The sequence below is a fragment of the Lissotriton vulgaris genome, chromosome 11 (assembly GCF_964263255.1).
Source record: "Lissotriton vulgaris chromosome 11, aLisVul1.2, whole genome shotgun sequence".
Lineage (NCBI taxonomy): Eukaryota > Metazoa > Chordata > Amphibia > Caudata > Salamandridae > Lissotriton > Lissotriton vulgaris.
The window spans coordinates 1,052,790,719-1,052,862,807 of record NC_141699.1 but is presented as its reverse complement, the minus strand read 5'-3'; the positions used below and the strand labels follow the sequence as shown (position 1 = coordinate 1,052,862,807).

At 43.8% G+C, this 72,089-nt stretch overlaps 1 protein-coding gene across 1 annotated transcript; it reads right to left on the bottom strand.

The window, feature by feature from the left end:
- Positions 1 to 30,325: 30,325 nt before the first annotated feature.
- Positions 30,326 to 49,161, bottom strand: EIF5A2 (eukaryotic translation initiation factor 5A2). The gene is made up of 5 exons (XM_086944417.1): positions 49,031 to 49,161; positions 47,653 to 47,838; positions 44,866 to 44,970; positions 33,317 to 33,448; positions 30,326 to 32,415 (listed from the first exon to the last, which is right to left on the bottom strand). Exons 2-5 carry the CDS (start codon positions 47,815 to 47,817, stop codon positions 32,353 to 32,355), a joined length of 465 nt encoding a protein of 154 aa, XP_086800543.1. The 5' UTR covers positions 47,818 to 47,838; positions 49,031 to 49,161; the 3' UTR covers positions 30,326 to 32,352.
- Positions 49,162 to 72,089: the final 22,928 nt, after the last annotated feature.

The window sequence follows — 72,089 nt, the reverse complement described above, 5'->3', positions numbered from 1 at the left end:
AGGGAGGACTTCATGGAGATTGTCAAGGAGGGGATGCTGGTCTCGAACCAGGCCATCAGTGCCGCGGCGGATATCTCCTAGTTAGCTGCACATGGCTACTGCCACGGTATCAACCAGCGCCGCCATGCATGGCTCAGGCTTACGTCCCTCAAGCCTGAGGCGCAACAGCGAGTGGCCAACCTGCCGTTTTCCGGGGACACGCTCTTCGGTAAACACGCAGATGACGAGATGGCCCGGATGAAGACCGAGGCAGAAACCCTGATGGCGGTGGGCTTGGAGAAGCCCAAGGACAGGAAACCCTACCGCCAGTTCCAGCGGCAGTTCGGCTCGCAAGGGAAAGGAAGAGGACAGTCTTCGGGACAACAGCAGCAGGGACAACAGCAGCAGCAACAACAGCAGCAGTTCCGAAGACCTTTCCAAAAACGTCAGAGGGGTAGAGGTGGACAGCAGCCCTCTACCGCGAACAAGGGCCCGTCCGGGTCTCGACCCTGAGCGGTTACTTCCCCGTCATCCGTTACCCACTCCGGTGGGGGGAAGCGTTCAATCTTTTCTGGCAGAGTGGAGAAAAATTACTCAGGACAAGTGGGTGCTGAATATTGTTTGCAATGGATACAGTCTTCGGTTCATCAGCCCTCCTCCAGCGATCCCTCCAGTCAGCTCGCAGTATCAACTACGCGAGCTCCAGGCGGAGGCCGATATTCTGTTAAGGAAAAGGGCGATAGAAGACGTACCTCTGTCTCAAAGAGGAAGAGGTCTGTACTCCCAGTTCTTTCTGGTTCGCAAAAAGGACAAGAACGAGTTCAGGCCCATTCTGGACTTGCGGCAGGCAAACAAGTGGATTCGCAGAGAAAAGTTTTGCATGCTGTCGTTGCATCAGATTTATCCTCAGTTGCAACAGGGGGACTGGCTTTGTGCCATAGACCTTCAGGATGCTTACTTCCACGTGCCCATCGCGCACAAGCACAGGAAGTTTCTTATTTATTTATTTATTTACGCAACTTTTATAGCGCGACAAATACCCGAAGGTGTCTCGGCGCTGTGGAGCAACTAAAGTTCATCATCCTACCGTCTTCTCACTGGTTAAACAACCATGTTTTCAAAAGCCTACGGAAACTAATCAGATTCGGAGCGGCTTTAATGGCAGTTGGCAAGAGGTTCCAAAGTTTTGGAGTGGCCACGAGAAAGCGCCTGTCGCCCCAGGTGACTGATCTTGTACGTGGACCGGCAGAAGACTGGTATTGGCCGATCTTAATTGCCTTCTGGGGGTATAGAGCTGAAAAGCTTCGATCAGGAATCTGGGTCCTGTGCCATGTATGGCCTTATAAGCAATACAGAGGGCCTTGAATTTTACGCGGCTCTCAACTCTCAGCCAATGAAGCTGACGAATACCAAGAGTGGTAGATTTGCGGCGAGGGATGTTGAGGAGAATCCTAGCAGCCGCGTTCTGAATGGATTGCAGCTTCGTTATGACACGCTTCTGAGTGTGGAGGAAGAGAGCGTTCCCGTAATCTATTTTTGAGAAGACTAAGGTAGAGACCAGAGTCTTCCCAGCAGACGGAGGGAGGTAAGGTAGCAGCTTCTTAATCTTTTTCAAGATGTAAAATGAAGATGACACAACCTTATTGATATGGAGGTCAAAAACCAACTTGTTGTCAAAAATCACTCCCAGATTTCTGGCTTTTTCCACTGGGACAGGTGGATGGCCGAGCTTTTCTGGCCACCAACCGAGGGACCATTCAGGGGAAAGTTTTCCAAAGGTCATGATCTCGGTCTTGTCCGAGTTAAGCCTGAGGCAATTCAAGGCCATCCAAGTACTGACCTCGAGCATAGCTTTCTGGAAGTTGGCTGCTACAGTAAGGCCATCCTTATGGATACCCAGCACCAGCTGGGTATCGTCTGCATACGATGTTAACTGTATCCCATAGGTCTTTATTGTCCTCGCTAAGTCCGCTACATAGATGTTGAAAAGCATGGGACTTAGCGAGGAGCCTTGTGGGACTCCACAAGGGAGTGCAGAGATGGGAGAATAAAAGTCTCCAAGCCTTACTGTCTGGGTACGGTTTGCCAGGAAGGATGAAATAAGATCCTTGGCCCGACCATTTATCCCCAGAGCTGTGACACGGTCGACAAGAGTGACATGGTCGACCGTGTCAAAGGCTGCTGACAGATCCAAAAGGATAAGAACAGCCGCCCCTCCCTGATCCATGATCGTCCTGATCTCGTCAGAGGCCTTTATCAAGGCAGTCTCTGTTCCATGCCCTTTCCTGAACCCAAACTGCGTTTCTTCGAGAAGTTGGTGAGTCTCGACGAACTCTGAGAGCTGCTGATTCATCAGATATTCGCATACTTTGGCAGGAAAGGGCAGGCACGCAATTGGTCTATAACTTGCGACAGCAGTAGGATCTAAGGACGGTTTTTTTAAGAGGGGTTTAATAACAGCCTTCTTCCATATACTAGGAAATTGGCCTGTTAGGAATATATTATTGCAGATTTCCATCAAAGGGAGGGAGATCACTTCTGTGAGTTTCTGCATCACGGACGGAGCACAGGGGTCCAAGGGAGAGCCTGATTTAATAGTGGAGATGATTTTAATCACATCCTGATGTGAAACAGGTGAGAAACAAGGGAAGGAGTCAGGATTAGGGTGCAACAGTACTTCTTTCCTGCTGTCACCTCTATGTTCAGTTCTGATGTCATTTTCAAATGAAGCGTAAATATCAGCAACCTTAGTGGTAAAAAAGATGGCCAGCTCATTGCAGAAAGTCTGTGAGGGCTCCACTCCAGGCCCAATGGAAGGGGTGGACAAGGTGGTGACGACGGAGAAAAGTTCTCTGGCAGAGTTAGCAGCAGTCTCGATTTGTGCTGAGTAAAAAACTGTTTTTCAGGCCAAGATCGCCTTTTTATAAATCATAAGAGCGTCTTTATAAGTTTGTCTAGCTGTGGGACAGTAAGCTTTCCTCCAACGCCTTTCTAAATTCCTACAATGTTGGCGATGTAGACGGAGATCTTCATTATACCAGGGGGCCGAAGGAGATACTCTATTGGGTTGCGTGGGTTTCTCTGGGGCCACTAGATCAGCGGCACTTCGGATCCAGTCCTAAAACTCTGAAGCTGACGGTGACAAGCTGTTTCCTCCCTGAGGACAGGAGGAGGCCAAGGAGTGCAACATCTGAGGGAGATCTGCAGTTTTCCAGGCCCGGGTACCTATCTTGGTGCGAGGTCTAGGGTGCGGAAAGGCAGAAAGTCGTGTATCTAGTTGAAAAATAATGGCCCTATGATCTGACCATGTCGGCACCAATCATTACCAATACACGGTGCTGCCTTTCGGACTGAAATCTGCACCCAGGACATTCTCGAAGTGCATGGCAGTGGTAGCGGAACACCTAAGGAAAGGCAAGGTGTTTTTCTACCCGTACCTGGACGATTGGTTGATCAAGGCCTCCTCCTTCTCAGAAGCCCAAGAGGACTTCCGGAAGACGTGCGTTCTCTTGAACAAGTTGGGGTTGCACATCAACATGTCCAAGTCTGTCCCGATCCCGGTCCAATGTATTCAATACTTGGGGGCCACCATCAATAGTCTGTCAGCAAGCGTGTCTCCTTCGGAGGAGTGACGGAGATCGATCCTTTGGAAGGCTCAGGCTCTTATGACCGCTCCATCTACAACAGTGAGGACGGTGTCTTCTCTACTGGGGTCGATGGCCTCTTGTATCTTCCTCACTCCTCATGCACAACTACACATGAGACCTCTGCAGGAGTGCCTGGAGGACCAATGGGACCAGAGGAGAGGATCTTGGGACGACAAGATACGACTGTCTCTGCATGCTCTTCAGTCTCTGACGTGGTGGTGTTCAGCGGAGAATCTCCTCAGAGGAGTTCCCTTCCACAAGGACATTCCTACACAGACGATCATGACGGATGCTTCTCTCCAGGGCTGGGGAGCGCATTCGGGGGACTTACAGATCCAAGGCACGTGGTCTCAGATGGAGTCCACGTATCACATAAATTTCCTGGAACTCAGAGCTGTTCACTTGGCGCTGAAGGCCTTTCTTCCGTCCTTCCGGACCAACTCTCTGCTTGTACAGACGGACAATACGACCACAATGTATTACCTCAACAAGCAGGGGGGGTTGAGATCGCACACCCTGTCTCGGGAGGCGCAGACGATCTGGCACTGGCTTCTGGCAAGAGGATTGACGATAACGGCTACCCATCTGCCAGGTGTGCAGAATGTTCAGGCGGATGCACTGAGCAGGCTGATTCAGGAGAACCACGAGTGGGTCATAAACGACGAAGTGCTAGGAGAAGTCTTCGCAAGGTGGGGGACTCCAGACGTAGATCTGTTCGCCACCGCCTAAAACAGCAAATGCCGAGACTTCGCCTCCAGGTACTACCAGCAAGGGATGCTGGGGAATGCACTCTGGATCAACTGGTCGAACAGCTTTGTTTATGCTTTTCCGCCCATCCCTCTGATTCCGGCGGTGCTCATCAAGCTGTCCCGGTCCAGGGCACGGATGATCCTGATTGCCCCGGAATGGCCCAGACAGTGGTGGTTCACGGACCTTCTACACCGGTCCCTCCTTCCACACATTCGGTTGCCGTGCAGGCCGGACCTTCTCACGAAGTTCGGGGGGCAGATGGTGCACCCCAACCTCTCATCCTTGAGTTTGGCAGCATGGCTCCTGAAGTAGTGCAATATGGCCATTTGAATCTACCAGACGATTGCATGGACATACTGAAGGAGTCTAAGAGGCCCTCCACTCGGACGTCATACGCTTACAAGTGGAAGAGGTTTTGTATCTGGTGTGTGTCCAGGAACTTCGATCCTACGACGTGCAAGGAATTTGTCATCCTTCCCTACCTTCTACATTTGGCGCGATCTGGCCTTAATGTTCACTCTATTAGGGTTCATCTCGCTGCATTGACTGCCTACAGGAAAAGCCCTTCACAGACTTCCTTCTTTCAGATCCCTGTGATCAAAGACTTTTTGGAAGGCTTGAAGAAAGTGTTCCCTCCTGTCAGGCTTCCTTCGCCTTCTTGGGAATTGAATGTGGTGCTGTCCTGTTTGATGAAGGAGCCTTTTGAACCCATTCATAAGGCTTCGTTGCAGCACCTGTCCTGGAAGGCGGCGTTCCTCGTGGCCATTACATCGGCCCGCAGGGTGAGTGAAATTCAGGCGTTGTGTTGCAATGAACCTTATACTGCATTTCATGCTGCTAAGGTTGTTATGCGTACTCACCCTAAATTTCTTCCCAAGGTTATTTCTGACTTTCATGTCAATCAAACTATAACTTTGCCTACGTTTTTTCAGAATCCTTCATCTCCAGCGGAAAGGTCCTTACATTCCCTGGATGTTCGGAGGGTGTTGAAATTTTATCTGGATAAGACTAAAGATATTCGTAGGTCAGACCAATTGTTTATCAATTACGGATCAGTCAGGACGGGTCTTGCGACCTCTAAGCAGTCCATTTCTCGGTGGATTGTGTCCTGCATACAACTATGTTACCAGAAAGCTAATAAGACCTTAGGGGGTAAGCCTAAGGCTCATTCCACCAGGGGCAAAGCTGCCACGACAGCCTTGCTCCGTAATGTGCCGATTGCAGAGATTTGCAAGGCCGCCACTTGGAAGTCGGTTCATACCTTTGCTAAGCATTACTGTCTGGACGCTGATGCCAGAGCAGATGCTCAGGTTGGACAGGCTTCGCTGCGGAATTTGTTCGCACAATAGTGGTGTTGGTTTCTTTTCTCCACCGCCGCTTTGGTGTGGGGATGGGCTTGCCATTCTATTCACTAGATTATGACTATACACAGAGATCCCCTACTACAGAAGGAGTAGTTTCTTTTCTGTAACTCCAGTTCTGTAGTAGGGGTATCTCTGTTATAGTCATAAGCGCCCACCCGCCTCCCCGGTGGAGAGATGTTCATGTAAAGAATGCTACAGGTCGGGCGTGTTACGCCTTCAAAAAGAGCTGAAAGTAAGGGAGACCTGCAAGGCATTCTGGGATACTGTGAAGTTCTGGAAAGTTCTCTTAAAGGCACAGTATCCTATTCTGAGCCACATAATGGCAGCCTATGGGGCTTGTCTGTCCATGCCTTCCTCTCTATCTTCCAGAGGGGTTTGTACTGAAGACAAAGGAAATCTGGACAGGCTTTGCTGTTTCTTGTGGATTTTTGGTGGAATTTCTAGCTGAAGTACTGGACAGTGTAGCCTTTTATAGGCTGCATTTTATGTCTTTAAATTCTCTCTTAAGTGTCTGTGCAGTTGCTGCATTTTTTCGACACTTTAGAGATTATTTTTGATTGCTCCGGGGTCCACGCACATGGGCGGGACTATTCACTAGATTATGACTATACACAGAGATCCCCTACTACAGAAGTAAAATTTACTATTCCTACTCCAGTGGATGCAACTGTAGGGAAAGTGTTGGATAGCGTAGAGGTAAAATTTACTATTCCCACTCCGGTGGGTGCAACAGTAGGGAAAGTGTTGGATAGCGTAGAGGTAAAATTTACTATTCCGACTCCAGTGGGTGCAACAGTAGGGAAAGCGTTGGATAGCGTAGAGGTATAAATTACTATTCCCACCCCACTCCAAAGAGTGCAACAGTAGGGAAAGTGTTGGATAGCGTAAGGGTCAACATTACTATTCCCACTCCAGAGAATGCAACATTAGGGAAAGTAAATACTTCATATATTATTTTAAAAATTATAAATTAATATCTATAAAAAAAATATTTAAAAGTAATTACCAAATTAATCTATTAAAATTACTAATTAACATTAATTATTACAATTAGTTACCTATTAATACAAATGAATTACAAATTAATTAATTGTTTAATAATTAAAAATTAATTAACAATTATTCGAATTAAATACATTTAATTAATTATAAATAAATTACTTCCCACCCTATTCCCCTATAAACCCACAACCCGCTACAGAAAATAAATTAGTAAAATTAACATAATTAGCAATTAATCAATTAAATTAATTGGCAATTAAAATTTTATTAATTACCCATAAAACTTAATTAACAAATATTTCTAAATAAATACCAATAAATAATTTTACATATTTAATTATAATTAAATTACTTCCCAGCCAATTCCCCTATAAACCCACAACCCGCTACTGAAAATAAATTAGTAAAAATAACATAATTAGCAATTAATAAATTAATTAAAATTAATTACCAATTAAAATGTAATTAATTAACAAATATAAATGAATTCATTAATTAAAAATTAATACCAAAATACATTTACATATTTAATTAAATTACTTCCCACCCTATTCCCCTATAAACCCACAAACCGCTACAGAATTAAAGTACGCGAAAATTATAAATACATAATTCATTAATTAAAATTAATTATAACATAAATACACGCTTATCACACATAATAACATAAAAAAACACTATAAAAAATTCAATATTATTAAAAAATCGATAATTTTAATAACCTATATTATATACTTCGATATTTTAACTTTCTACATTTTTAACATTCGATATTACATTACTTACCTTAAAAACGATATTTTTGATGTCTATATTCTGTCCATTCGATATTTTGTCCATTCAATATTTAAAACTCGATATTATGTCCATTCTATATTTTGGACTCGATATTTTGACTGTTCACCATTTTCATGCATCAATTGTCTATTAGCATGTTCCACTTTTCTACCGACCTTTAGTCAAATGCTAAATCTTTTCTTATATAGTTTATGTTCCATTCTTACCCTCCCTATAGAGAATAAGCACATCCGGATAAATCAAATAGCATAAGTTTTATTTCCTTTGAACCGTTAGTGAATTTCGAAAGTCTACGTTGATTAGCATGTTCCCTTTCTTTACCCGCCTTTAGTGAAGTTGGGAAAGACTGTTGATCTAAAATAGCGTGTTCCTTAATTTTCTCCTTCCCTTTAATTTTCGATTTCTAAATGATTCTCTGCCTTATTCATAGCTATACGATATTTCTAATTCTAAATATAGATAGTTTGGTCTGTGTATATCTTCTACTCATGGCATATGATGATGATGATGATGATTAGATAAAGGTTATCAAAACTTCCTGAGTCTGTGGTTATTATAAAAGAGTACAAACATTTCAATTTGTATATGGTATTGTGTTGTCTATTTATTTTACAGCTAGCTCCTTGATCCATTGTGATCTTAGGTACCTGTGACAAGGATTGGTAAGTCAGGTACATTGGAAATAAATAGAAAGGAACAGGGTTAATGGTAGTAGAGTGTAGGTTACCCGATTAAATAAAAGTGTAATGAAATATATTATGGGCCCAAGTGTGCATATTTGGTAATAAAGTTAGTCAGGTGACCTGCGCGCTCTATCAGTCACATGCCGAAGAGTAGTAGACAAAGTATGCATAAAGAGCTGATTACTTCTGGCTGTTCGCCTGGTTGATGAGGTAGCAAAGAGTGACTATGTTATCCAGTGTGGAGGAATTCAATCTGAATCCTGTATGACTGAATGGAATTATCGCATTAGTTGTTGCCCAGGACTCAAGATCCTTTAATAGGGCAGAGGCATATATCTTGGCCTCAATGTCCAACAGGGCAAGCAGGCGGTAATTGATGGGATTTTTCTATTGCCCTTTTTAAAAATTCAGTGCAGTATTGAACCTCTCCAACTGTCGGGAACTTGGCTGGACTTAAAGCATGTGCAGAACATTGTAGAAAGTATTGCACGCCACCGTACTAGGTCATCTTTGAACAATTGATACAATACCTTCCTGTATCCGGAAGGATATATAGGCGAGATATATATATAGAAAAGTGATAGAGAAGTAAGAGGTAGGTTCCTTAATAAACCTTGATGTATTCATAGCGCATTGATCCAAAGTGCAGCTCTAATTCTGAGAGGGTAGAGATTGAAGTTGCGAATTTTCTCTATCCCAAATAGGCAATAGTGCAAAGCCAAGTTGAGGTAAATATGTCCCATATTACTTGGTTAGCATGCATGTGTGGGCAATAGGCTAATCACGAGTGGTCTCAGTCAGAATTAACCATTTTCCGCACGTTTGATCGCATGAAATGATTTAGACACCATATAATCTGCGGCACAATTATTTGTTGAAAGAAAAAAGTATTTCCTTTTGTCTTATTTTGGAATTGTACCATGTAAGAGAAACACTGTGTAGGTGTTGAAATATGTACAATGAGTATGTTACATATTACTTTGTAGAGGTTTCTATCGAGCACATGGTTGTTTTGGGGGGTCTGATGAGGCTCTGTAAAAAGTTATCAAATCAATTGACATAAGGGGTTGTAAAAAAACGTTCTTTGTATTATTTCCAGCCCTGATGAAGCCGATGGGTTCTGTATAACCTCGGCGAAACGTGTTGGCATGGGATTGGAAAATAAAAGAAGAAATTGTGGAAGAGCCTTGGGACTGATCTGACATTATTGGATTATTTATTCTTTAATTAAGAGACTCTAACTATTGTGATATGTCGAGTGCTGCAGTATTGTATTGTTTGTAAGGTATACCTAATCGATAGATTGGGTGGTGAGAAGTAAGGTGCTACCTTCCCCATTTCTGCAGGCACCAGCACATGTGAAATTTGTGGTTGATGATACTCAGTGTATTCTCTCTAGAGCGCCAGGAAATTCCTCAGCACCTAAAAAAACGCATTTGATCTTTGAACAATTGAGCAGAAAGCCCACTTGGGGGTGGCGCAACTGATGCTCTCATTTTGTGTACAGTTTTTTTAATAAGGGTAATCGTATTATACTGAAAATTATTATTCACACTTAGCTTGGACACTGGTTTTATATTGGAGCAACAAAAAGACAATAGTTGTCAAATTCAAATGAATTATTAACAATAGACTTCTCAATTTTAACATTTCCAACATTTAGTTCAACTTCAAAGATTATTTTATTAATTTCAATTAAATAGAAGGCACAATATCAATTTCTGTGAAGTTCCTGGATACCTGTCCTTGCTATGATGATTGCAGCCAGTGTCACCTTTAATTGCATATGGCCCTGGGATCAGATTGCGGCCTAATGGCTAGAGCGATCGACCTCAAAGCTGGAGAGCCGGGTTCGAATCTAAGCAGGGACGAGCAACAAACCACACAAAGGGTTGAGGCAAAAATCCTGCACCTATTACCTATAGTGGCTTAATAGTATGGCGATGGTGCTAAAAAACCAGGAAGTGCACCTCCCTCCACTTCCTATTGGGTGAAACCCAAATACAGTCAATAACAAAAATTGGAATTCGCACCCATCAATTGGAAATCTCATTATAGTTCATTAAAGCATCAAATGTCCGTGATGAACAAAAAAAAGCAGGAACAGATTTTTCTTATAGTCGAAATAGTGGTTCTTTATTGATAAATATATTCAGATGTTTTAAAATCCAGTAAGCACAATCATTCTTTTAGCCAACGCGTTTCGTCTCTGGCGAGACATCTTCAGGACTCAAATTTTTATGTATGATGTGTAATCATGTTCCACTAGCAAAAAGGGCTAAAGGACACATAAATATGGTGCCACGATAATCATCTTGGTGCGATGAATGTTAAGACAAATAACAGGAATAGGCAGGGTAGCCAGCTACAATCAAAAACTTCCACGCTCAAGGCTAAGCAGGGACGCTCAACATCATGTGATTCGGACCAAATTACTTCATCTCCACCTGCCTAACAAAATGAATGTGTGTCTGTAACACAACTGGTGCTCATGTAAAGCGCTTTGATACCTTCAGGTTGAGTTTACTCAATATAATACTCCCACTCCCAAAGAAATAGGTTGTCTGGCTTAGCCCTTTAACACTTCATTCTGCTGTTCTGCAGCTGACTGTTCTGGAGTCCAGCATTTAAATCCATGTTGACCCAGGACCTGCAGTGAATAAGGTGTTCAGTTCCTACAGCGGATAAGACAATCTCCTGCAAACAGAAATATATCTGGTAAATTTTCTGTCGCTATGACATTGTGTAATAACAATAAACACTTCATAGTACATTTATCAAGTTCACTTTTCTGAGTGGCACATGTGCATACTTGCTTTGCCTGCACACACGTTTTGGGTAGCGCTGCATGATATAGTGACTCATAGTGGGAGAAAAAAAATGGCAGTGACTAAGCTTTTTAACGAGCAAGTTCTCATTTGAAACCCCTTTTCTTAGTGCCATGTGGGTTTACAGATGCAATCCAATGTGATGACACAGCCTCCAAGGATGGTGATCGCTCATCTTGACGAAATCAGTTGTCACCTTAACTTGGTCAGGCACCTCTACATAGATGCCCCAGGCTTATCCATCAGAGAACACCCCAGCATCAGCCCATTCAACCCTATGGGTCACTCTGTGTTCACCCATGTTTACACTCTCCAACATTGTACTGAAGAAGGACATACACCAAGGACAGGGTCATATACTCCAGAATCTTGTGCCAGTCTTGGGATGAACAAACTTCAGAACGAGAAAGGCACTATTGCCCTTAAAATATGCAGCCCACATTGTTTGAAGGCAAATAGGATGACAGGCAACAAAATATCTTAGTGCTGGAAACGAATTTGCTTGATACTGAGCGGTGAAACATTAAAAGCTTCAAAGCAGAAAAATTCAAGCCAAGATGGTTTAGTGATGAGCCAAGGGAGAAACCCCTGGCAATTACATGACAATAGTAGCCTTTCCTTAAGACACTGTGATTGTAAATAAAACAAACTCTGTGTATGCTCAAATAGCAAAAAAACGTAATACACCTATGAAGTTGTATTTAGAGGCAAGTAGTGCTATTAAAAAATAGTAACACACGAAAAGAGACATCATCCTGTTCTCGGATGGGGCTTCAGACTGGGGGATTTTGCTTGCAGGTTTATAAAAAAATCTGTTCTTCTGCCACCCTACTAAATTATTGGCTTTCTCTGACATACTCCTGCTAGAAAATTCAAATATGAGACTCGAAGGTTTTAATTCGTAGTACAATCGATAAAGGGTCTGATTCTGATGCGGTTAGGAAAGCATTCCCACCTAGGGGCTGATTCTGATGCAGTTAGGAAAGCCTCCTAACAGCATTTGCTCCTTCCAAATCGGATCGGGAACGTGTCTTCCCAACCGAAGGCCCACATATGATGCGGTTATGAACATATGCTCCCTTTAAAGTCAGGATGGTGGTGATGTCAGAAACTACTGGGTACTGTGGTACTACTATTTTGTTTATCTCCCGCAGGTCGATGATGAAGCTGTAGGCTTTTCCATCTTCCGGTCTCTTTATGATCGGTAAAATAGGACTATTACAAACATTGCTCACTACCTCTTCTACCACTCCTGTATGATCTCGGTCAAGGCTTACTCGTCCTCTGGCGATATCTTGTACTGGTGTATTTTCTGTATGGTTGCGTCTTGTCGTATTGTCACGTGTACTGGGTCAATCAACATTCGTCCTACGTCTGAATCAGCCCTAGCCCATAGATGCGAGGGTAAAGTGTCTAGTAGGGATGTGTCTGTCTCAGAAATGGGATACATGTGTTGGGATTGATTATCTCTCGGGTGTTAGTGATTGTCATAGAAGATGACTCGTACTCCGTCTGGCGAACATCTGATAGTCGCATGGAAATGCTTCAGTAGATCGAGACCCATAATGGCGTCTGGAGTGTTGGAGGAGAGAAGGAACGTCGTGTCGATAACATTGTTTTCAAGTTTGAAGGGGATCGGTCTGGACAAAGGGTTGGTGAAGGGCATACAGTCAAATCCTATTGAGGTTATATGTGAGCCAGACAAGGGTGCCCTTGGAATCAGTCCTTTGGATAGCGCACTACGTGTTGCTCCTGTGCCTACCAAAAATTGCAACTCTGTGTCCAGGACCTTTGCGGTAATACAAGGGCCTTGTTGGTCAACATAGAGCTCAACTGGATCTTTCCCTTGCCCCTGGCTGTCCTATGCAAAGTCATAAGTGTTGTCGTAATCTGTCTGTGGACACTGGTTCTGTCTAGGGCGGGACAAATGCGTTCACTCTTCCTGGCCTTCCTTCGCTAGCTTCACTTGCATACCCTCTCCCACTCTGTTCATTTGCTATTTCCCTTATCCCTCTGCCCCTACCAGCTCCTGACAAGGCTGGGCATTGGGATTTCCAGTGTCCGTATTCCTTGAAAAATGCGCATTGATCCTGTTTTAAGTCCTGGCGTCGTACATATTGTGTCAATGAGTCATTTCTAAGAGGCTGTACTCTAGGGCCATTCTGTTGGTATCCTCCTTTATATTGTTCCCGTCCTGTATTCACCCCTTGGAGTTGGGCTATCATTACTCTTTCCTTCAAGTCCTTCTTTTTCTTTTCTGTGGCTCTGTCATTCTCGTTTTTCTGATGTTCATAAGACTGGGCCATTTGGAGAATAGCCGCTGGCTTAGAGGCTGCCCAGCTACTTTCGCTAGTTTGTAATTTCTGTGATACCTCCGGCAAAAGTCCTTTGACGTAATTTTGCACGAATAAGTGGTGTCCGGTCACAGTGGACATGTCCTGTCCACTGTAATCGGAGAACACTGTTTCGAATCTCGAGAAATACTCAGAGACATCCTCTTGTGGTTTTTGGCGGCACACTGTTACTATGGACCAGTCTATCTTTTTCTCCGGTATCAGTGTTTTTACCTTCTGCACTATTTTATCAGGGAGGTCCAATATAGCTTTAACTGGTTTTTGGCCAGGATTCAGCGGTTTATCTAATGTGCTGAGTTGTTCCCAGGTATGACCAAGCAATTCGGTGTGGTCTATCCTCCTAATCGCTTCCACACATTGGCTGGCAAACATAACCCGAAGAACAAGTCAATGTCGGCAAGTGTCATTATTGTGGACCCCAGAGCAGTACCTAGTCTGTGTGAAAGGCAGTGGGATTCTTTCGCAAATCTGGAAGAGATTTACGGAACGTCAGGATGTCCTGTCTGACCCATGGCTGATACACCCAATTGTAGACCACCCTTCCTTTAGCGTCCTGATGGTTTATGTCATCATTAGTCCCTTGTCTTCTAGGGGGGACCAAATACGGAGCGGCTTCCTTTATCGGCATTATGTTGTCTAGCTTCTCTATTGGGGTGTTACTGACTTCGATGCTCTGTCTGTATCTATCCGCCTTTGTTCTATGATGTGGCGGAATACTTCTAACGTGGACAAAAAGAGTTCTGCTACATCGTTGTTGTTTTCATCTCCTATGTCGACTTTTCTATAAAGGGCCATTAGCCTCCCGGGTCCTACATCCTGATATTTCTCTTCATAGGCAGTAAGTGTGTAGTAGCAGAAGGGCACAATGAAGAATCTTTTGTGGCTCTTGACATAAGAATTGCATATGTCAGTCACATACTCTTCTCTGCACAAGGGTTTTGACTATGTTGTCAATGTTTGCCCGCTCGAGCGTACTTAATCGTGGAACCCTGGGCAACCCCTTTTCTATTGATCCTATTTCTACTAATGCGTTAGTTGATGAGGCACTTGGTGCAAGTGGCTCGACTGGAGCGGAAACGGTTGTGGCGTCTCCGTTGGTACCTTGCTGTTCTTAGTGCTGTACTACGGGATGAGTAGGGGCATAAGGAGGTGGCATGTAGATGATCAGGGACCCAACAAGAGGTCATCATTTATTCTCGGTTTAGCCGGTAACTCGGGGTAAAGAGTTGAAGGCGTTCTAACAGGGCACTGGCCTATTTTCGATTCTTGTTCATTTCGATCAGTCTCTCTTTTTATATCTTCCTCTAACTGTTTACAAGCTTGGTGAGCTGCTTTTCGCATCTCTTTATCTAGTCTAGCTTAGTTTCTTCTCTTTCGTTTGGTTGCTTCTTTCTGCCACAGACCTAAGTTGTCAAGCATGGCTGGCGTAGCTTTCTTTTTGTGGAGCGCTATTTCTAAGATTTCTATTTTAGCGAGATCAAAAGATCCAGTCAGTGGCCACTAATTCACCCGGTCCTTTCTAGTATATTTGTGCCATAGTTTGCTATAAGCACCGATGGCTACTCCATAATTTAACATACATGTCCTTGTTAGGGGTGCCTTCCGGCGGTGCTGAATGACTGACTGCTAACAAACGGTCCGGTCCAAAACAATCAAACAATTTTGAGAAGACAGGCATGACGTACAAGCGGTCAATATAAATATCTCAATAGGTCGTGGACAAAGGTCCGCACTACCTGTCCTTCGCTGCCTGCAAAGAGGGAATATTCCTATTCTACGTTGTTTGCAAGCAGGGAATATCTCAATTACTACCAATAACTTCAAAGAGCAGAATACTAGTATTCGAGCAAACAATTTCAATACAATCAGTTTTGTCGTATATCACGACCTTACCCGGACAGTTATGGACAGTTTCTTCGTCGTTACCCTTCCAGCGCCCGTTTGTCCTCTCACTCCAAAAAAATGTGGCGTTCCTGTAAGGTCCCAGTCAGGACCGCAGGTCACTCGAGAGAGGTCCGTTCGGAACCGGTGAAGTTGTTGATCAGCAGCCAGACGAGGGTCTCTTTAAGGCAGGTGTACTCCAATCGTTTAGATGTTCACTCTGTCGTTAGGACCTCTCTCACCAGACCCACGTGTCGCTGATGGGACCGACGTTGGTGCACCAATTGATGAAAAGCAGCGTGACTCCCAAGACTTTCGATGCCGCTTGGTGCAAACCACCTCTAATTCACCTTAAGATTAAGTGATCAAAATAACGAGACAGGCGCTGAACTGGAAGGCGAAGAACAGGTTTATTTCTCTAGAGGAGAGTACATCACATCAGACACCGGGGCTATCGTCAGGAGGTGCTCTAACTGCATCTCTGTGGCATGGCCTTTTATATGCTTTTTCTTCAGTTTATTGCATGGTCAAACATCCTTGGAATCCCCGCCTCAAGCTAGTTCCCACACAAACCCAGCAGCAATCGTCCCTCCACCCAGATTTAACAGATGATTGCCATCTTGCAGCTGGACATTCAGACAGGATCTAAAAGTATGTGGGATCGGTCAGATCTAAGGGTTCGTGTCTTTGATTAGATCAGGCCCCTTTGTTGGTGAAACAAGCCCTGCCGTGTGCGGGTAATAAACTATGTCCACAGGGGTTAGTTAGTGCCTGGGACCGGATTGAGTGGCCAGGTGCAGGGAAGTGACTCTGGGGCATTGGCATGCTGACAAGGTTTTACAACCCTGGTACATGTGTTCAGGCTTGGTCAGAGCACGGGGGGATGACAGCGAGGTCGGGGTGATTCACAGGTGACCAGCAAAGTATGAAATGGCCGCGAAGTCTAAAATGGTTGCTGCTTACGCGCACGTAAAGGCCCTCACTAAGCAAGATGGTGCCGGCAATGTTCATATTTGTTGTTTTATTTTCTACCGGCCCTCCTGGTCTCCCTATGTGAATCAGTTTGTGTACTTTTTCCTACATCTCTTGATAAACACATCTGTGGCACAATCCTTCAGCCATCAATCTGAATCAAAGGTTGAACCAGTCTGACCATTGCATGCCTCCCAAAATGCACAGGAGAATCAAAACGGCAAGCGTTTGGAGCCCGCAAGCCATCTGACACTACAAGTCTTCCATCTGCTGAACCCAAATGTCATAATATCTTAACGCAACCTGCTCAGACCCACCTCTGGTGTTCTGGCACTTTCCTGTGCATTCTCTTCACTTCTTCGCAAGGATCAACTGTTGTCAATAGAAGATTGTAATTGATCTCATCTTAAGACACATTTAAATATTCACAGTTGAATGTTCAGGGAACAATATCTCACTAACACAAACATTTTGCAACAACAATTTAAGTAGGCAGTTGCATCCCTCCAACAGTCTCGTAATGTTGTCCATTTAGTATAGGGGAATCCTGGTGACCTCATATCCCCTGTGACAGCTGATCATAAACACCACCAAAATAGTCACTTTCAGCCAAACAGAAACACAGCAAGCTCTAGTAAGAGCAATCAATTCAGCCACTTCTGCAGATGTTACTCCTTGTAGCCAGGAGGCTTAGACTACTCCGGAGACTGTACAGATGGCATAGGCAGCTCTTATCCTCCGTCCTCTCTCAGGCAGAATCCATCAACAAGCAGTATGATATACTCAATCAGTGGCTCATCTTGTAATCCTGGTTTTGGCTTCGTACACAGTACAGTCATGCTATACTTCTCCATCGTCGCCCTCAATGTCAGGATAGGGAAAAAGAGTAGTATGATTCAGTGTAGCACACCTCGAGGGGCATGTGCTCTGCTGCGAGAATAATCTGTTCATACTTAGTCAATCGACTATTGGTCAGGTGTTGACTGTGTCAGCAGTAGCTCAGCAAAATGGGTAACCAAGACAGAAATGGGATGTCCCATGACAATACTTTCACATCTCTCTATTCCTACACCTACAGCTGCCATAGCTTTAAGGCAACAAAGGCAGCCCTGCCACTACGGGGTTAAGTGTGGCAGAAAACTCGGTCACCAGTCTTCAGGCATTTGTGTAAGCACAGAGTGCAGCCCCCTCCCTCACTGGAGAAAAAGAGCAAAAACTGTTGCTGTAATCAGGCCTTCACAGTGCACCAGATTTTCTCTCAGCTCAAGGAAGGCAATCATTATCCCGGAGTACTGGAAATGAAACTCCCTTGTGTGTCTCTAGTTGACAGACATAGGTACCTTTGTCCAATAGGAACCCTTGCTTCTAGTCAGAATAAGGGGGATACACACTTTAGATAACCCCTGCTCATCCCCCTTGGTAGCTTGGCACGAGCAGACAGGCTTATCGCAAAGGCAATGTGTAAAGTATTTGTACTCAAAACAATCCGTATTTGTAAAGCGCAAACTACTCACCCTTATGGGTCACAAGGCAAGGGGGGCCATTGTGGAAATTAAATATGCTATTGCCCAGAGTCACATGGTGCTGAGCTGCCGCCGGAGCCGGGTATCGAACCATGAACCCTGTACTCTGAAGTCAGCTGCCCTGACTGCTGCACTGAAACTCTCCACAAAGTAATACAGTGATGGCACCACACCAGTTTAGAAAAATGAAGTATCTTTATCTAAGATAAAGATCCAACATATACAATTAAAAAATATGACTTTAGAAAGATTATTGCAAAAATAAAGCTTGAAGAAAACCAAATAGCACCATTTGGGGCTATTGCAATGTCGTGACACAATAAATCCAAAGCACAGCACCGACCTCAAAGAATGAGGCGTCGGGCACAGAGTCACACAGACCCCCCAAAAAACAGTGCCTCGGAAATTAAGTCTGTGACGATGCACAGCATCGTGGGAGTGAGGCGGCAGTGCCAATGCAGAGGCAACCTCCCTGACTGCCACAGGGGATGCAACATGTCGTGTCCAGGACAGAGGTAAGCAGTTGCGTCAGCAGGGAGGAGTCATTTTCGGCGATGATGCGAAGTCAGAAAGTTCATGGAGTCACTCTCTGCAGATATCGGCACTGCGATAATAGGATGCAGGCACTGGCGATGACAGTCAGTGTGAGCATCAGCCACGGCTGATAACTGCAGGGGTCGGCAGTGCATCATTCACTTCACGAGTTGTGCCCCAAGGCACTGCATCAGAAATCAGTTTTCTTAGGTTTCCTTCAGTAGGAACCACCTCCAGAGCCCCAACACAGTCACAGGCACCTTTTGGAAGGTCAGAGCTCCCAGCAAGGGAGTTCAGGGAAGCTGGGGTTGAAGTCTGTGTCCCTGAGACTTCAAAACAAGAGGCACGCAAACACTTGGGGGGGGGGGATCTTCTTCAAGCAGGAGACCTAGTACACAGCAAAGTCCTTCACCTTTCCTTGGCAGAAAAAGTTACTGCAGGCCAACCCCAGACACACAGCAAAGGGGCAGTACTTCTCCGTTTTGCCAGCTCTTCACCTTGGCAAATGTTTCTCTTGGTTCCAGAAGTAGTTTAAAAGTCTGGGCCCATCTTTCTACAGAAACATCCTTTAGTCACTGAAGGTAGAGTGTCTGTCCCCAGCCAAAACCAGTTCTGTCTTCACTGGTGCAGCTTCCTAACATGAGGTGGAGACACCATTGACGAAGGCAGAACAAGCCCATTCAGGTGAAAGGAAATCTCCTTCCCCTGCTCTAAATTAAATACATACCAGCATTTGTAAAGAGTACAGCCACCTCTGTAGAAGTGTTGCTGCACTGGGGGCCCTCAGGAAGATTAAGCAAGCTTTTGCCCAGTCACATGGTGCTCAGCTAACCAGCCATCAAACCATGAACCCCGTGGTCAGGCACCCTGGCAGCTGCTCCACACCTCTTCCACCAGCCCAGGTCTCACATGAATGTAAATGTTAAAATGTATTTTTTTTAAAAAAAGGGGGGTGAACTATAGGTGTTATGTACCTAGTTAGTAGTTCAGTAATGTAGTCTTATTCACCCAATTGGCATGTACTATAGACTTCATGATTTTGATCAAAATGCCTCATGAGCCTTATGCGTGGTGTTGGGGGTATCAGGTGTATAAGATCCTGAACTGATGCTCCACATAGGTTGCAATCCTTTGCGCCAGGGATCCTCATCAGGTTGATCTGCATTTGTCAGCAATTTCCCCATGCGCAGCTCCAAGTACTTCAATTTTAAATATTGAGAGGGGGGGGGGGGAGCAACGCCTAGGTAAACCGCTGGCTCAAACCTTGTATAAGATTGTAAAACCATCATGCGTGCACTTATCTTAAGGTGGTTTGGTCTTCAATTAGAGAGTTATCCGCTTTTTTTCACAATCCGCTGGAATGATAATGGTAGTTCCCTTTGCCAGACATCTTGGTGATTTTCAGAGTCATTTAGGTACTACGCATTTGATTTAGGATCGTTTTGCAAGGCTGCCCAGAGTGCAGAGTTAATTTCTAAGTCATAATTGAGCCATATTTTGTACCAGAATTTGATTGTCTCATACCTTTTGTGGAGTATTTGGTGCTGTAATCCAAACTCGAGATATATCTGAGCTAGTGAGGCATCACACGGTAATCAAAATACTAGTTTGTACACTCACGTTTGAATTTTATCTAGTTTTGGTGCACTGTTTCCATGATGGACCACACTTCCATAGGCTATCGTTGGAAGTAATTTGCTTTGATGACTGCCAGGAGTGGGGTAAACAGAGGGCCTTTTAACCGTTTTGATAGACTGCAGAATGCAAACAGTAAAGCGGTTCCCTTTTTTCCAATTGTTTTATAATGCGTGGCGAATGAAAACTTTCAATCCAGGTGTATACCCAAATATTTGTAGCTATCAACTTTGTCATCAATTGTGAATTTCAGCTGTTTGGAGTGACTGTTTTGATCAGGACCTTTGTGTTTTAATGTTTATTTCCATCAGGTTTGTTTTGGAGAAATCAGCTAGCTCATGGATCAAACATTGCAGTCCTATTCTTGCCTAAGAACCACATAATCTGCATAAGACAGGTGTGTTAGGAGGCAATGTACCCAGGGTATGCATTGACCCCGTCTAGCCTTGGTGGCAAATCAGCCATGATTAGATTAAACTGGTGCAGGGCCAGGACACAGCCTTGTTTTAACCCTTCATTAGTTGGAATCTTCCGTCCACAATCTTGTTTAAACATCTGCAACATTCTTCCATGAAAAAAATTAGTGACTCCTTAAGCTCCCATGTTCTGCCAATCTTAACCCGTTCAATGTCTTTCCCTGGTATCTTTCCTTGCAAAGGGGAAGAGATCTGGCTCTCAAATCCTTGGCACCACAATGTCAATGGGCATTCAAATCTATCCACAATACTTTTGAAATCTTCACAAATCAACATGGGTACCACTTCACAGGATTACATCTCAATTTGGGGAACCCAGTCATAAATTACACAATCTTGACACATGAATGTAACCATCACCACTCATTGGGAATCTTCATCTGTCTAAGACAGGCCTTTCTTGTAAATCCATCTATCTACCCAATTTACTAATTCACATCATTACGTATGCTATGGATTAATTCTCCAGTTTACATTCCTGAAGTTCTCATGCTTGTAATTTTCAACAAACCCTACACAGTAACTTTAATGCATGGATATGGTTCTGCTAAACTCACTTTAGCCACTTCAGACGTTTGCATCTTTACACATCTAATCTGGAAAGATCAAGATTTTCTGGAAAGATCAAGATTTCCAGAAATAATCTCATCCAAATCTAGTTTTAATTTGACCTCATCCACTGCATTCTCCCTCGGGGGGTTGGGGGGACGGGGGGCTGAATTTCTGCTCGGTCAGGACCCTACAGCTTCTCATGAAGAACCGAATCAAATCTGATATTTGGAAATTAAAAAACATTTTGAGCTCCTATATTAGTTCTCCATATTTGCGGTGCTGCACTCTCGTCTAACAATGGCACAGATACGGACCACTTTTCTAGCTACCATATTTGGATTGAGCCATACGCACCCAAGCCTTAAGTGCTTCATACTGTGCAGATCTAGGAGGTTGCTTCATCTCATAGCACCCTTCTTAGATGCCTCTCCAACAGGGACGGTCACATCTGCCCTAATCCAATCTTTCATTGGTCTAAGATTAACTATCCAGCAACCCCAAGTACATTTTCACTTCAAACCAGAACACTTCATGAATTAAAAACAGCCTCCCAATCTAAGCATGGCACAACAGTTCACTCCGTGCAGCATTACCAGCTTTTACAATTTTCTCAAATGCACTCCTCAGCACCAAGCATACAAACCAAAACTCCAAACAATTTCAATAAATAACCTGTCTGCCCCCTAAAGAAATCAAAGTATTCAATTACACAAGACATTAGCCCAGACCACACTTTGACCTACATGAGGCAAACCTCTGGAACTCCACAAATCCTCTATATTGAGCCATGGGCTTTTCGAACTGGGTTTGTGCAATACTAAGATGGGATACAGTAACTCCATTTGCTTCAATAGCTAACCATCCGACAAGCTTACATCCAAAATAGCAATGGGCCTTGAAACAGTCAATTTATTTTCTCTCCATCGGTCATACAGACCTTTGGTAGCTGCCATGAAGCATTGCAAATTTGATTTTTTAACTTGCGATGTCATGGTGACTGCTCAATAAGGACCAGTAATTAGTTAATCTGGTTAAAGGGTTTCGTTTGGATTACCAATTTGAGTATATGTAAATAAGTTCAGTATATGTAGCAATGCAAGTTGAAGTATCTCAGTAGGTAAAGGCCCAGCAGGATAATATACCAATTGCAATTATTAACTGTATAAACACAGATTAAAGAAATCAGGTGTCCCGAAAAGGAAGTTGCTCTATAACAGACTAGATATCTAGTAAAAATGTCTCTTAAGCTTGTCCACGTAATCAGACTTCAATAAAAGTCTGAAAGGAAATCAGCGTTTAGCATAAAGCTTCACACTTGCAAGAATAGGACAAGCGCACAGAGGTCTGTACCTCTAAATCCAAAGGAATCTGCTCTACCTACAAATGTGAAAACACCAATTTAAAAGTAACACTCACCACCAGGGACCAATCAGGTCACTGGTTGAATAAATCTGCAACATCAGTTCAGGCTCACACTGAATCCAACTGCAGCTTCAGTTCTCAAACATGAACTCTTGCCATTCCTGGTACATGAACATAAGGCCTCTTTCAACCATTCATGCTCACTGCCAAGTTTCCTCTCAGGCTTTGATCAGTTGTCTAATACAGACAGCACACCTTTTGCTAGCTAATACATATAATAAACCTGCAAGGGGAAAAGGAAGCCTGCTGGCAAAGCAAATTAAGTTTGAACCGAGACCTGTAGTCAGGCTAACTTTAGTCAGGCATTTTAAAGGAAAATGCAAATACATTATACATGCATTTGTAACTCTAGGAATAAATGCAAGTAAGTTAGGATATTTGTATATGCAAATGTCACTCTACATAAATCAATATAACTTGAAGTGTAAGTATAAGCCATTAATGAGAATTGCATCTCCAGTTTAACTGAACATTTGCACACGATACATCTCTAGTTTCTACAGTGAACACATTTCAGTAATACGTACAAATGTTTTGCACACATTAAAGTTAAGGCACAGAGAATATGCCATGTACATAGTTTGCACTTTTGAGATGTATGAAGGTGGAGTCTAAATGACACTGCTCCAACTGTAATCTGATTTGCACCAGTTTCTCTTGGCCAGGTTTCGTAGTTTTTTTTTACATGGAATGCCCAACAAATCTTAATCAAATGATTGATGTATGCAGCCTCTGCAAATGAGCTGCTACACAAACTATTGAGCAGCACGTTAAGCTCTCTCATGGGCACACTTTCCTTAAAACATGCAAATCCAAAGGGTGACTCCTCAAACATGATTCACAAAGCATACTGCACAAAAGCATCTATTATGTGGCAACCAGTAATTTATTTCTGGGGTTTTCAGAATATTAGTTTTGCCATTCTACGGCATGCTCCAATGTGTGCCACTTGCAAGTGCAAAGTAGCGCCTCAGGGGCCTATATTTAAAAGTCCTCCTATTCCCCCCATCAGGCCAAATTGCATTGACAGGCACATGAACTGCTGTAGTTCAGATTTCATTGAATGGTGGTATTGAATCCCTATAGTTACTACAAAATACCGGGTGTACGAATAGTGGCAACAAGCTGCACAGGAATGCTCCTCAGTTACAGGAGTGTGCATAAAGTATCTTGTAAAGTTCTGAGGCGGCATACATTTGTTAGGCCAAAACAAGCCCACCTTCCAGTTCACCACACCATTTCACTGACAAAATGCCTTTGCTATATAGAGACTGCATGTTAGGGTGTGCATTTTTCTTGAACTACTATATGAACAGCATGGTGTTTAGCGGACAATTTGTAGGTATTGAACCTACTCTTTAAAAACTGCACAAGGACTCTTTCCTCAAAAGGTAAAGAAAATTTCTAATGTATATTAAATGTATGAATTAGATAAATTGTAGAGAGCTTTTGATTGTACTCAAGTTAAATAGTACTGGGACACATTTATAGCTATGTAATTAATAACCAATTATGTATGAAGTGAAAATTTAGTTTCACCCCCAATAATGGGATTTCCATTACTGTAGCCACCATAACCTCAGGTATTAACTTTACCTTTGAACAGCCCATTTTTTATGATTAGGGTGAAAGGTTACCACATTGCACTTTCCACACTGGCACAAAATTAACCAACCAAATATTTGTGTATGTAAAACATTGCATACACAAATACATTACTTACGGGTCTACAGTATGGTAAAAAGACCTTTTATCATGTGGTCTTCTACGAAAAGTATGAATGCAGATAGCTGAAACAAGGTAGAGTTCAAAGTACCAACCAAAATGCATGCAAATTAATCGAAACATGCAGCGTGGTTGCGAGGTATTCGACACATTAAGAAATGCAATCAGCATGTAGGACCTTACTTGCACTATTCAGCTTAGGTATTCTACAAGGATAGTTAATAACCAACATCTAACTGAACAAATATGCAATTCAGCATTACAATCGACAATGCTGGAAGACTGGGTACCACATACATAGTTTAAAAAAATTACACCACTTATTCTGAATAGTTTTTTATTATAGTTTTAATTTGACATTGTACATTAAAACCATATGTAGAAGACCCAACTGTCTTGGCAGGTTTACAATGGTTTGCAGTACTGAAAAATTAGAACCAGCTTCAAAATCCTTAGTGTATTTAAACAAGGTAAGGACAATTTAGGAAGAGATCAAAGGTTATTACAACGTAGTGTAAAGAGTAAATGCAATAAACGTGAATTCACACAAAAGTAATCCTTTATGCAGAGAACCGGTACTCCATGTAAAATACATCAAATACATGTTATCTACAATTAGCAAGAAGCCAACTTTGCACTTCTAAACAGAATGGCTGTTACCTAAATTTGCAGAAAGTTAACCCAGCTAGCTTTCCTCCACTGCAGCCAGGATACCAAACAGGACACTTGGGCTCCATAATAGTTTTAAAGAAAAACTGCATTCCACAAACCCCCCTAAATATAGAGCAATATTATCCAATTTGGCAAGGGCCTTCAAAAACTTCCCAATATAAAGTTGATGAAAATTCATCATTGTGCAATCAAAGAAAAGCTCCAGGACATTATACAGTGCTTTTCCCTGGAGAGGAAAATGGGTGTGACGGCAGTCTATACCCCCACCCCCCAAAAAGAGAAACATGGTAGTAAACTGCTGGCAGTAACAGTCATATATTGAAGATCTTACTTTTTCAGATTGGAAAAGGAAAAATCATCAACAGGTAAATAGTCTAACCCTGCCCAGTCTACAAATTGAAATACCATGGGCCCGATTACAAGTTGGGCAGGTAATTATGTTCCAAGTGTAAAACCCTGGTTATGCATGGGACAGAATTAAGAATGTAGTTTTATTAAACACATTTAATTACTGGAGTTAAAAACTCAACATGTTTAATTTCAGCAGGTCAAACCTGCTGAAAATGTAATGGGCAATATATTTCATCATGCAGATTTTGATGCATGAAACACCAAAGTCCATAGGTTATTCTCCCTAAACTTATACTAGGTGTTATCACACCAGATGAAAACCCCCCGCGGGTACTATCAGGGACCCTGAACATGTAATCTTATGTTGCATCTTTTGCACATTACATCAATGGAAAGACATGAACCTAGTTCAAGGGAATCTTCAGTGGGTCAAGCACTGCAGACAAATCGCACTTTGCCTACTGATTTTAAAAAAGTTTTCATGAGCATTGCTTAGGGTCAGGGAGGGAAGGGTAATGTAGCCAGACAGGCTTTAGCATGAAGAGGTAGAAAATGTACTGGTTTCTGTTAAGGATTCGAAGTCCATCAGCGAGAAAAGTGTGGGTTGCAGACTTCCATTTTTTTTTTAAATAATCTGCCTCCAATGTCTTAATAGAGAAGCGCTGAATAAAATAGCACACCAATACCTTTAAAATGCGGCAATGATTATCAGACTAATTAGGACCATGTAATGACTAATGGCTTTGATTCAAGCATTGCACACATCACCAGTTTTGTGAGATGTGTTGATGGTTATGTCCCAAAGTGGTGAAGAAATAACCGATTATCCAAAGTTAATCTGGAGGAGACCTGGCACTGCAGTTCATGCGAGTTCTTATTACAGCAGTAACTGGTTCCAGTAGAATTACCCAGAGGACAAACATACAGAAATGAAACTTAAGACATTAGCAGCACTTGGAGAATTACCCTTTTTTTATTTCAGGTCATACAGACTAGGTCTCACAGGGAAGTCTTTACCACTAAAGCATCACTCCAAGTCAGTCAAGACTATAGTGGTGTGCAAATGTATTGAGTGGTCAAACAATTAGTTTGTAACCAGAGTTTGTTTATCCAGAAACAGTCAATAGTCACACAGCCAGTGAATGAATGTTTCATTGCACTGACGAGAAGAAAAGTGTGACAGCTGAAGAAACTAAAGTTCACTTGCAGTAAAAAGCAGAGTGCACACGTCTTTATGAAAGAGCAAGCAAGGTTAACGGGAGCATAGCGCCAGCCACAAATTATTTATAAGGGCCAAATTGATAACCACCAAAAATAGAGATCATGTTTGACATTGCAAGCAAGCTTTAGAAGACACTAAAAAAAGAAGGACCGAAGCTTTAGAGTACTGAGCTCTAAAGAAGATCTTGATTCGAGAGAACACCTTTAGCCCCTTATAGAAATCTAAGACTGAACTTGCAAAGCAGGTGCAGTCTATAAAGGAATCTCCGCTGTGGAAACTTGAACGTCCGTGCGATCTGTGAGCCAACCAATGCCATCGCAAGTGAATAGGATTTAGGAACACTACCAGATGGAGGTAACAGCACAAAAATCTGCTTGACCAATTGATCAAAACACCATTTCCTAAACATCAATAGGATGTGGAGGCTACAGTAAACATTTGTAAATGTGTAACATGTAGTTTACCACCCACTCGATTTCATAGAAACCACTAAGAGGAAAACAACTTTCTTCACATTAAAAATTAGATTTCTGTATTCTGAAGAATCCTGGCTGCCAGCAGTTTCCAGGTGTTCTGGGGTGGAGTGTTAACTAGACTTCCATGAGACTGCTGTGGAACAGACTTCTAAAAACAAGTCCCTTAATTCTGAGGTGACCAGTGAAGGCTCTGCTGCCCGTTAATGAGTAATCTGTAACTAGGATCAGTCAGGAAACACTTGGAACAGATTAGATTTTTGACAGCATGCAACATACGATTGCAAGCTTTGCCTAACCCTGCCAGTTGCAAACACAGGTTGCAACGATGCCCCCAGGAAATGCTACAGATAGATTTATTCAGAACAGTGAATATGCAAATGTTCTGGTCAATATTAAGGAAAGTTATATAATCAAATGGTAAAATACCACAAAGGTGGGCTTCTGTTACAGCACGGCTACCTTTGAAGATTGCTGCACAACAAGCACTCTGGCAAAGGATCAAATCTTGGGCAATCACTGTGTATAGAATCTAGAACACTGAAAGATTTGAAGTGACAATAGGCAGAAGCAGAATTGGTTGAAGTCCGAGCGCCCTGAGGCTGCAAAAACCCAAAGTATAGTTCCTGCTGCCGTGCATTATTGCAGGCCAAATTGAATCACTCCATCTGACCAAATACCAAGATTTACAATCCGCTACGAAATTGGAATGCAAGAACATTTTTTTAGATTACATACAATGTAATCTATGGAGTGTAAATTCTTCACCTACTTGTGCAGTATTCAGATCTGCAGACTCGGCAATCCTGGTAGACAAATCTAATCCAGTCATACGAAAAGGACTACTTTAGTCAGGTACGAGTTTCTAGGAGAATGTCCAAAGAATAAGCTTGATTCCCGTTTTGACAAAATCACTAGCTGTGCGCGTTTCTTCAAGACCTATCATAATGCATCCCAAAAAATAGCTCACGATCTTACCATGCATTAAGCATAGGTATATAATTTTGAATTACCTCAATTAAGGTTAGTATTTCTGCTATTGCGCTGTTTTGTGTAACTAACTTCCTTCCAATGTTGTAGAGGGTGATGTCAAAGAAGTTGTAGAGTATGGGCCATTACTTTCTGGACATGCTATCCTGCGAGCAGGAATTTGTGTTCTACAATTCCTAGGAGTATGGAATGTCCTTGGGGAACATTACATAATCCAGTGAAAATCTTATTTGACTGCGAGCTACTAAAAGCTCATCTGGATACATCATTTTTGTCCAATGAAGGATTGTAAAAAAAAGTCTGCACTCGTTTTACACCAATGACTAACACAAGACAACACATTCATCTAAGCATCCTGTAAATAGTGTACAAGTTTCAAATTGCCTTTTCCTAAAGTAAGAAGGGTTTGTATGTAAGTTTGTGCTCCAGGGTGCCACACACGCAGACTACTTAATGCGCTTTCAATGAAGGAAAAAAATTCAAGATTTCACTGCATGTGTTGATCAGATACAAGTCTGAAAGCTCAGACTTTGATGACCAAAAATGCTTTAACAGTACAAACCACCTTAGCCACGTCTAAGAAAAAGCACCATTAAAATGCTGAAGTCAACTCAAAGCTTTAGACAGCCCGGTTTATAGTAACAATTAAATAGTATGTGATTTCAGCAGTAATCTATCCTGGTATCAAACTATATTTAGGGTGGCTCAACAGGATACTCCTACAATACACTGGAGCATTGACAATCAAGCACTACATCCAAGTTGCGGTTAGAAAAAACATTTATGGTTTGAGAAAGCAATGGAGAAAGTACATAGTACAGTGCACATTAGCATTAAGTGCCTCCCCACAGCCCCTCAAAATTAAGCTAGTTTGTTGCTTACACAGTTGGTAATAAAGCCAGAGAACTGGCCTTATTAAAAACAAAAACATTCGGACATTGTTGAATATTTTCCAATCTGAAAATCTAAGTCACTTTAAATCTGTAATCTTCATGCTATCACAATAGCTAGCTCCAATTTTTAAACCCCAAGATTAATACACAAATTGCAACTGCGAACATTTTAGGGAAATGTTTTACTACTATCACAAGATTATACGCCTACGACAGTCAAATGCAAACAAGTTTGCCTAAGCAAAGATTTAAATCCAAGGCAATAATCATTCTGCTAGAGCTAGTCCCATGGCACAATATCAAATATTCAACCAGTTAATAAGATAACAGCAGCTGCCACAGTATTACACAGGCAGGTGGTTTGGGTTGGACATGAGGGACCGGCACCTCTTGCTCATTGGAGGCATGTCTTGATGCGGACTAGCATCACTCAGTTTCTAGACAGTCTATTCCTAGAGTCCTGGTCTTTATTGTATAATGTAGATTGCTATTGCCCCTTTTGATCAGCAGGACTTTAAAAAGGGAGAACATCTAAACAGGCTTTTTATGTATATATTTTCATGCTGTAACATTAACAAGACTATATTTTATAGCAGCAAATAAGTGCTGTCTTTGAAACGGTTCGTTCAAGATCTTACTTCAATTTTCAGTAATTCTGCAAGAATGTTAAAAAAAAAAAAAAATGTATCCAGTGGAAACCAGAGTTCACAATTTCTGTGGTTTGGTTAGTCAACCTTGATTTTAAGTGGTATACATATTTTAGCTCATTTTGTTCACAAGTGTTTTATTTAGAAGATCTTTAATTATATTCACAACAGTTATCTTCTATGATGCATCGCAAAGACATGCTTCAATCTTAAAAGAACTTTTCAGCGCAGAAATTAGAGTAAAGCTCAAGCGAGGAAGAAATAAAGTTCGATAAATTGCCATGGTAGAACGTAGGAAATTTTTTCCATGAGTAACACTTGACACGGCCTAGATATGCTCCAAAACCTCATCCAAGATAACGTAGGCTTAAGTATTTAAGTACATTTATATTTACTAAAAGGAGAAAACCAAGACCAAGTGTCCATAGTATACTTCGTTATTCCTCAAACAAGCAGCAAGACCTCTTGTAAAACCAAAGCACGAGAGGCGCAGAGCCAAACAATTTCTTGCTTGAAGTCTTTAAGGAAGCAAGTGTTGACTGTGGTGAAGCACCAAACCGATACAGTTTACCAAAGAAACTAAATACAGAGTATTCAATGTCTACTTCGTGATTTTTGAGTATCACCAAGTATCATTTCAATATAAAATTTTGATGGGTGCTAAGAGTCACCAAAATTTGTAAAGAACTGCTCCTTCAAAACAGTTGATTGCACCCACATCAAGCATGAATTTTGATTGAGCACCCTCCCCAAATGACTTTGATCTTTTACCACTACCATTGTAACAGTTACATATGAAAGGATCTCCACGTACTGTTCAAGTGGAGTGGCCAACAAACTACATGGATTGCTTTTATACCACCCAAACATGCACAATCTGCATGCAGACAACTAATTTATGTTCATCTTGCGGATGAAAATTTGCACATTTGGCAAAAAGAGTCAACCAAACTTCATTGCTAGTGCATTTAATACTCATCTAGGGATTTGCAACGCCTTTGCATTTTCAAACAGTATGTAGTACAGAAAAAGGTCATTGAAGAAATAAACCAGCAATAATAAAACAACATTTTAACTGTTATGGACAGCTGCCATTTAATGATTTTGTACAAGAAAAAAAAAAAAAACTACCTACTTGCATTGGTCACATCCGTCATGCCACCATGTTCATTCCCTATAGCAAAGTCAACCTAAATAGTGACGCTGCCAATGTACTCTATTCCATCACCATTACAGGTATGTTACTAAAGTATGCTACCATTTTAAAGTCCTTTTGGATATTAATCAGATGTATACAAAGAATTGAATCACCGCAGAAATACCATTCATTACCAATGAGGTGCATGTGATTAGAACATAAGACTCGTTTAACTACTTTATTATAATGCTACCAAATGAGACCATGCAATTTAGAATTTGGTTCCCCTTACCCCAATTAACTTTTAAATTATGGCTTTTAGCAAGCATCTGTCAGTCTACCCGCCTTCCAGCTTTATTTAGGAAAGGCAATCTTAATTTGCATCAATTTGTCACAAGTAAAAACTAACATGAACTGGTTGCAATGATCATTTACATAGAACAGGTGAAGGGGTTAAGATGATGAAATTGCCAATTTGCAAATACATACACAAAACTGCTTTTAAGTGAAAAATTCGGCACAAAGACTCTTTCAGGGCTATTGCCGGTTTGCACATGCACAATTCTTCAAAGCTTTTCAAACAACCTTATGTCATACATACACAGTTTTAATTTAACATGTGGAAATCCAATCACGCAAACATTGAAACTCAGACTGAAACAAGTAATGGGTCAAGAAAGCAAATCATGTTGCATGTTAACGGGTGACAATTCAGCATGCAAACCACAACTCCATCTGTTTGACCTGTTTAAAGTATACATCGACTTCTACTGAAGCTCACTAATAAAATAGTGTTTCCTGTATATGAAACATTTGCCTGTTCATCAACAACCCCTCCCCAAACAATAAGTTTGGAACGAACCATGTAGAATCCAAACATTACATCAAAAACACTGGAAGCACTGCAAACAAATTCCTGGGAAGTCATTTACTCTTTTAATATTTCAAGATAAATACAATAAAAGAAAAAGCAACTTAACTGCATTTTTTTTATTTTTATTTTCAGTCTGATGACAAAGGCCTCGAGTGAAAAATCTGTAGATTTAACTGCCCCCCCATTTGTGCCATTCTGTACCTGCTATGCCGCATACACTGAGCAATCCGACTGCCTGCCTAGATCAAAAGCAGGCTCGGACACCATTAAGGTTACAAAATGTAGCCAACAAATTTGGCATAGAGTACAACAGAGGTAATACAGTTCGTTGCACACAGCCATCAGATTTTTGGGGAGGGGCCAGGGAACTGGGAATGGGCAAACTAACTGGCATTTTTAAATCACTTTTGTATTTGCAGGCCACGAATTACACTGAATATTTTAATCCAAATTCAATTATAAGTCAGTTTCGTAGTCTATACATTCCATAGGTTATCCTTCTTCCTTACATATTAGAAAGACTTCTTGCCAACATCTTAGTACGGTAGTTTAAGTAATACAAATTTAAACATTGTTCAGCTAAAGTTACCTTCTGCCTCAGGTGCCATTTATCATTTTTAAACTAAAAGCCCAATACTCCCATCTGTCCATGTGAACAAGTACATTATAATCCGGAAAATACTGTAAAACATCCACGAATGACACTTGATCTGGTTTCTTGGACCCACAAGCTGACACCTACAGGAATAGTAAAGGTACAACAACTTTCAAGATTTCATAATAAATTAAAACCTCAGTGATTTTGAAACTGCCAGTTAACCTGCAACACTATTCAAGGATCCAGCTCTATTTTGAAACAATCCAAAAGGAAATGAGGTTGTTTGTGAAGGCCATAGCTTTGGTGACAATCTGAACCAAATTCTTTAGATCCTTTTTATGGACTGCGCTGTTGACTCCAAGTCGGCGATTATTTGGTCATGGCCTTGATAGCAACAGCACATTCCTCCGCCATGGCGCACAGGACGGAGACCTGCAAAATAAATCAAAATATTACCAACATACAATGAAACGCCAAGTGCATAAGTACAACTTTCACTAAACCTAGCTTCAGTCTGGAAGAAAATTTAGCCAAACAAAAACAAATGGAAGGCACATTTTGGGTCTCACAACTTATCCGGAAGACACTTTCAGTGTCCTTATTCTAGCAGTAAGGACCAAATACAATCTCACTTTGAGCTCAAATAACATAGAAGCATTGGGAAAGCCAATAGGTTGCTCGCATGTGCAAGATCTAATGGCTTTTCTAGGGTCTTAACCATGCTGTTCGGCCTGGTGTAGAGGCGCGACACTTAGTAACAATCTGGTGTACACAAGTTATAAAAAACAGACAAGAAAAAAACTGCAGAATGTGGGTTACTAAAAAACCTCACACGGACCGTTTAAAGAATCTGGCATGCACATAAAAGTTATACTACTACAAAATGAAACTAAGAACACATGTAGGCATATGTTGCCTTTAGTTGCATGAATACAAATAAAGAAAGGAGCAGAAAGAAACTGGCAATGTCGAAAAAAGCTAGACCAAGAACATGGAATAGTGCACCTATAGCGACGGTTTAAAGCAAATGAAAAAAGTAGCTCTAAATAAGCAGTGGAAGGACAAGACCTTGAACCACAGTCGATGGGAGGGTTTAGTAGATTAAGAAAGCGAATCAGACCACACCATAAGTGACAATGAAGCCAACCAAAGGTAAGCCATCAGCTGGTATAAAGTCTAGACAGTAAATTCTAGAGACCGCACATGCTATGTCTACCTAGGCAAGACCTAACACTGCAGATTTTAGTCAACAGAAAATGCCACACAAAGCATTAAGTACGCATTGTTAAACTAAATATTCTGTAGCTGTATTTATGCAATTAGGCACACCTACCATAATCTCTTCTCCTGCCTCATATTTTGACTCAATCTCCTTGCCAAGGTCACCTTCAGGTACCTTCAGATCGTCACGAACATCACCGGTATCAGTAAGAAGAGATAGGTAATTGTCACAAATACCAATAAGCTGTGGAAGAAATGGTTGGAGTAAAATCCATTAGTAGAGGGAAATTGATATGACTTGCCATGAAAATTAACTTTATTTACTGAGAGTCACAAGCAGATATAACCCTTTTATCTGCCACTGAGCGAGACAGGTAAAGGTCCAATTAACAGCACAGCTAGTGCTGTGCAGAAAGCACGGCATGCAACAAAGTACAGCAACCCAAATACTTTTCAATCTAAAGATCCCGGGTATGTTGGAGAACAAGAGAAACTAGGAAAGACAGCATGGAAAAGGGTATGTTACATCAAATCACTGGAACCAGCATTTTTTATTACTATACACCGAATATTATACCCCAAGAACAATAAACTTTCAGAAATGTGTTCCTGGTTTCTTTCAATATAAATATTAAAACATTATAAAGAACACAAATTGTTCAAGACAGGACTGCCTCACAAGCTTTTAATTTACCCTATTTTCAACACTAACCGCCAGAGGTCTTTTTTTGCATTTTGGGACTTGTATACCACATGGGTAGGCAGGACAAGAGAACTGACGGAGTCCAACTGCTATCATGGCTTTTTTTTTAAGAAACACTTACGGGGAAATCCAGAGTCCAGGAAGCAAGGGTGATAGCAATATGGCACCATACCCATTTGGTAAGAACTTTAAACTGTTATATAAAGATAACTACAGGGAACAGCAGAATGAACAGCCATTCACACCGTTACCGTTGTAGTGTGGAGGACATGATCAGCTAGACCTGCACACATAAGCAACTTCGTGCAGGCAACAGAAGAATTTTCTCAAACTTATTACGCAAGCGAGCACACGGACGAACACCGACATTGCACAATTAAAGTTAAAGCAGTCTGCACCCCCCAAAGATGAGCAAAAAGGCCAGGAAAGGGATTTTTTAAATTGGTAGAGCATTGATACTTAGCACCACTTCCAAATGGTCCAATAGAATTTTGTGGGTGTTTACCCCAATATCTATGGGGCAGAAAGTCTAGATAAAAAAAATTGGGCTCTTCTGCATTAAGTCACACATCCACGCCTAAATCCCCAACAGTTTATTCAGCGAGCATGCACAACACTGGTGCAAAGTGCAGAAATTTGGTTTTGAATATTTTTGGTGTCGTTTTTACCCATGGGCCATCAGAAGGGAAGGATAGGCTATACCCCATTTCCTCTTGCCATGGCGACTGGCTGCACTATTTGTAATCAGTTAGCAACAAGGGAAGCATTTCTGAATCCTGGAGACCCTGGGGGATTCAGGATTAATTGCTTTTGTGTATCCCAGCACAGTCTCCCACCCCATACTCTGTGAATGTCAAGTTATGGGTTAATAAAATGTCACTTTAATTTATGACAAACTCCACTTTTAAACAATGATCAAAGTCTTAACACCATACATTCTTAAACTACTATGAAACAAGAGCCCCCAGTCCCTTCCAACGTGAATGGACCCAACGCACATCATAGGATGAGACCACAATCGTAACCATGTGAATATCTCAGATTCAACAAGTACAAGGTGACCTAGTGTCAACCGTGCCAAAAGCCTGTCATACCGAGAAAAAAAAAATTATGCTAGCATTTGGATCCTCACAGAAAGTACACCTCCCAAAATACTTATGGTAAAGATTTCTTTACACACTGGACCTTATTTAGAGTTGCCGAGATGTCGTCTTTTGCTCCACGCAAGTACATTTATAGAACCCTCAGTACAAATAGTGTGTGGACACCTGTGCTAGAATTACTGAACAAAAAATTTAAGCAGACGGACAGCATTGCACGGTTAGTGTATTGTCAATGAGGCTAAGACAATTTAAGATCGGCAACTTTGACAGACTGATTTCAAGGAAGACAATTCTTAGTGGGCATTACAAGTGCTGCAATTAAGGCAAATGTAGACACTCAAAACTAGGAGCCATCCAGTCTTTAAGAGCTGTAAAAGTGTTGAGTCGCTCAAGTATGTCAAACTTCTTACTCCATTTGTTGGCAGTCTAGAATTTGCTTAACTCTCAAATGAGAACAAAAATAGTGAGTAATCTGCTTTTTATTGACTGCTTCAGCTGTAAGTTTGCTTTCTAGTGAAGATTTAGCAGGTAATAACGCTTTTTGTGTAACTAGGTGGAATAAAATCAATCAGCAAAGAGACAGAACACCCACCCATCCTGGCTCTGGTGACTTTGGGGGGGGGGGGGGGGGGGTTAAACATAATCTTTCCGGATGATCTCAGGTTCCTGATGGGGCGATTTATGGTGAAAAGATTTTTCAAGTAGTTCGGACCTTTGCCATAGGCAATTTGATGCACAAAGCAAAGGGACTTTAATTCGCTCTTCATTTATTTAAGTAGCTTATACAGCGCGCAGCTACCCCAGGAGGGGTGTCCCGGGGCTAAAACAGAAACTCAGGAATAAAGGAGAGGAACAGGACGATTGTAGGACTAGAATCATGATCTGGAGAACAGCCACGTTTTTAATTTACTACGGAAGAGGGATTCAGACGGGCAGAACCTGAGGTCAAGTGGGAGGCCGTTCCATAGTTTAGCAGTCATTACGCTAAACCCTCTGCCGCCCATTCTGGATCGTCGAAAGCGTGGTACAATCAGGAGACGTAAATTGTTAGATTTCAAAGTTCTGACTGATTGAGATATTACCACTCGCTTTTTCAGGTATCCTGGCCCAAGGCCGTTGATAGCACGAAAGGCGAGGGTGAGAATCTTGAATTGAATGCGGCTTGCAATGGGAAGCCAGTGCAGCTCTTTGCAATTATTATGCGAAAATTGCTACCACATGGCGCTGCGCTTTCCAGCAAACGAATCTTCACATGTGCACACGTTGCCATTGAAGGCACTGGAACGCGTTCACCTTTTTGGCTGAAAAGCCAAAAGCGATTTCAAAAGGTCTTTTTGCCTATGCAGCGCATACGCAATGCGTAGGCGAGACCTAAAAACTACTAATAAGGCCTAAAAAAAACAACAACAAAAAAAAAAACACAGCAACACCGTTTGTAAGAGCTGTAATGGCTCAGTTTTAGAGGCACGCAGCATCTAGAAGTTTAAATGGTTTAGTTAGTCAGGCTCAGAAGCCAGAGACTAATTTTCCACACAATTAACTGTTTGTGGGTTGCTGCCAGCCAGTTCCACAAAAAATGGAGTAAAAGGTTAAACCTGCGAACTAATAAATGTTCACAAACTGTATGATATCCATAAAAAGGGCGTCCATAATATACTCCTTATATTGTTCAAGACTTATACCATGGATTGCTGTGCACGAGGCACATGAACACTGCATTAAGCCAAAAATCCACTGGTGCGCCCCACAGAAAATGAAGCCAGTGGCGCACCCGGACTGTTCGTTCTGGGCTTTCACACAGTGGGATCTTGTATGGGCCAACTCAAGGTATTTATTGCCTCAAAGTCCAATTGCCAAGAAAGGATGGAAGACCATTTATGGCACTCATGAATGCTCCTAGTTCAGTCTTTACTGATTTTTACAGATGGAAAGCCATCAATTTTCCTATTGACTGAATAAATACGGAAAATAGGTTTTTGATAAGTTGTACTACTGTCAATCATAAGAGATAGGTCAACAGATGTGCTGCATTATTTTTTGCAATCATTTCCTAATGAAGCTTAAATAACTTCACTAGTACTGCTGTTTAAGCTGCCATACAATGCAAGCAGTTTCAAATGACTAATTTAAATGGGTAACTCAGCCACTCAAACAAGAGCAAACACGTGTGGGTTAAAAAAATGTGGAAATTATCCCACGGCAGATTCATTTTTTTACATCAAGAACAAAACTCGTACAAATAAAATAAGCAAAATAAGTATGGTTAAATACAGACCGAAGCGGTAAAAAGTAAATACCATAAAACCGACCTAAAACAGATACATGCCAACACATTTAAAGGGGGGTGAAAATAATACGGACTAGAGAACTGACAATTACTGCAGTCCTTGATCTCTCCACTACTAATCTGCTAAGGGGCTGCAAGGCTGAGACTTCACCTTAAAAATAAGGCTCAAATTAACTAATGACTTCCGGGCTCTACGATTTCAATAACCAGTCTTGGCAGTGCAGTTTATACTTCGCAATCTTTAAAGGCACTTTGTGTGCTACATTAAGCAAAGTTCCTGAGGTTGCAATTTTGAGCACGGGAAATCCTCTGGTTGCACGGTCATTGCAGGCAATCTCTTGAAGCATGCGCCTTTAAGATTGGACCAACAAAACCCTGAAGATAGGTTTCTCAGAGTGCCAGAGGGATGAATCAGAGAACTGGTGGTGGAGCCTCTGATCACTTCACTCATGTGATTAGAAAACAAAATCCACTTCCTGCACTAGCTCAACACCTATATTCTTTGCTATACAGTGCTATTGCGATGCAGGTTATCTAGATCAGTCTCTAGCATCTCACATAATGGCAGAGATAGCACATGTGAGAGGAAACCTTCCCAATGGAACCTCTTGCTAAAGTCAGTTTGAGAAAGCTAAATGCTTTTTGGCCCTAGGAAAGCAAATTCCTTGTTTCAGAAACAGCCAGTAATAGACTAATCAGGGGACTACACCATCAGAATCCAAAGCATGCTAAGAAGCTACTTTGATTGCAAAAGCAATTTTGCCTATCTAATAAAAGTACACTGGATGTAGTGTGTAAAGTGCTCTGTTACAGAGTCAAGTCACAATACTGGGGGCTCAATTGTTTGGTTATATTGGAATAGGGAGACCACCTTGGGTAATTTAGGATTAGTTCAAATCCACTCATTGTGGACCTGGAAAAAGTGTTCCTGCAGTGAGGGTCTGTAAGCCGCGGACACCTAAAAGATACGGCTACAAGGAAGGCAATGTTCCAGGATGAACTCAAGGGCAAGAATAAAGTGCTCGAAAGTGGGCCCGATAAATTTGGTGAAGGAGATTTCAGACTGGGGCAGAAGGCACCATCGTTGGAACGCCATGTTTAAGGCTTCCATAAAACCTTTAAGAGTGATTTTGAAGAGATGTTACACAACTTTTATTTAATATCATGCTGGTAAGAACGGCTGTACCAATTTAGATTGCATGACTATGAAAAGATTTTTTTTAAAGTGTGATTTTGAAGAGTGGGAGTGTTTGCCCCGAAGCATCAGAGACAGCAGCTAGGTGTAGTCAAACTGATGTTTAGGCAGGCAACCCCTAACTTGGTTTGGATCTACTAAGCATAAGAGGGACATTTTGGTTTGGAGTTTGCGGATGAAGTGCTTCCACTTAGCAGCATTGCAAGCCATTGCAGTGTACCTTTAGGCTCCACCCCCCCCCCCCCCCCCCGAGTACGTCCATGTACCTGAGGTAGGTCAATATTGCTAATCTCTAGGAACTCCGGAGCCAAAGCGCCAGGTTGAGCTGCCTGGGTTTTGAGCAACTGCTATAGTTTGTGAGAAGGTTTGGCCTGCAGAGCATCTTGCGATGGAAATCTCTAGAAGTGTTGGGAACTATGGTTGTCTGGCCTACGATGCAGAATGGATGCCTCCGCTTTCGTACCATGTATGGTAGAAGTGGGAGAGAAGGAAAAACAGACCCGACTAGTCCACTCACAGAGCATGGAGGCAAAGTTTAGGAATTTCCACACATGGTGAAAACGTGGATATAGGTGTCCCACCTGCAAATGTAAGGGAGTAGGACTTCTGGATGAAGTTCCCACTTTCCACTGGTTGCTGCATCCCGCTAGCAGGTCTGCAAAGTTGTCCACTCATGGAAGATAATCTACTGGATGTAGATCGATCTCCCAGCATCAGATTTGAACTAGTGTCAACAGCTGAGGGGTGTGTGCGCGCCGACTTGCTTCTGTTGTAAAACATGGCAGTCATCTGGTCTGTGTACACCAGAACTGCCTCGACTCAAATTGCTTGGAGAAGGCTTTGAGGGCTAAATGAATGCTTAAAGTTGCAAGTGAATAATGTGAAGACCCCATCGAAAAGGTGGCCACAAAACTCGGGACTGCCCAGTCATTGAGCTGCATTCGCCACCAGCTAGGTCTGTAGTGATGTCATCTGCAAAACTACATACACAAAGAGCCCGATTCTGTTCCACTACTGCATAGAGCAAAGGGTGCTGGCTACCATCAACAATAGATCCTCCAACTGACACTGTAGATATGGACCCAAAAGGCACGTCTGAAGCAGGTAAATACTGAGCTGTGCTTGAGCTCAATGGTAATGCATGAAGGCATAATTCTCAGGAGGCACATTACAGTGTGAACTGAGTGGATTAAGTGCCCAAAAAGGCAGAAGCTCCTGAATGACTACCCTTTGAGTGCTGGGGTCCACCATGCCTACAACTGCATTAAAGACTGATCCTGGAAATGGTTGCACTTTGAGTGACTTCAGGTGTGAGTTTGAGGCCCATAGTCAAGATCCTTTTTCCCCGTTTTCAGCGGCTGGCACTTAATATCTACATGAGAAAGCTGCCTTTGTGATTTTTCAGGGGTTTCTCTACCAGCAAATGAATTATTTGGTCCTGAAGATGGTCTACAAGACGATAGCACCATAGACCGAAACGTCGACACCTCCATCATCTCCACCAATGTTTCTTTGGAACAAGCCTACAACCACTTTTTATTTAATTTAAATTAGTTGTCTGCCGTAATTATCAGGAGTTGATGTTCAGTTTTGAACTGATGTGTTTATGTTGCCTATTCCTCTGTTCAAAACTTTTTTGCTTTAATTAATTTTTTCATATGTCCCCATATGTCTATTTGTGAATTGCATTTCTAAAATTTATAAAACGTTTTATGAATACTTTACTCTTTGTGTATCTTTCCCCTTCCATTGATTCATTCTGCTGTTCAGATTTGTTTTCACATGTGATCTGTTGATACACTGGAGTGCGATAACTTGAATACGACTCCCAACTGAGTACATTCTGCTTTCAGAATAAAGTCCCTTGTAGCACCCCTGACCGTAATTTATATAACTTTAGGCACCAAGATCAAGTAAATACGGTCTGATATAGGACTTTACAGGTTTGAAAAGCTGTAATGTTATCCAAGGGAGGAAGGGGTGTGCTGCATACACGTACATTACAGAGACTAACATGACCAATCTTCCAGACTCGTGTTGTGTATGGGGCAGGGTCCAAGGCAACACCAAAAGGTCCCCTCGGGCAGCACATGGGAGCGGCCAGAAACATGAGCAATTTTGTGTTGGGTGCCCTTTTGAAGTATGTGGAAAGATCCATAAAAATAAAAAAAAGGCTGGGACTGGTCTATTCTAGCTCAAAAACAAGGGGGCTCAGGTCTCACGATGCTCAAGGACGTGGGGGCAACGTTGTTCCTCTTTGGGCCTGGGTAGATGAGGTGTCCTGAGGTTTCTGGTTCGTCACAGAGAATCACAGCAGAGGGGGCTTGCAAAAAGGCAACAGGCAGGGTTAAGTCCACTTTGGGCAACCTCAAGGTGGGCTTAGTCTCTGGGTTCCATGCTGGCACACTTCAACTCGGGCTAGGGGGCACAGGTGCAGTAGTGTTTTCTGAGGCCGGGGTTTTGGTAGTGGAGCCCTCAGATCTTCAGGGGTGCCTGTAAGATGCAGCGGATCAGCTCTGCTACTCCATGGGAGCTCCTGGGTCTTGGGTGTAGGCTGGCAGTCCCCCCAGGCTTTTGGAGGCACAGGCAGCTGCAGAACAAGTCATCTTTGGTGCACTTGTCTAGAACAGTCAGGCTGGCAGCATTGGCGCCAAGCCAGCTGCTGGTCTTTTCTTGCAGCTCCTCCGTGTCAGTCTTCCTTCAGATCGGCTTTGCTGGTGCCAGTAGCTCCCCATAAAACTGAATTTGTGTTTATGGGGAGTGTAGAGTGGTAGCCAATGGGATACCTACCCCTGGGGTCACTGTGCCCCCCCTAAACTGTTGTAGATATGGAGACCCCCAGTGACCAGAGTGGGGGCTGTGGCTGACATGGGATATAAGCACCGTATCTGCACGTCCCAGCACCATCAGAGGTCATTTCGGTGATCCTTGGAGCTGCAGGCACCCAGCCATCTGGCAGCCTGTTGGTGTGCCCTAGAGTAGCTTCCTGCACTGAACTGGTGGTGTGGTGAAAAGCCGGGGAGGCTGCTGAAGACATTGACCAGGAGTCTGCAGTTGCACAACCTTACTGGTGTGGCCACAGCCGAGGGCCCCGGCATATCATGACGTCCTGGCCCAGCAAGAGGCAGCTGCGGGGACTGTGGTCAGAAGACAGGACCTTGGTGGGCTCCCTCCAGGAGTAAACATGCCTCCTCTTTGCAGTGTGTGCAGCCAGAACAGCAAGCGCACCTCCAACCAGAGAACGACACGCACCATAGCCGGCCACCTATTGGGGAAGCAGCGCCACTGCTGAGCAGAGTGCGCATGAAAGAAATTAGTGGTCACTGACTTCATAACGCCAACCGTGTAACACCGCAAGTAAGAGGTTGTCATTATGGGCGGACACAAAAGGAGATAGGGCGGGAACAAGATGGGACTAAGAAGCCTCGTATTGATTCGGAAGCCAGTTTTGACCAAAGACAATGACACCAGCCAATAAAAAATATGGCCAGTGAGTGGGCGAGGCTTACACAGCACTTCCACAACATACCCTACTACAGCATGCTTAGAGCTAGCAGTGCATGCGCGCTGCAACTCTAGGTTCGACCAAAAAAGGGGTCCCCAAATTTCTTGCACCATTAGACAGTTCTTCAGCTTTAGGATAGATCTTGACGCAGATTTCTCCCTCCACCAAACACCAACAATCCAACTTCAGGAAGATCATTCACCATTTTGGACCGTTTCAGACTTGAACTAGGAAAGTCAACAAATGAAGTAAAAAACAGCCTCTATGTTTAAACCAAGTAATTGTTCAAGTGTCCTTCAGTTACTTATACTTCGTCGTCTGAGAACCCGTCATGGGTGGCTGATGTCCATTCAAGCAAACTTGACAACCATGTCAAAGATCTCTTTTCTTCAATATTGAAAGTTTTAGGTTCAAAAAACAAGCAATAGCAATGTGTTGATCGAAGTTCCTTTGCAACACATACCGGGTGCTGGTCATTGACCGCAATATGGCAATTTTGCCAAAACTATGATTGCTTTAACACCATCGATGCTCATGGTATTCTGCTGCTGTGCTGCAGATTTCTAAATCCCATTGTTCATGACGAGCTGGGCTCGTCATCAGTGTTTGAGGAGGCTACACCATGACGAGCCCAGCTCGTCATCAGCCTCGAAGGGGTTAACACCATCGATGCTAGTGTTATTTTCCTCCTGTGCTGATCGTTTGGTTTTCCCATTGTTCATGACGAGCTCAGCTCGTCATGTGTATGGAGGTGTACATCATGACGAGCTGAGCTCGTCATGAGCGTCGAAGGAGTTAATCCAAATCGTAGTGGTGTTGAAACAAAGGAAACAATTACAGTGCAGCATCACAAGAAACAAATTGTAATATTTAAATACCTCATTTATACACAATCTATTTGCTTAGAACTAAAAAATTGTTAAACTCTGTAACTAAGAAATGGAGCCCCACACTAGCTGATCCAAACTATTGCCCTCTCTCCCATATTGAACCTGATCCAAAATCTCTGAAGTAAAATGCCCAGGTTAACATAAGAGACATGGAAAAGCACTACCTTGAATGTGTCTATCGCCAACCAGGAATAATTTTGTGACGCGGATTTGTTAAAGACTCAACTGTAGCCAAAAACCATCTCAAATAAGCCATTTGCAATTGGTCGCCAAGAGTGTCCCATTTACCTTGGTTACGTGGAAGCACAACTAATGACCCTTAAGGCTCAGAACTGTAACGCAACGAAGACTTGCCCATTGACATAAGGCAGATTAAAATCTGATCTTGGCAGACTTACCAGTGACCTGTCAAACTACCCCGCTATTAGGCACTCTGCTACTTGCCAAGCATACACTGTGGATCTATCTTGATGAGGAATCCCAGACCTGTCCACAAACAGTCACAACCAACAAGGTTTACAACTGTTAGTGTGATACTGTTGCCATTCTTAAAGCCTACCGATGAGGACATTCTCACAACTACAATCAAAAGTTTGCAAAGAAGAGTCTGTGGCACTTTGCCTTAACTTAAACTAATGACCTTGCTTCTACTAATACATCAACGCAACATGCCAGCTACAGAGAACTACATGCCATCAGAAGTGGCCACTACATACAGCTGTCCCACTAATACAAAACCCCATGTCTAGGAACACCTATCAAAGTCAAATTGAAGCTTAGTCTTTGTTTAGCACCCCCGAGACAATGAGATGCATCCACAGGCATGCAAGACCCAATCGTAAGTGGATTTATTTATTTTATTTATTTTGAAAGTTTTATATAGCGCGAACATGATCTTTGCAGATATCAGAGCGCTTTACACGGCTGGGAATGCCAGCAAGAGAGTGGGGTTACACATAAGTAGTACAGCACATCAATAATACAAATATAACAGTTAAATGTGTGCATAGATAGTCAGTAGCATCAATAATACAGGTGAGATACATAGTCATCGAGTTCGAACAGCGAGTTAAATGTGTGCGTAGTTAGTAGCAACAATAATTCAGGTGAAATACATAGTCATAGAGTTCGAACAAAGTAATACAGGTCGGAGTAGGGTCTTTCCAAATCCACGCTAATAGGACAAGTGTATTTGGCCAAAAAAATAGCTTTTACTTCTTTCTTAAAAAAGTGTGAAGGAGGAGATGAGCCTGGTTTCAGGAGGGAGTGAGTTCCAGATCCTGGGTGCCATTCCTGAGAGAGCGTTTATAGGTTTTTACCTTCCGGAATCTTCGAGGTTTTAGCAGAAGATTGTCTGTGCCTCTAGTGTTTCTAGAGCCGCCAGAGATTGACAGCTTCTGAGTGAGGTATCTGGGAGAGCTCAGATGTAGAGCCTTGTGTGTCATGCAGGCGATTTTCAAATGTATTCTGGCTTCAAAAGGCAGCCAACCAAGCAAGTTTTAACTCACCAACCAAGCTTTAAGATTAGAGTGGAAATGTAATCACTTCTGCAAAATGCATAACCACCCCTTACAATTATTAAATTAAACTGTAGGAATGAATAGCTCCTGGACATGCAGTGCTAAAGCTAGTCTTGTGACCAACAAGGAGCAATTCAAAGACTTGTAACTGTTTCATGAACTATAAAGCGCAACTGTAGTGTAAAAAGGTTCTTACATTTTCCGGGGATGGGAATGAGTCGGTAGCTGAGCTCAAAAACCGCATCACCACGACCTCCCCACTCAAATAGAGCACAACTCCCCCGCCAATTGACAAGCATCCTTAACTATCAACAAATCCCAAACTAAACTTCTTGACACTGGCACAGAAGAGCCAATACAGGTTCCATTACAATGAATGAAACCAACTGCATTGCCGTACAAATGGGCCTGAATATCGCGTTCATGATTATTATGTAAAGAACAGTCGGTTTACTCACTTGGTAATCTTGTCTTTTGATATTTGGAACATCCATGTTGTGAGTGGAAGGGCAGATATCTTCATATTTCTTTCCACTGAATATATCAATGCCAACCAGGTGAACCTAAGGAAAACAAATTAGACAAATCAGGATACTGTTTACAAATAAACACCCAAAACCATTCAAACAAGCACTGGTGAAATCAAAAGGACGGGTAATGCATTAGCTCGAAGGCAAGCATAGGGGCTTGGGATTTGTACTGTCCGGTTTAAAATATCCCTTTGCACATTTTAGCGGAAGCACTTCAGGGGACAAAAGGATACAGACAGCATGACATACTAAAATAATTTGACAATCCTTGAGAATAACCATGTCAATTGAATGGCTGAAGGCACTAATACAAGCAAAAATTTGAAAGGGCTAACTCGGCTGTTGTCAGACCTACAGCATCAAATCGACAGTTGAATATATGTTTGATAAAGCAATCAGACTGATGCTTTGACAGTGCATTTAACTAGAGATAATTTAATGTCAACAGCAGACATGTCAATAAGTAGAAAGGAAATGGGCAAGTAAAAAACGAAATCCTACCAAGTTGTTTAACAGGCTCAGAGGTAGTCAAATCTGTGCTTCAAATTTGAACTGAAATTAGTGTAATCTTGTTCAAATCATCAATCCATATGTTAACCAAACCATGGTTAATGCAAATGCAATCAAATAAGTATTGGCAAAGCCAATAGGTATTGGCTCTGCAAGACCCATTGGCTTCGCCAATGTGTTTTACCCATGTTGTACACCAAAGTGGCTGCAGTTCAGAATGGCTTAGTTTGTGGTGAAGAGTGTCGTGGACCAGAATTGAAGAGTAAAGAAGTGTGTGGTAGAGTGCAGTGGTGTAGAGCATTGTGTGAGTAGAGTGTTGTGTATTGAGTCGTGCAACAGTGCACACTGTTGCATACTGGAGTCGTGCAGAGTGCATGGGGTGGACAGTGTTGCAGAGTAAAATGGTATTCAATACACTGGCGCAGAGTGGCCTTGCCTTGAATGGAGAGGTGCAGAGGCATTTTAGTGAAGTACAGTAGAGTATTGGCATAGGAGTGGTGCAGAGAATAGTAGTGGCATAGAGTGGAACATGCATGGTGTGGTAGCACACTTCCATTACAGACACCACATCTTTAACTGAAATCCCCATTACATACCGTATGTACAGCCATACGGTTAAACTGAGAAGTGTACAGTGCACAAATAAGGCATGGAAATGTCTTCTAGTGTATTTATTTTTATCATTTTAAAAAATGTGTTTCCATCACACTAGTTACCCAAAAATGTGCTTCATTTTGGCTTTTCTTATTTGGACACATGTACATTAAAGTTTTGCGCTAGAAGAAAACATTGAGAAGCCTGTCTCAAGCACTCTGCGGAGCCAGTGTGATTGTCACAAAACCTCACTTTGAGACAGAAAGAAAAGTAAACATTAAGCTCCCTGGAACAGCGCCTGACATTTGACCTCATAATACACAGCAAATGAGGCAAGATAGGAACACGCCTTAAAATGCTATTGACAAATCTAGCACTCCAATGAGCACAGTCCAATAGCAACTCAAAACCGATATAAGCAGCTGAAAGTAGAAGTGATGCCACCTTCTTGACTCTTAACTCGGTAAAATAGGCTAAAGAAACTGGTGGACCTAACGTGGCAATTCTTCATGCATGTGATATTCCGTGAAACATTTAAAGCAATTAGAATTCTGAACTTCTCTTCATAGAAAAAGGATTGTATGGATCCAGAAACTTTAATTATGTGTAGGACAGTAATTTTTAATTTGCGCTCTAAACTGGATACTTTTTTTTTCAAGTTATGAGAGGATGAAAGGTGGATTTGCATAAAATCCCTGATATTTCATGTTTGTACTGGAAAAATTTATAAACTTCAAACAAATTAACTAAACTACCAACAACTATCAAAAGGGAACCATTGACAACCCTATCCTTTGTCCAAGCATCAGTATGTGCTTCAAAGAACAAAATAAATCTAGAAGCTGAGGTTAATAGTTAGATGCTTATCCAAACCAAAACATCTGGGATGACAAATTCAAAATGTTATATGTTGGCAAAACACAGCATATGGTAACCAAAATCAATTACCCAAAAGTCAGAACAGGATGCACCAAAGCTACTTTCAACGAATCGTTCTCGAGTCCATAAAATGTGCCACAAGAAAAGTTTACATTTAGAACTCATAACCAAAAGGCTGCAAATGGTAAATAGGTCAATAACTCCTACCCCCGAACTGTACACTTAAAGGATAGTCGCCATAACATTTGGAAGTTGACAAGTAACCCAGCAATTAAGTGACAAACCTCATTATGTATACGTAGCTAAATGGGAAAACAAATCGGACAGAAAAAGTCATGCACATATCATCTCTACATTGGTTTCTTCATACAAACGCACCAGATGTCCAACGTACATATTTGGTAATGGCAACATACAGGGATCGGAGTCGGATTAACTCATTCTTGTGCACGCACGTCACATCGGTCGTTTATCTTGTACATCCATTCACCACAATTTTACATCCAAAGCCTTCATTACACCTGCCTACGCTGAAATCACCCTACACTCCATGCAAAATGAAAAAATACCACCCGTCGAGACATGAGCATGACCCAAAATACAAGCCTAGTGGAGATAGGCCGCGTTTCTCAACCTGTGACAGACACCATCATGCAATAACAGTGCTAAAACGAGACCATGCATAACCATCACGTGCAAAAGCAACATGTTATAGTACAGATTATATATTACCTTGGCATGTCCGTGCTTGCCAGTTTTGGAAGTTGACATTTCAACGATCTTGCAGGGACGTCCCTTCAGTACCACAAACCCATTTTTGCGCAGTGCAGAGCACTGCATAGGGAAAGTGGTGGAAGCCCCAGCATCTCCAGTGGTGAAGTCAATGTCATCAGCCATGGCGAGGAATTTGTACCAGTACTGCAACAACAAGATCAACTTTTGTTAAAAGAAAAGACTGTCGACACAGGACAGAGTCTAGTCCACCACCTACAAGCGCTCTGTGGCACAACTTACATTGAGATGTTAAAATAGTTCAGCATCATGGTTTCAAATACAGAAAAAACGTCTACCTGACAACTGGTCCGTTATATATTTAAGTACGAAAGCGTGTCAAAATACGCCACATTGGATTGTAAAGTTTTAAAAGGAGCAGTGTAACATTTAAGTGGGAAAATAAAGCGAGAATTCGACCCATTGCATGAAAAAGATCTAATGAGCGTAAACTTGCATCCCGTTACACTGCTCTAAAAAACTAATCATGGTGCAAAAAGTGAGCACTTTCTAAGAGACATCGTACATCCCTTGCAGTCACAAACGAGGCTATCTCACTAAGCTTCTTAGAAAAGCACCGGGTTTGTGTCCCGAGCCCTGTCCACGTGTCTAAGGAACCTGGCTCAGGAAACGGAAACCGGCCTACTGAACGCATAGTACCGAGAGCCGACACCCACTCAATGATCTGAGCTGTTGACAGTTCACCCGGGATCGCCCCGCGCGGCCTCGAATCCGAGCTACAGAGGGCATGCAAAGCCGTCTACGGGGCGCACCAGAAGAAGGGACGTGCCCCGCTGTGGCAGCAAGGAAAGAGCGGCCTGCAACCCAAGTGGGACCCGACCTTTGGAGCACGTTTTCCATCAACACGAGGAGCTTACGTAAGGACAGGGCACACCACGTTTATCTGCGAATCTAGCGGCTGTCCAGTTAAAAGCACCCCACCACTGCCCCCCCCCCCCCCGGCGCACTTGGAGCCGGGGTACCGGTGAGCAGGCACAGACCGTGGCCGCGCGCGGCTGCCAACCCTGACAATAACCAGCGAGCGAGCCTCCACAGCCCCCGGTCCACCCAGACTGGGAGCTCCCGCCATCCACCACCACAGCAAGCGTCTTCCGCCTTGCTCCTATCTCCCGCGGGTTCCTAACCCCAAGCGCTGCCAGCATAGGCCTCCCTGCCTCCAGCAGCCGCCCCCTCCCTGCCTCAACCGAGCGCCGCGCCAGCCGCCACCACCCAACTCCCGCTCCCTAAAACGGGGTGCTTAAAAATAGGCTCAGCCGGCGCGCCGACCCGGCTCTTGGGGGCGCTGGGGGAGAACCCACGCGCCATGCCTAGCCCTTACCTTCCAACAAAAAAAGGAACGTCACTGCGCATACGCGCCCAATTTCACTGCGGCAACCCTGCGAGAGGGGGCGGGCCTAGCCGACGAGCTCCCAGCCACCCTTCCACTTCCGGCTCGCAGGCCTGGCGTGACGCAGCCTGCCCCTCCTGGCGGCCTGGCTTGGCACGGTGTCAGCGACAGAGAAGACAGACTGCAGCCGAAAAGGAACCCACCGCCTGGCCTTCAACCTTTTCATTATGATAGCCATCTTGAATGACGCAGTGACTACCGCTTCACACCTCCGAAGGGTTGTCAACTAAATCCGCTGTAACATGTAGCTCATGTTTTAGTTTTTTGAGTGAGTTGAAAATTATTGTGCAAAAGTATAGGCAGCTAATATTTCATGGGAAAAGTTACACATGTTTTCACTTTTATACCAGAAAGCTCAGGACGTTTACATTACTTGAATATACATTGGTTGGTGTACTTTCATTAAACTGTTTGCCTTCTCTCCCTCAAATCTGCGTCTTTTGAGAAAAATTATCCTTCGGCAACATGGCGGACCATTTTGACAGTTCAGTGTCGGCTGTTTTTACTTTGGGTCCTTCTTTACTTTCCACACATGGTCTGCCTCTGGGTTACCTTCTTGCTGGCTGACACCCCGTGCAACCCCGCCTTGCGGCATGCAGGCAGTGGCCACGCCCCTGGCTCCTGTGAATGGCTCACTGCTCCAGGCCCTGCTTGCTGCTTTCAGGCGCATCAGTTATACTGCTTTTGCAGCGGCAGCAGTTATATTAGTGCTGCCAGGCCTAGGCCGAGGTTGGAAAAAAACCTGGCTCCTGGTACCGCCATTATCCTGCCCAGTCATTGCTGACGCAAGAGTCCTCGTGTAGAAGTGGGCCTGGTTGTCAGTGGATGTATTTACTTCTCTGACTTGGAGAAGCAAGGCGGGCAAACGGGGCATAAGCACACCCCTTGGAGAATCGTTTATTGAACACTACTGTTTCCATTAGAAATTGACACTTTTTAAACAAACTGTTCGTATACGAAAACACATACAAGTGAATTGCATTTAACTGGGTGAATAAACATGTTGGTTGCAGCAGCAGGACATTTATGGTTTCACTAAAACAAATGCAACAAGAGATCTTAGCTGCTTTTATAGAATAAAAAGCTTACACGGTTCAGATGCTCCTTTTAATTTTTTTTGTTTGCAATGTTTATTTTTAATGAAGACATGTAACAGTCTACATCCCATTCAGAGGAGAGTAAAATCTGTGATAGGGGAAAATAGCACTATGGAATCCTATAAATTGGAGCTAAAAGAATGAGTCGAAGCAGGTGGAGTCATGAGGACAAGAGTCTTAAGGTCAAGAATTAGCATTTGTTTATTTACAGTAAGGCAATATGTGATAGGACTATATGATGTTACAACGCAAACCATTACAACGCATGCTTTTACAAAGCATCTACCATTACTTCGCATGACTTTACAACGCATACCATTACATCGCAAAATCATATGAATGCACTAAAACTTCCATTACAACACAAACCACTACAATGCATACTATTACTACGCATAACATTTCTACGTTTAAAAAATAATAATAATATTACATATTTTTTATTTAAAAGTATAACTAATCCCTGGGACGGGATGCAAGGGAAATAGGGGCTTTGGGTGGGGAAGTGTATTAATACATGCATATTAAAAATAAATATCTGGGTATTGCAATTAATACTCAGGTATTAAAATTACTACTCATGTGCTTTTTTCATAATAGTCTTTATATTCACTGAAAATTCCCAATACATTTTTTTAAATGAAAACTACCACTGTAAAGGGATGCAAGGGAAATAGGGGTTTTGGGTGGGGAAGTGTATCAATACATGGATATTAAAAATAAATACTCCCCTATTAAAATTAATAACCATGTATTTTAGTATGTCCCAAAAACAATTAATACCCACTTTTAATATAAAAATATGAAAAGAATACATAAAAATATATATTAAAAAAAACAAGTAAAAGCACAATTAGTAAGCCACCATTTCCAAAAACACAAAAACAAAAGTTCTGCTACTATTTCTATGAATGCCCCTTAACCCGCCAAGATAGCAGACATTACAACAAAAGAAGATATAACAAACATTTATAGAAACTATCAAAATAATGAGTTTTTTTGTCAGCTTCTAAATCACGCTAAAACTCTGCACAAACATTTTCTTTTAAATTATGTTTCAGCATCAAAAAAATGTATAAAGCAGCCAACCACCATTTTGAAAACAGTGGTAAACTGACTTCCACAGTGACCACACATGTTTTTTCAAGGCATCCAACAGTTGAACTTTGAATAACACAAACAGTGCCATCTACAGTCTGAAGTAAGTGTGCAATTTAAGTATATTTAAAATACAATATCATCACATAAACCCGAAAAACCAGCAAGTAATATTTTAAATGTTTTCCAGCATTTGCTAATTTTGAAAAACATCAAGATATATTAACCAGATACAACACAGCCAAAATATCCACAAACTCTGTAAGTAAAAAAAGATGTATTTAAAAATAAATAAATATGATTAAACGATTTAATAATAAAATATTTATACAACTCAAAACATTAATATTTGAAAAAAGGACAACTGTTAATAAAATGGAAATCCAAAAACAGTTATACTTTCCTCTAAAAAAAAATAAATTGCTTTGTGATGAAATATACTATTCCACATCAGACCTGTAATTACCAATAGTAAAGTGTGTGATGGATCTTTGGCTGTTGCAAAATGTGGGATGGTTGAAAAAACCAAATTAATATTTGAACTCTGACCTGTATTTGACTTAGTAAAAGTATAAGATGGTCGGGAGGAAAATTTACTCTTTCTACTCCGAACCTTGCTGTCCTCAGGGAAAGTGTAGGTTTTGGGGGCGGGGGAGGGTGCACATTTACTATTCCTACTCCAACCTGTGTTTGCCTCAGGGAGAGTGCTGGATGATGGTGGGTAAAAGTGTACTATTCTAACTCTAAGCTGTGTTAGGCTCAGGGAAAGAGCTGGATGGTGGAAGGAGCAAACTAACTATTTCAACTCTGACCTGTTTATGCCTCAGATAAAGTTGTGGATGGTGGTGATGGCTAATTTACTATTCCAAAAACAAGCCATGCTGACCTAATGGAAAATGTAGGATATTAAGGGGGGGGGAGTTTATTGTTCCTAGTCAGACATGTGTTGCCTCTGAGAAAGAGGTGGATGGTGAGAGGGCAAACTATTTCAACTCCGATCTGCCGTTGGGCCAGGGAAAGTGGTGGATGGAGTTAGGACAAGTTTACTATTCCAACTCTGAGCAGTGTTTGCCATAGGGAAAGTGCTGGGTGGTGGTGGGGGCAAATTTACTATTCCAACTCCGACCTGTGTTTGCCTCAGGGAAAGTGGTGGATGGAGGTGGGGACAAATTTACTATTCCAAGTCCGAGCAGTGGTTGCCATAGGTAAAGTGCTGGATGGTGGTGGGGTAAGATTTACTATTCCAACTCCGATCTGTGTTTGCCTCAGGGTAAGTGCTGGATGGTGGTGGGGGCAAATTTACTATTCCAACTCCGAGCAGTGTTTACCATAGGGAAAGTGCTGGATGGTGGTGGGTGCAAATTTACTATTCCATCTCCGACCTGTGTTTGCCTCAGGGAAAGTGGTGGATGTAGATGAGGGCAAATCTACTATTCCAACTCCGAGCAGTGTTTACCATAGGGAAAGTGCTGGATGGTAGTGGGGGCAAATTTACTATTCCAACTCCGACCTGTTTGCCTCAGGGAAAGTGCTAGATGGTGGTGGGGGCAAATTTACTATTCCAACTCCGAGCAGTGTTTGCCATAGGGAAAGTGCTGGATGGTGGTGGGGTCAAATTTACTATTCCAACTCCGACCTGTGTTTGCTTCACTGAAAGTGGTGGATGGTGGTGGGAGCAAATGTAATATTCCAACTCCCAGCAGGATTTGCCTCAGGGAAAGTGCCAGGTGGTGGGGGGGCATATTTACTATTCCAACTCCAAGCAGTGTTTGCCATAGGGAAAGTGCTGGATGGTGGTGGGGCAAATTTACTATTCCAACTCCGACCTGTGTTTGCCTCAGTGAAAGTGGTGGATGATGGTGGGAGCAAATTTACTATTCCAACTCCGAGCAGTGTTTGCCTCAGAGAAAGTGCTGGATCGAGGTGCGGGTAAATTTACTATTCCAACTCTGAGCAGTGTTTTCCATATGGAAAGTGCTGGATGGTGGTGGGGCAAATTTACTATTACAACACCAACCTGTGTTTGCCTCAGGGAAAGTGCTGGATGGTGGTGTGTGCAAATTTAGGGGTCCATTACGATGTCGGGCGGTTTGCCTCCGCAAAGCCCGCCCGCAATCCTAATGTGCCCCTTACTATTCCTACTCCGACATGTGCTTGCCGCAGGGAAAGTGTTAGTTACAAATTAATGCAAAGTTCTAGATCTAAAAAAAAAGTGGTCATTTTTAAAAATGTAATACCATGATTATATGCATTATTTTCAAATATCAAAAGGAGGGGGAGAAGAAATATGTAAATGTAAATGTATAGGCATTTATATAGCGCACTACTTACCCGGAGGGTCCCAAGGCGCTTCGACCGCTGCAAAACCCTTCCTGGCTTCCCTGAGAGATGGTCCCTTAATGGGTATCTCCAGGGTGAGACCAGGCCTCCCCGGCGGTCTGGTGGGGCCGTTAGTGAAGATGAGGCAAGCTAATGCCCAGAGTTGCCGAGTGTGATCGCTGATCAGAGTGGGCACTGAGGCGAGAGAATTATCGAGTCCGCTGACCCTGGTCCAGAAACCTGCCGCGCCGGGAATCGAACCCTGGCCCCGGGCCGTCCTCTGCTCTCGGGTCTGCCGCCTCTAACCAGTGAGCCACACTACTTCACTGTGATCCTTCAGGTTTCCTTAGGTTCAATATGATATAATCAAAAAGAGAAGGATCACTTGTCCTGCATAACTAGGGTATGCCGGTTCATTCTTACTAGTCCCAATAAAAACCCCTCATGCACGTGATTGCAGTGGTTAAGTAAGCAGTATATCTTAATTCTCCGCCATACCTTTCACGTGTGTGCATAAATATTGGGTTCTATTGTTATGCACCCTCCACCTGGAAGTTTTACCCTTAGTTAAGAGCAGTAGTGACCAGTGATGTGGTTGTGAAAAGTGAGGTGAGTAGGATAAAAATCCCTTCTGTCCAGATTCATACATTTTATTATTCTGGGTTTGGAGAGATTAAAAACAATACGAGTGAATGAGAGTGATTATGACTCTCTCACAAAGTGATATGTGAAGTAGGTCGACGTTTCAGCCCTCTTTAGCCAGTAGGTCAATGCGGCTTTCTTCAGGACCAAGGTGTAGATAGTGCAGGGACCAAGGGCGTCCCTAAAACTTGTACGCAATCTAGGTACTTCCTAAAGTGCCATTCTTTGTTTAGGAGATTTTTGATTAGACTCCTTGAGGTCCTGTTGCACAAGTTGTGCAACAGGAGAGCGCAGAAGGTCTCCCTGACCCACTGGGACTCGGTTGAGGTTTATGAAACCAATATCACAGGTACTGAGCGACCTCAAGGAGTCTAATACGCCAAATTATTCAGCGTAAAAAACAGGCAAGTAACCCTCTAAGAGTAACACCCCAAACCTTTTCAGACATTAACAATTCCCCTGAACTTTCTATAACAGTTACTAATGAACCATTTCTTTTACATGTCAACCAAAAGCCTCAGAAAATAATACTTATCTTTAGCACACCTGATAATCTTGTTAAGTTGGAGAGTAATGATATTTGGATGATGGATGGGACGTTTAAATTCACACCCCAGCCATTCACACAAATGTACACTATTCATGCCTATATAAATCATACAGTTGTTCCCTTGGAGTACAGTGTACTCCTGATAAACAATCCTCAACATACACTGAATTCTTATCAGTTATAAAAGCTAAAACAATTAACAAAAGTCCTAGAAAAGAAATGTTAATTGACTTTGAATTACCAATCATTAACACAATTACCAAAATGTACACGGATACTTCAATTTCAATTTTCAATTTACACGGATACCCAAATTCAAGGATGTTTTTGATACTTTTCACAGGCATATTGGCAAAAAATTATTTTAAAAAACATGCTAGTTGAGGATTGTATATCAGACATCAAACTACAATTTGAATTAAAAAAACTAACAGCACTTTTGTTCATCCCGACAGTGTAGACGAATACTACATATCTATTACAGAATCTGAATATTTTACTGCAAACAAAGACAAATTCGCACCCCTACTAAATTACTTTGAAGACACAGGGATAGGCCATCTAAGCAGATCAGGTCACAGGAGGAAACCACATTTACATTTGAAGTGGTGGAACTGCTACTTGACCTGCTTAGAGGGAGGAGCAAAAACAAACCATGCCATAGAGGGATGGCACAACTCCTTCAATAAAACAATTGGGAAACCACATCCTAACTTCTATCATTTCTTGGAAATTTTTAGGAAGGTGCAAAGTTTCCAAGAAATGAGAATGTTGCAATCATTAACTGGTAGTCTGAACCCACAAATTTAAAAAAGAGAAAAATAAATGTCCGAGCAACTATTGGGTGCAATTCAACAATTTTCGTTGACTGTGGCTTCAGACTACCAAGATAATATTGTACACATCCTCCATTTCTAACCTATACTATCTCCTGTAACTCCTTACTTGCCTGTTTTTTTTATTTTTTTTCAGAACAAATTTTATTATAGTACCGACAAAACACCAAGAGGAACACTGTCCCGCATCACATCGCAGGACCAGTGAGCACAGGCATGAAAGAGGATACAGTCAGTACAAGCAAAAGTAAATTATGCACCCGCCCCCCCAACCCCCAACTCCCTACCCCCCTCCCCGAATCCCACCCCTTACCCTATACAGTGTCTGCATATCTCAAGGCATAAAGCATGAAGGTACAATAAGGTGCGTGCTCCCGGCCGCCCAGGGTCCAATAGTCAAAGATCTTCTCCAGTATCTTGGGGCCTTGGTGGCTCCAGCCACAGTCCTCTATAGTCCGCCCATCTTTTCCATATCTTTAAATGTTTCCTAGGGCATCCCCTGGCCTCAAAGATAGGACGCTCCAGCCCCATACAAAAGTCCAACCCCCGTTTCCAAACTTCGAACAAGGGGGCCCTGGGGTCCTTCCAGGCCCTGGCTATATCTTGTTTAGCTACAGTGAGGCCCAGAACCAGTAGGTGGCGTTCGTAGATGTTGCCCCCCACTTGTTCCATGACATGCAACAGGCCGAGCTGCGGTGTACGGGGAAGGTCCCAGCCCAAGACCTCAGCCAAGCAGTCCCAGACACCCCTCCAGTATCTCGCCAGGTTTGCACACGACCACACAGTGTGGACAAATGTCCCAATCGCTCGTTCGCACCTCAGGCACTCAGGGGAGGCAATCAGGCCTGCTTTCCACAGTCGTTCTCTGGTAAAGTAGGCCCTATGTAAGTACTTAAATTGGATAAAGCGTAGCCGCATCGTAATGGCCGCCCCCCGCGGGGCCTCCAGGGCCTCCCTCCAATCCTCCTCTTCGAGGGCTCCCACAACCCCCTCCCACGCGGAGCGTAGTCTATCCAGGGAGGAGGAGCAGTGTGTGACCAGGGTCTGATATATAGTCGAAATCTTTTTTGCCTCCAATTCCCCCATAAACACCTTAGCCTCCAGGGGGCTGAACTTGGGCAGGGATTCTAAGCCCACCAAGGAGGGGGACAGTGCGTGACGCAGTTGTAGGTATTTAAAGAATTGGGTTTTGGGCATGGCGTATTCTGCACTTAAGGTCTGGAAGTATTTAAGGGTAGTACCCTTCATGATGTGACCTATCGTTGAGATGCCGATTGCGTCCCAGCCCTTGAATCCCCGTAAGGATGCCAGCACCGGCAATCGTCCATTCTGCCACAGCGGGGTCTCTTGCGTCAACTTGTTCCACCACCCCATGCGGCACAGAGCTGCCCGCCACGCTTGGAAGACCACCTGGGTGACTACGGGAAGCCTCTTCCTGATATTCGCCGAGTACAGTACGGTGTGTACCGTGTCCGGGTCCATCAGGTACCTTTCTAAGGCGTAAGTCGGGTCGTCCCGATCCCCATACCACCAGTCATTAAGCACCAGTAAGTGCGACGCCTGGTAATATGATAAAATATCTGAGGTGGCCAGGCCCCCGCAGTACGTGGACAGGAAGCAGGTGCGGAGAGCCACTCTCGCCACCCCCCCAGCCCAGAGGAATTGGCTCAGCGCAGTGTTCACCTGACGAAACCACTGCGGTGCTATAGGGCATGGGCGGTTTTGCAGTTGGTATAGGAGACGCGGGAGGGCCACCATTTTAAAGATCGCCGATCGGCCATAGATGTTCAGTGGCATTCTGGACCAAGTTCTCATGTCCGTTCGCACTCTATCCCAAACAGGCACCACATTGCGCTCCCATGCCACATTTGGAACGTCTGTAATAAAGACGCCCAGGTACTTGAGCCCACCTGCCGCCGTCTGTAACGTCGACGCCCATGCACCCAAACCCTCGCTATCCCCCAGCACCCACAGCTTAGACTTCTGCACGTTGAGATGCAAGCCCGAAACTTCCCCGAAGATTCGCATTATCTCCAGGACTCTGGTCCGGGATCTATTGAGGGCCGTGAGGAAGAAGAGGACGTCGTCGGCATACAATGCAATGCGATCGGACGGGCCCATCTCCCATTCCAGGCCCCACAGCTGCGCGTCCATCCGCACCCACGTTGCCAGGGGTTCCATGGCCAATGCGAATAGGTAGGGCGAGAGAGGGCAACCCTGCCTGGTGCCCCGCGCAATGGGAAAGGGTTTTGACACTGCCCCCGCTACTCTCACCGACGCTGTCAGATCCGTATAGAGCAAGTTCAGATAAGAAAGGAAGACAGGCCCAAGATTAAGGCGGGGCAGAAGCGCCCGAAGGTACACCCAGCTGAGAGAGTCGAAGGCCCTATCCATGTCAGCCAGAAGAAGTGCCGTCGGGATCCCAGCTGCGCGGGCCATCTCCACCACAACCTGTGCCCGGCGGATATTGTGTCTTGTCGCCCTATGGGGCATAAACCCCACCTGATCCGGATGAATCAAGTCGGTGATGTAAGGGAGGAGGCGATTGGCCAGGGCCTTAGCCAGTATCTTCGCCTCAAAGTTTAAAAGGGAAATTGGCCTGTATGAGGAGTGATGTTCAGGGGGTCTCCCGGGCTTGCAAAAAACTACAATTTCAGCGTGTCGCCAGTCCGCCGGGAGGCGACCGCACTCCTTGGCGGCCTCTAGTGCCTGCCTATATCGCCCCTCCAGCTGGAGATGAAAGGTTTTCATGAATTCACATGGGAATCCATTGGGTCCCGGGGCCTTACCAGTCTTCAGTTCCCCAAGCTCCGTGCCCAGCTCCTCCAGAGACAGGGGAAGGTCCAGCTGATCGCGGCTCCCATCCGAGAGCGCACGCGTCGGGAGGTCCGCCAAGAATTTATCAACGTCCTCCGCAGGGAGGATCTCCCGGGGGGCATATAGGTCCGTGTAGTATCGAGCGAAGCTGGCCGCTATGTCTTCAGGAGCCGACATCTGATCCCCCCGTTCGTCCCGAATACCAGGCAGGGTCTGAGCCCGGAAGGTGTGTTGGCAGAGTCTGTAGAGCATGGTGCGGGACTTATCCCCCCATTGGTATATCCTACTCTGTGTGGCCAACCAGAGCTGGCGCGCCTCACCAAGTGCTAGGGATGAGTACTCCTGCTGCGCTAACAGGAGCCGCCCTACGGCCTCATCTGTGTCGCCTACCGTGCAGTCTCTCTCCAGGTCTCTAACCCGTCCCGCCGCCTCCTCCACTTCTCTCCGACGGGTCCTGCGGGCCCCGGCACACCAAGCAATGTCCACCCCCCGGAGTACCGGCTTCAGTGCCTCCCACTGGGTGGCGGCGTCCACCTCCGGTCCGTCGTTCTCCGCCCAATAGTTAGAAATGGCTTCCCGTAGGTGTGCGCGATAGCCATCCTGCTGCAGGTGCCAGGCCGACTGGCGCCACCGGAAGGGCTGTCGCCTCTTGTCTAACCACAGGTCTAAGGACACGGGGGAGTGGTCCGAGAGACCACGAGGATGCACAGCTGTGGAGGCAACCCTCGTCGGCCAGGGGAGCAGAATAAACACGTAATCCAATCTGGAGAAGGACCTGTGTACTGCCGAGACATATGAATATTCGCGACTCAGAGGGTGCTGATATCGCCAGGAGTCAATCCAACCCATGCCCTGCGCTAGGCCATTAAGTTTCGTCAGTGCTGCCACCTGGGGTTCCCTACCGGGCCTATAGCGATCCATTCGTCCATCCATAACGTCATTCCAGTCACCTCCCACAACCGCCAGAACATCCGGGACATCAGCCCACACCTCAAACAACTTTTCAATAAGTGCCTCCTGCAACGGGGGCGGAGCGTACACACTGCCAAAGACCATCGGCTCATCTCCAACCAAACCTTTAATAAACACATATCTACCATGGGCATCGATCCAGTGCTTCTCGTGTGCGTAAGAGAGCCTGCGATGTATCAGCACCGCCACCCCCCGGGACCCCCTCCCAAAGCCCGCATGAAATACTTGCTGGTAGCCATACCTCTGCAAACTGAGGGTCTTGGTGCCCTGGAGGTGCGTCTCCTGTAGGAGGAGAACGTCAGCCCCTTCCCTTTTCCCCTGCCGCATCACCGCCCCACGCTTTATTTTATCTAGCATCCCACGGACATTCCAACTCACTACTCGTAACATCGCCTGTGGGAGGCCTGGCCTTTGGGCGTCAACCATTGTCAATGGGGAGAGAATGCAGAAGCCTGGGCTCTCGGAGCCGCACACCCAAACAATACACTTGCCAAATTAGCGCAGACACTGTTTCAACCTTATCCACCCCCCTTTCCCTCCGCCCCCCCTCCACGGTCATCCCAACCTCCCCGCCATCCCAAGCCCCTGTCCCCACCCGACCCCCAAACAAGACCCCCAACTGCCTACCTCCGCCCCCCCCCCAATACCTCATGGAACACTGAAGTATCTGTTGCGGCATGGGCAGCCTCGGGCCCAAAACAGAGCGCCCAAGGCGAACCATCCCAATGGATCCCAAACACCCACTAACCTAAGAACTCCCCCTATCCCCCCGAACATCTCCCACTCACGTAGGAGGCAGGTAGCCCCTGTATCGGAGCACCCCGAACCCATCTCATAGTTTCAGCAATCACTGGAAGAACAAAACTAGTGTGACAGTTTATTCAACGTTCAAATGTCAATAATGTGAAGCACAGAAGGATCTCTCCCCTCAGCTAGGGCAGCTGGTATCCGTAGGTGGGCAGGACCACCCATAGCACCTCAGCCATCCCCACCCGAGTGGTCCGAGTCAGTGGGCGCAGCAGTACGAGACCCAGTGCTAGAGGCGGCACGCTTCCGGGATCTGGACTTTCTATTCCGTTTGCTTCGGGCATTTTGATCACTCCGGGTTTGCGATGAATCACTCATGTGGCCCGGATCAAGGCCCGGTTGAGCGTGGGGCCTGACTCTCACTGTTTCATCCGTCCACCTGAAGACATCCTCCGGTGTATCGAAGAAGTGAGTCCGGGATTGAAAGACTACTCGTAGGCGGGCTGGGTAGAGCAAAGAGTACTGAATCTTCAGGCCCCGGAGTTTCGCCTTGGCGGCCAGAAAGGAGTGCCGCTGCTGTTGCACCATCTTGGTGTAGTCGGGGAAGATCATGCTCCTGTGATTTTCAAATAAAAGGGAATCCTTGACCTTCGCCTCACGCAGTATGGTGTCTCTATCATGGAAGTTCAGGATTCTGGCGATCACCGGCCTGGGCCGCTCTCCCACTGGCGGCTTCTGTGTCATGGCCCGGTGGGCGCGCTCAATCACAAAGCAGCGGGATAAGGTATCCGGGGGGAGCCAGCTCTCCAGCCATTGGGAAAGGAAGCGTTCCATGTTGCCCTTCTCGCAACCCTCCGGAAAACCTACGAAGCGGAGGTTATTCCTGCGCGCCCGCCCTTCGGCATCCTCCACCCGTAGCGCCAGACCCTTTTGAATGCTCTCCATCGCCGCCATTTTCGGCTTCAGGGTTCCGACATCATCTTCCACCACTGAAATCCTGGACTCGGTCTCTGTGATGTGCGCCACTGCGTTGCGGAGGTCTTGTCTCAGGAGGGTCACGTCCGCCCCAACAGCCCCAATCTTGGCGTCCAGCATGTCCCTGGATTGGGTTATCGCCACCATGAGCGCCGCATTGTCCGGCCCGACCCCTGACCGCCCTGTGCTCCGGGGCCGCTATTCGGTTCCGTGAACTTGTCGATGGGCCCCTGCCTAGAGGGCCCACCCCCCCCTCTGGTCATGGCCAAGTCCTGCTCCGGTATCGCCGCCCCAAAAGTGTTAGCGGATCCTTTGGTGAGGTAGCTCACACCCCCAGCAGCAGCCAAGGAAGGTTCACTGTTCAGGCACTGCTATAGCTGATGCACGCCACACACGCACCGGGTGGGAGGGTAGGGGCCAATCCACGGATCCCCGCAGACCCCCACAGGCCGAGCCCCTGCTTGAGTGGGACCCACCAAAGACACCTCACCCAAAGAGTTCACCGCCACAGCCAGGTCGCATCCACCTCAGTAGCCCTCACGACAGTCCGGGGGTATCCTAGGCCCGCAGTTAGGTCCGGCAGCCTGCCCAGGGTCCCAATGCAAGTCCAAGCCGGTCCCGCCGGGCCCTTCCGCCCCTCTAGCCGTCACTACAATGCGAGGGGGGGGGTTTCCCCAGGGGGGGGGGGCACTCACTGTTCGTCGGTCGCCTCCACAGGTCCACACCAGGGCTGCAGGCACGTCCCTCCCGGGACGGACACGATCCACTTTGGGCCGTCCCACCGGCCCCAGGCCACTGCCCCGGTGTGCACAGCTAAGGCAGTCACAGCAGTCCGGTTCGGGCGCCCCACTGACCCCGTCGCTCCTCGGGCCTCACTGCTTCTGCACTCCAGGACAGACGCTGATGTATTCAGGCAGGTGCCACCAAACTCGAGGTCCCGGGTTCACCAAGGCCAGGTAGGCCGCTGCTCCTCCTCGGCGGCCCCCGGGCACCAGCACCTGCCACTGCCACTGCAGGGGCAGCCAGGGATCTCCCCGGTGCGTCGCTGATGCCAGGCAGCCCCGGGCTTGGGCAGAAGGACGGCGCCTCCGGCTCCTGCGCGAGCCCTCCGTCCGGGTGCGCCAAACCCGAGGCCCCGGCGTAGTTGTCCGGGTCTAGGCCGCTCTCTGCTCCGGCCGGTTCCGCCGCCCTGGACGGTCCTGGAGCGCCGCTCCCAGGGTCGGGTGGTTCCCAGCACTGTCCGCCACAATCGCCCCACAGACGGTGTAGTATTTGGGTCCGGGGGCCAGGATAAACTGTCAGATAATCGCCGGGCTAGCGGGAGCTCTAGAGAGCCACGTCCGCCATCAGCGCCCGCTAAGCCACGCCCCCCTTACTTGCCTGTTTTGACCCCAAATTCCCCAGTTCAATTTGCATTTTTCTAAAAATACTTAAATTATTAAAAAAAAGTCAAGTTTTCTTACCTTCTGATGTCTTCTTTTTTCAACTCTTGGACTTACGTTCAATTCAGATTTTCACCAAGAGTCCTTTGTAGTCATTTATACCATTACAAATATTCTATAATCCTTGTTCAAATCCATATCCCAAATTAAACTCTAAAAAAAGAGCACAGTTCTGAAAAAAACATATTTTTACAGTTAATAAACAAAAAATTACTGTGCACACCTACAAAAATTGCACCCAAAAAATTAACCCGAAAAATAAATTTTGGGGCCCATTATGATGTCGGGAGGATTGCCACCACCCGACTGGTTGTGGTGATTTGCCCGACATCTTTCCCTGCCCGCCATTTAACCCCTGCCATATTACAATGACGGGGGGTACAGCGGCGGACGGACGCCACTTTTCCGCCGGTCGGATTGCCGGCTGGGCAGAAAATGCACACAATATGGTGGCGGTGCCCATTCATATTATGATACCTGTGGTGCTTATGCCTTTCCATGGCGGAGACTCAGCAATGGAAAGGTATACAGTAAATGGCCATGGGGGCCCGTTGCTGGCCCCTCTGAGGGGTGGTGGGGTGGGTGGCTACACTTGGGGGGCAAGGTGGCGGGCACCGCGCAGTGCCTGCCACTTTGTGCATGCCAATGCACAAAATGCAAATTTTACATTGCAGCGGGTGCTGCTTAGAGCACCACCCGCTGCAATGTAAAAGATACGGGATGCGACCACCCCATGCGGGACTGCCGCACCTCTGGCAGTCGGTCCCATTTTCCGTTACAGTGGCGGGCAGACAAAGTCCACCCGCCATCGTAATGGGGCCCTTAGTTTGGCAAAATACGCATAAAAAATCCAGTGATGCAATCCAATCTCGTTCGAAATCCAAATCCAAAATAAATCACCATCCAAAAATCCATTATTGCAATCCTCTCTCGAAAAAAAACAATCCAAAGTTACAAAATCCAATATTTATTGGTTTAAAAATTGGCCAAAATGTTTTTTTTCAAAACACAAAGTTTTTTTGCAAGTTCCTACGACCTATCCCTAAATCTGCGACAAAGCATTTACTTTTTTTCAAAACAAAATCCATCATTTAAAAAAAATCCAAAAACGATTACTTTCTTTACACTTTTGTTTAATTAAATTTACAACCATTTTTTAAAAATACATTTCATTAAACAAAAAATGTTACAAAAGAATGAAACCAGATGTGGGCTTTCTACTTCAATCTGTTTTGGAATACATTTTTATGTTAATACACACAAAATAAACACAAAACACATTTACTACTTCTTACTTCCTCTCTCCTTACAATAAACATTACCACAATTTATTTATTTTTAATAATTAAAAATCACCTTACCATGACGGAGCTCTCCCTGCCATCTGACCCGTTGCGCGACGATCATCGTAATGACAAAATTTACGTATACACTGCAACGTACTGTCTTTCTTCAAAAACGAAAAAAGGACAATTTTCCCCATTGACTTCAATGGTAAACCGTGGGAAAACCTACAAAGATATAAAAAAATACATGTTACATTTCATAGTAAATTCTAAAATTATTTTTAGTACATATTATTAATAAAATATATTTTGATAATTTTTTGCATATTTATTTATAATGTTAATATGTTTTTTAATGTTAATAAAAATAATACATTTTTAAACTACATCATTAAACTGTGTATTGTTTTATTTCTTTACCATATTTATTTTGTAAAATTAGTTTGAGATATACACATTTCTATGTGTATTTTTCCATTCCTAAGTAGTTTTATTATGCTTACCTTAATTGTATACTATATTAAATTGAAATTAATATCTATATTAAATTCTATTTTTATTCTTAATGTTTTCTAAAGATTTAAAAAGTATATTTTACATTTTGCACTCATCCCCTGCCTCTATATTCTACCTTTTATTATGAGGAAATAAATAAAAAAAAAATATATATATATATATATCACTATTTTTGTATACATTTTAAATATACCTTAAATATTTATTAATAAAATATACTCTAGTATTAAAATTATTACTTGAGTATTAAATTAATACCCCCCCCGCCCCCCCCCAAAAAAAACCCCTGTTTTCCTAGCATCCTGTCCCACTGGATTTGTACAATTTACTTTTTAAATAAATAAAATGTTGTTTTTACAAAATAAAAATAAAACATTTTTTAACCTGTGTATTAAATTTTGTAATATTACCTGTCTAATAATTCACTAAATGATGAGTTTTTAAATACATGTCTCCTTAATATTGTTTCATTTATTTTTTTAAAAAAATGTTTAATTATAAATTATTATAAAATCCCTTTAAAACCAATTAATACATAATAATTACTTTTTGTAATAACTCACACCCACAAATAATTACATAATTTTATTTTAAATAGTACTCAATCTTCATAAATAACATTTCTTTTTACAACTCACCCCTAATTAACGAATAGTTAAAAAAAGTATTAAACATTTTGTAAAGAAAATAATAATTAATAGCTTTTCAGTATTTTGAATGTAATGTAAAATGAATTTATGAATAAAATGTAATACGCTAGTAATAAAAATAGTACCTGAGTATTAATAGACACACCACCCAAATCCACATTTTCCCATATTACAAATATTAACTGAGTATTAATATTCCATAAAAATGCTCTAAAATTAATATTAAAAAATGTATCTAAGGTAAATATTAACAGATACCTCAAATAACAACTTAACACAAATACTTACCTTAAAATGCGTTGTATTGGCATGCGTTGTAATGGCATGCGTAGTAAAGGCACATGAGTTGTAATAGCATGCGAAGTAATGGTAGTTGCTTTTTGAAAGTTGCGTTTTAAAGGCATTACGATGTAATGCCTGCGTTATAATGAACGTCTCCCATGTGATAGTACATATGTTCTGGCTTACGTGATTGGCTACGGACTGCATTTTAAAATATCTTACGAGGTTAAGGCACCCACTGCTGATATCTTTGTTCTAGCCAGCAAGTTCCAAGGCATAATACTGGTAGGATAACTCTGATGACTGATGCACTTGCACAAGAGATCTGTATGCGTTGTAGTCACAGGTTTGGCTCACCATAAAATAACTTGAAGCTTTAATGCACATGCTGCACAGTACAGTGTGTAATAATATAATAATAATATTAATTCAGAGGTAATCACAACCATAAAAGTTACAAAAAAAGACAAAGACAAGCCTTAAAACACTTCATCAGTACAACTGTGTGTCAGACTAAATAATGTGCAAAAAAGCAAAATCCAATCAATCATTAATGCATCTGGTATTTCTAGATCAAAATGCTTCTCTTAAAAAATGTGTTACTGCAAAGAGCGTATAATCATTAGGCAGCAACTGCAGATCCATTAAGTCAACGCAGGCTTGTCTAAAACTCATCGCTTTTAAAAGAGGTTTAAGATATATTCTCCTAGGGAAAATAAAATATTTACATAAAACTACAAAATGTAGGGTGTCCTGTGTGGATCTATTGTTGTAACCATAGGGGCCTTGTATTTCATTATGTAAAGCAAAACCAGCCGGCCGAGCTAAAAGATGGTGGAGCTGGTTAAATTTAAAACGAGATATTAAAAATCTATCAGAGGCATTTCTCAACCTGCATAAGTAATTCTCCATGCCCTGTACTGATTTTAGGAGAGAGTGCCTCCTCACCACTGGCTTGGTTAGCTTGGTGTTTTAACAGGCAGCCATAGTGTGTTTAAAAAATAGCTCCTTCACTATACTCAAGTCCCGTGGCTTCACTGAGTCAGGCTTTAATAAAATGATTGCCCTGCCCAAAGCAACAGACATCTCTTTAATATAGTGCAACCAGGGTATTTTTAGTGCATGGTCTAGTGATTAACAATGTGATACAATAAGTCGATTGAGGGCCAACTCGTTATTAGACCATATTTTCACCCAACAGGTCAGGGGTTTTACTGCCACCATGTCCGCTATATAATTTACCTCTAGTTCCTTATGCACGGCAAACGATGGAATGCCCTGTGGGACCTTCATTAAACATTTCAGAAACTTTTTTTCTGTGAGCTGTATAGCCCCAGGCCTTGGATATACAAAATGACTGGTAGAGCTTTATAACCACACCCGGGGTCCACATACCTAGGGCATCGTTAGGACGGCGGGCGGACTTTCCTCACAGTAAAAGGGACCACCCGCCATAAGGGCGGGGGTCCTATTGGGGCAATTAGGATGCGCCCACCAAAGTGGCGGGCACATCCTGCATTCCTGGCATTGTGGAGGGTGGTGCACTCATCACCTTCCGCCACAATGCCAGGAAGGCATGTTGTGCATGGAACTGCTGGGGTGTACCATAGGTACCCCCATGTGCACCCCCTACCCCCCAGAGTCCTTGGGGGCCCGCAACAGGCCCCCGAGGTCAATTCCCGCATGCCTTCATTGCTGCCATGGAAAGGCATCTTTCCGCACCCATGTTAATATGGCTGGTGGTGTCTAACAGACACTGCCACCATATTAAACCCTTTTCCGCCCGGTCAACTCGTTGACCGGGCGGAAAAGCGGCAGACGGTCTTTCCGTCCGCCGCGGTCCCCCCGCCATAGTAATATGGCGGGGGAAAATGGGTGGCAGGCGGGGTCGGATCACGGGTGGATCGCCAACGCCATGCGGGCGGTGGCGATCCGCCCGTGATCCTAATGGGTCCCTAGTTTGTGGGCATAGCTACAAATGGCTCACATTGAGTTGTTCATATTTCCAACCTTCGCCTCTAGCAGCTGTTTCCAGTAAAATTTCTCTGTGAATAAAATTCCGAGGTAATGAAAAGTCGGGACCTTAGCTAAAGTATGGGCACCTGCTTTGAATGTTTTAGAGCGGGTTACCCGGGGTCCAACTTCCAAGACGTTCAATTTGTGAAGTTGACCAACACGTCCAACCCACTAATAAAAGCTCCAAATCCATCAACCAGGGACTGTAGGCCCCATGCGGTGCATGCCATCAGCATTGAATCTTCAGCATATAAAAGAACTGTAATTGCTTTGCTACCCACTCGGGTACAGTCTGTCTGCAAAGATGTCAAATCCGCCTCCAGGTAGTTAATATATAGGGTGAATAAAAAAGGGGCTAAAATACAGCCCTGGCGTACCCCCCTCGTGCAAATAAAATAATCAGTGGTTCCTGCCCCCTGTGAGTATCTAACTGTGGCTGTAGTGTGGGCATGGAGGGTCCTCCACAGTCAAAGTCCTGCCCCAGGACTTTGACTGTGGAGTCGATAAGCGAAATGCGGTGGTAACAATGGGGATTCATTTGGTCCCCCTTCTTGAAGATCGACACGATCGTGGCAGTAGACCACGACGATGATAACCTATTCCTTACAGCTGCATTTAACATCCTCGTCAGAACTGGGGCACACAAATCAGTGTTGTCCCGAAATAGATCTGGTGGAACCCCGTGTGGACCCAGGGCCTTACTCCGGGCCTGTCCTTCAAAACCCACCCTTACTTCATCCAGAGTGAAGATTATAGGAGTATCTGACTGAGGTGACCTTATCTCTAAGCCAAATCTCTCGCCGTTCCCATAATGATAATCTCCTTCCTAATGGGCAATCCAGTATTTTGGGGTGATGTGTTGACATAGGGCGGGTTTCAGTGGCTCAGAGAAACAGGGTCTATTTATTACTTGCTAAAATAGAGCGGTGCTCCGCTGCTCACTAGCTTGAATTACTTCTTCCCAAGTCTGCCACTGTAATGTTCGCCTCTGGTACTTGAGGGCCGTTTTATAAATGGCACAACAATCTATCACCCTCTCTCTATCCCTAGGGGGGCCTTCTTTAGGAGATGGGGGCCTGGGAGCAGTTATCGTCTAACCATTTCGGATGGTCTGGGATAGATTGGGATCCAAAAACTAATAAAAAACTGACAGTTGACTGCGTTATGGCAATGAATGAGTTAATAATCTCTTCTTCCAATGCTAATGGCTCTAGGCTGGTTTGGATTGCCCTTTGTCTAGTTTTAAAAAGGGAATGACTAAAAGCCTTAGGATCTACCTGTGCCCATCAAAGGATCCCCCCTATCACTTACAGATAGTGAGCCCACAGATGTACTGGGGTGCATCAACTATTAACCACCCTTTTGAGCAGTAATGTCAAGGGATTGTGGTCACTCTAAAGGCTATGAAGGATCTTAAAACAGAGTGATGACTCTCCCAACGAGGCAGAAACAGAAATATAATCAATAATTGTCATATAACCCCTTCCCTTGTAGGTTGGGGGGAGGGGGTAATGGTATTAAAAGGGGCCGGCCTCTTATCTATAGTAAACACTAAGGGACCAATTCCCATTTCGGCCGGAGGGGCTCCGAACCATGTTCGGAGCCCTTTCGACCGAATCGGTCACTGCCTGCCATGTCCTTTCCGACCGACCCATTCTGATGGGCTCGGTCAGAAAGGAATCTGACTCGGATTTCCGGAGTTTGGACGACAGGCTCGAGAGCCTGTCCACAGTTCGGAAATCCCTCAGCCCTCCCTCAGTCGCCTCTTTACGACCGAGGGTGTACGATGGAAGTTTTTCACTGCCTTTTCGTGCCGGTCTGTCTAGCACAAAAGGCAGTCAGAAGCTGTCTCTGGGGGCCCCCAGCAGGGCCCCCATGGGTGTGAGGGCACCAGATAGCGGCGTGGGGGCACCTATGGTGCCCCTCGGTTGATCCCTGCACCCGGTGGCAGGCACCTTGGGGTCCCGGCCACAGGGTGCAGGGATGAACTGCACCCCTGCTTTCTACAATGCAGGCATGCATTCCGCTCGGAATGCATGCTTGCATTGTAAGGTATACAAATGCGACCGAACCCTGTTCAGTCGCATCGTACTAGCAGGGCTGTAATCGACGACAGCAGGTTGATCGGTTACAGTTCCTGGCCGATTTCGGACGGACTCAGGTCCGTCCGACTTCGAAATAGGCCCCTAAATTGTGGGCGTGTAAAAGGCTATTCAATTCAGACCCTTCTGTAGAGTGCTCCATATGCAATCTTTCCTTCGTCATGCATGTTTGGGCACTTAGGTGAGGTTGTAATGAATCATGGCAGGGTTGACAGTTGAAATTGTCAGCTATAATTAAGTTGTCAATACATAGTCCCTCTCCCTGCAGCATGTCTAATACCTCTCTCAGTTCTGATAGTCTTGATGGCCACACCCTTTGCTTTTTAGCATTGTAAAAATGTATAATGGTCAAGCGGAGAGATCTTCCCACCACTACTTTGATGACCTGGAGCACTCTGGAATCCCACTTCATTTGCTTTATCACCCATCAAGATCAAGAGCCACAAAGATAATCAGGCCATCTCTAGCTCTACATCCTCTAGAGCTCGCCGCTGGGCAAAAGAAAGTTTTAAAATTATTGATAAAAATTTGTTTTCAGTCTCTCAGGTCTCTTGAAGGCAAATTATATTGAATGATCCTATAAACGAGATCCATCTTACATCTGCGAATTTTGCAGATGACCCGACCGCATTCCATGAGACAAGGCTAAGGTTTTTAATATTGTTTTTAACATGGACTGGGAGAGGGGTAATGACATTTACTGATTGGGGTGTGGCATCTTCAGACGGAAGCCCGCAGATGGCGTGCTCTGCATTAAAATTCGAGGACCTCGTCAACTGTTGAAACCTGTAAGGAGTACCTTAGAGGGGGTTCATTCATAAAACGTCTGATATCATCAACTGGCTGTCAATCCAAATCATTAAGGTCTGCCAGGGAAGCATAGGGGTTAGACAATGCATTCAATCCACCCTATGTGCAATAAAATGCTACTTGGGTGTAATGTTCTGTAGGGGTCTATAAAAAAAGCTCAGCTTAATATTCGATTGGATAGTATTGGATGGGGTTGAATATTTCAGGAGATCGCGTACTAGTGCAGGTATCTAACAGTAATGACTATGCAGTCTCCCATCAGTATGGGTCTGTGGTCTGTCACGTTAAAACTATTGTGTTTGCCTAACCAATATGAAACCTTGTTGATTAGTTGACCCTTGGGTTCCTGATTCGCCGAGTTGAGCCCTTGGATCCCTATTAAGACCAGGGTATAGGGGAAGCAATCTGGGGGGAGGTTTATCACAGGATGAAAAGAGGTATTGACTGACAACTTTTGCTGCCTCCCCGCTACCAGGGTCCAACCAGCAATTTAAAAGTGCCTCCGGGTGCGAGCGTAGTGACGTCGGTGCGCGGCTGCTGCCGCGGTCCCTTCTGGGTTTGTGGTCTACTTCAGGAGTCAGCAAAGCGTCCGTGTGCAACATCTAGAACACATTTGTATTCTAAGTAGATAGTTTATCAGGTTACTACTTTTGTGTCAGAGATCCTTGTGTTACTTGTGGGTCACAAGTTATTATCCATGTATCTTACTGAGTTATGAACAATCATCAAATGGCTGTACACACATTGCAAGGCATACGTTAAAAACCTTACTGTTGTTTTCTAAGTAACATACCAGCCCGTCACCCTGCAAGGTATGTTGTTCTTTTTATTTTGAAGTTGAGCAATTAATATTGTGACCACCACCTGCAGGGTCAGAAATTGTAGGGCCCGCCATGTGAAATAAGTGCTGGTGGTGAGTACCAGAAACCACCGGCTCTAATTAAGCACTGCTTGAACCGTATCCGAGCCCCATCTTGCCAAACACAGAACTGCTAATGTACTATTAAATGACCGTGAGTGTCCCTGAGTATTTGAATCATCCTACATGACATGAAACTAAACAAAATACGATACTGCATTACGTGCCCCTTCTCAAACCCATAAAAAATATAAACATGCAAACATTTCTCCTCACCAAATGTTTTGTTTAAAAAACATAATCATTGATACAGAAAGAAAATTGCTTTAAAACTCAAACCAATGATAAATTTGTCAGTGTGCAATGTGCCTAAATGTTGCCAACTCAGTAAATGTCCACACTATCTTCATGAAATCGTTGCATAATTGAAACTGAAGGGAAAGCCAGCTTAAAGTTTTTAACACAGTCAATTAAGTGCGCATTCTACAATTTATGAAGAATTGACATGTCCATACTAATGTAATTTAAAGAGAAACTTTGCCTCCTTCCTGTGAAGAACTAACCTTCCCTGGACGATTCATTCCGGTAGCTGAAAACCTTCATCTGCGGTGTGAGGCAGGGAGTCTCCTGTGCTGCGAAACCGAAAGCAGACTGCTTTTAAGGTTTGCTTTCAACACGACAAAATTATGGGCAGGTCGTGCCCCATTGATAGGAAAGTGGGGAACAATGAGATGCTAGGGTGGAGTGCCTCAGAGGGGGTATGCCCCACAGTTTGAAGAACTGTGGTATAGGGGTAATAATTACTATTCTAACTCCAGTGAGTGCAACAGTAGGGTAAGTGTCGGATAGTGTAGGGTTGAAAATTACTATTCTAACTCCAGTGACTGCAACAATAGGGTAAGTGTTGGATAGTGTAAGGTTACAATGCATTGTAATGGTATGTATTGTAATGACTTGCGATGTAATGCCTGCGT

What these genes read in the sequence shown, in the direction of transcription:
- EIF5A2 (XM_086944417.1), bottom strand. Translation starts at nt 47,817, where the DNA reads ATGGCTGATGACATTGACTTCACCACTGGAGATGCTGGGGCTTCCACC. An exon ending in GCAAGCACGGACATGCCAAG is followed by an intron (nt 44,971 to 47,652) that starts GTAATATATAAT and finishes TGTTTTCCTTAG; the next exon opens with GTTCACCTGGTTGGCATTGA. An exon ending in AGGCAGGAGAAGAGATTATG is followed by an intron (nt 32,416 to 33,316) that starts GTAGGTGTGCCT and finishes TTTATTTTGCAG; the next exon opens with GTCTCCGTCCTGTGCGCCAT.